The sequence below is a fragment of the Pseudophryne corroboree genome, unplaced genomic scaffold (assembly GCF_028390025.1).
Source record: "Pseudophryne corroboree isolate aPseCor3 unplaced genomic scaffold, aPseCor3.hap2 scaffold_191, whole genome shotgun sequence".
Classification (NCBI taxonomy): domain Eukaryota; kingdom Metazoa; phylum Chordata; class Amphibia; order Anura; family Myobatrachidae; genus Pseudophryne; species Pseudophryne corroboree.
In genome coordinates, this window is record NW_026968548.1 from 336,840 (window position 1) to 401,578 (window position 64,739).

The window sequence follows — 64,739 nt, forward strand, 5'->3', positions numbered from 1 at the left end:
CAACATTATGATTATTTGCAGCTATGGCAACAGGAGGGTGAAATACAGAGAGGATTGGCTCTGGCGGCGGGATCTGGCCCTATCAGGAAACTGATAGCCACGGCCCCGCCGCCACCATACATATCAGGAGAGAAATTGGTTGCGGAGAATGACGCATCAGGGGGTAACAAACACGCACTTAGCAACTGTATAAATGTTAAGGATAATGTTAATAAGTTAACCAATGCAAGCATTAACCCGTGCAAGTTGTACCCTGTTTTGAACTTTCCCCAGGAGTGTGATCAAGAGGACGAATCGGCAACAATATCGGCGCTCTCTCTAGCAGCCACTATATCAGAAACGACAGTAGGCACGGCCCAACCCATAAGATTAGTAACAAAGCCCCCTAGCGGAGGGACAGGTGAGGTCGTATCAACGGGTAAGTACGGCACCTTACACTATGCTGAAACCATTTCACCACAGGCTGTAGAATCTACACAGAATGATGTTAGTAGACTTAATCCTGTTAGGGTAATAGCTGTTCCAAATGGGAAAACTGACACATCAGGAGTCACTCCTATCAGGAACATTGCCATGTATATCCCATTTTCCAGAATGGAATTAAGGACCATAGTGTCTGAATTCCCTGACCCCAGAAAAGACTTAGTTGCTAGCCAAAAATACATCAGAGACCTAGGAAACACTTTAGAGCCCAATAACAAAGACTGGCAGATATTGCTGAGGGCATGTTTACCCTCCAATGTCGACTCAGCTCAATTTTTAGCTGACTGTGGATTGGATCTGGATGTACCTCTTACAGATGTGTACAACAAAGATAACGTAAAAAGAATAAATTTACAGTTAAAGGAGTATTTCCCAGCTGTAGCCAAATGGAATAGAATTTTTTCCATTAAACAAAAAGAGACAGAAACAGCTGCTGATTATTTTCACCGGGCATTATTAGAAATGGCAAAGTACACTGGCATAGAGGACATTAGGACCAATGCAAACCATCAAGAAGTAGCAGTATCTGTGCTAATGGATGGTTTAAAAGAAGCATTAAAGACAAGGGTACAGACCACGCAACCATGTTGGCGAGGTCTGTCAGTGGCTACTTTGAGAGAGGCTGCTATTGATCACGACCGGAATATCACCAGACACAGGGAGTCGCAAGGTGATAAGTTAATGTCAGTAAGTATACAGGCCCTGACCACAAAACAGCCTGTGTTTATATCACCAAACCCTGTGGGTAAGTCAAATGTGGTAACATGTTATTTTTGTCATAAACAGGGACACATAGCACGAGACTGTAGAGCGAAAAATTCGCAAAGATCTTACCAACCCCCTAGACAACGACACGACACACGACATTGGGAGCAAGGTCCGCAGAGACGGAGTTATGAGCCACATGCAGGAGAAACAAAAAGATACCCCCCGAACAGAGACTGGCAAACTCCTGGCAGTTCCCATTTAACCCCTTCACAAGTAGTTGCTGCCAGCGGGATTCAGGGAGGTCACCATACCCAATAGGGGTGTAGCCATACCTGTAATCTGCAGCCAGTAAAATTGATTGCAAGCCTTGGGAGTGAACCTGAAATTGCAATCAATGTAGCTGGTAAATCATTAAACTTTCTTGTAGACACAGGGGCGGCCAAATCAGTGATAAATTCGACAGTGGGCATGAGAACCACTGGTAAGACAATTCCAGCCATAGGGGTAACGGGAGTAGTCCAGCACTACCCTGTTAGCAAACCAGCCGAGATTACAGTAGGGCCTTTACATACCAAGCATTCCTTTTTGCTGGCTGCATCGGCACCGACTAATCTCCTGGGAAGAGACTTATTGTGTAAAATGGGGTGCGTCATTTATTGTACTCCTGAAGGTGTATTCTTGGACATACCTGAGAATCACGCTCAGGAAGTGCGAGACATGTTAGACTCCCCATCAAAATTAATGTCACATACCATTATGACAAATAGGACTCCATCCAAAGTAGAAGAAATGACATCCCAGATACCAGAGTCACTTTGGACTAAAGATGGACAGGACACTGGATTAATGGCAAACGTAGCTCCAGTAGTTGTACAAGTAAAAGATGGTAGGATAGCTCCAAAAATCCCACAGTACCCTCTGAAGCCAGAGGTGGAGTTAGGAGTGTATCCCGTAATAGAGCGCTTGCTACAACAGGGTATTCTGGTAAGAACGTCCAGCACTGCCAATAGTCCCATCTTCCCTGTGAAAAAGAGTGGGGGGAGGGGTTACCGGCTAGTGCAGGATCTAAGGGGGATCAACAAAATAGTTGAGAGTCAGTTCCCCGTAGTGCCAAATCCAGCTGTCATCCTTATGCAAATCCCTCCCACTGCGAAATTTTTCACTGTTATTGACCTCTGCTCCGCTTTCTTTTCGGTACCTCTGCACCCTGACAGCCAATATTTGTTTGCATTCACATACAGAGGAGTCCAATACACATGGACTCGATTACCACAAGGTTTCATAGACAGTCCAAGTATATTTTCCCAGGCTTTGCATGATTGTCTACAGTCTTTCCAACCAGAGAGTGGATCAGTATTAATACAGTACGTGGATGATCTACTACTGTGTTCTGATTCATTGGAAGCATCCCTGAAGGATACGAAACAGCTCCTGTTTCATCTTTCAGACACAGGACACAAGGTTTCCAAAGACAAGTTGCAATTATGCCAAACTAAGGTAAAATATTTGGGACACTGTCTAACACAAGGACTGAGACACCTGACCACTGATAGAATTCAAGCAATTAGAGACATGACTCTGCCAAAAACCCAGCAACAGATCAGAACATTTTTAGGAATGTGTGGGTATTGCCGTAACTGGATCCCAGGGTTTTCCATTCTAGCGTTACCTCTGCAGGAGATGGTCTCCTCAAACAAACCTGATCGGATTTCGCATACAGACGAGTCCGAGATGGCATTTGAGAGACTTAAACAGTGCCTAACGCAGGCACCAGCATTAGGTATGCCAGACTATGGGAAACCCTTTGAGCTGTACGGAACAGAAAGTGCTGGTTGCGCGGCAGGCGTCTTAACCCAAAAGCACGGTGATGCCAGCAGGCCAGTAGCATACTACAGCGCTCAGCTAGACACGGTAGCGCGATCCCTCCCCACATGCTTGCGAAGCGTCGCTGCGATAGCATTGCTAGTAACGAAAAGCGAAGATGTAGTGCTAGGTCACAACCTCACAATTCATACACCACATGCAGTGTCAGCCTTGCTAAATTCTGCCCAAACCAGGCACGTCTCATCAGCGCGGTTTACAAGATGGGAATTGGCACTAATGGCCCCCGTAAACATCACCATAAGGAGATGCAGTGCATTAAATCCTGCAACATATCTCCCAGGTGTGCCTGGACAGGCACAAAGGGTGGAGGATGAGAGTGGTGGGGAAGGAGAATTTAACACACAGGAGGACACACATGATTGTATGGAATATTTGACCCAAAATTTTACCGCAAGGCCTGACATCAGTGACAACCCGCTGGAAAATGTAGATCTAACTTTCTACACGGACGGTAGTTGTCACAGACAGACTCGGGAGACTTGTGTACTGGATACGCAGTCGTAGATGACCAAGGCACCATAGAAGCGGAACCGCTAGGCCCACCTCACTCAGCCCAGGTTGCTGAACTGGTCGCCCTAACCAGAGCATGTGAATTGGCTAAGGGCAAATCAGCCAATATCTACACCGACTCTAGATACGCATTCGGGGTAGTCCATGATTTCGGAGCCCTATGGCGCCTCAGAAATTTCATGACGGCAGCTGGTACACCGGTAGCGCATGCAGCTCACATCAAAAGGCTTCTAACAGCGATACAGGAACCCGACAGAGTGGCTGTTATCAAGTGTAAAGCACACACATATAGCCAGGACCCAGTATCACTTGGTAACAGCCGAGCAGACGAAGCAGCTAAGTTAGCAGCTGGTACCCCCAGACAGACAGACACCACACAACTGATGGTATTTAATACCATCAACACACAGAAGTTGTGTGAAATGCAAAATTTGTGTTCCACACAGGAAAAGGCAGTCTGGAAGGCGAAGGGATATGGCCAGGAGTCCTCAGGACTCTGGACGGATGGACAAGGTAAACCGGTGGCCCCCAGAGCATATCTTCCATGTTTAGCTGAGGCAGCTCACGGGCTGACTCATCTGGGCAAGGAAGGAATGTGCAAGTTGGTAAGAGCATATTGGTGCGCCCCAGGATTTTCATCTCATGCAAGTAAGAGAGCAATGTCATGCCTTACCTGTTTGAGAAAGAATATCGGAAAGGCAATACCAACAGAACCATCTCATATCCCACCTGCAGGCGGTCCTTTCCAGGCAATACAGATTGACTTCATTCAATTACCCCCTTGTCGAAATTTGAAATATGTACTTGTTTGTATAGATGTGTTCTCAAATTGGGTTGAAGCATTCCCGGCGGCCACAAATACCGCTATGTTTACTGCTAAGAAAATTGTGCAGGAATTTGTATGTAGATATGGTATCCCTAGAATTATCGAAAGTGATAGGGGTACCCATTTTACAGGTGATGTCTTTCAAGGAATGTGTAAGTTGATGGGAATTGATAGCAAGCTGCACACTCCATACCGTCCACAGGCGAGTGCGAAGGTGGAAAGAGTGAATAGCACTATTAAAAATAATTTGAGCAAAGTTATGGCAGAAACAGGATTGACATGGCCAGAAGCTTTACCCATTGTACTGTACAGCATCAGAACCACTCCCAGGTCCCCTCTTAATCTGTCCCCTTTTGAAATCTTGTTTGGTCGACAACCGCATGTTATGATTAACCCTCAGGATGATTTGAAGTGTAACAATGAAGTGACTGTAAAGTACCTGGTTAATATGAGTAAACAGCTAAGGAATCAAAATAATAATTTGAAGTTGGTGATTCCTGATTTACCAGATAGTAATTGTCATGACATTGAACCTGGGGAGTATGTAATGATACAAAATTTTCTACGCTCAGGTTGCCTTATTGACAGATGGGAAGGACCATATCAAGTCTTATTGACTAGCACTACAGCATTGAAAGTTGCCGAGAGAGAGACTTGGGTTCATTCGTCCCATTGTAAGAAGGTTGCTGATCCAGAGAGGTCCCGTGATAAGGAACAGACGGTAGAGGACGTTGTATCACTGGAGTGTCTGTTCCAGGAGGACTGAGGCGGCACCTGAGCATTGAAAATCACAAGATCAAAAGCAGTTGTCGATTCCCTGTTCCCTTTTATTGTTTTTCTCCAACTTCCCATCCCCTCTCCCTCAAATTATTTTCCCCCCCTTCTCATTCTTCTTCGTTTCCTCCTATAAGATGGACTTGCCCCAAGAGACTGTGATCCGGATTTTCCTGTTGACCATGATGTTGACCAGAGCAGTCTGTTCCGGCGAGAGTACCATGGAGGTCGAGAGAGGTTCTGGAATGGGTTCTGATGACAGAGATGGAGGCGTAGTTTTCCGAGAACAACATAATCAACAAGCAAAGGCGAGTATCAGAAAACGATCCGATAGCATTGACAATAGAAGGAATTGTGAAGGATTGTTAGCTGAAGAAAACTGTATCTGTAGGCTCTGTGACAACGTAGTCGAGGATGGGTGCATTAAGAAATGCCAATCCAGTTTTAATATCCACATGGACCGGCATCCCTTGAGTGACTATCACTCCTTAGTGGGTAGCGTGTTAAATCAAACAGATTGTTGGGTATGCTCTCAAGTACCTCAAGGTCATAGCAAATCAGGACTAGTACCATTTCCTTTAACGATAGGGGAGGTACTTGAGCTAAGTGGTGGGAGACCGGTGGACAGGAGGTTTAATATCTCCAGTCCTCCTAGTTTGAAGCTCCACCAATATCATGTGGATAGATCCCTCATATGTTTTAACATTTCCAATCCCCGAAAGCCGGGAAATTGGGAAGTGTCATGGAGTAACCAAACCATGACCTTTTCATATAGAGCAGATAGAATGCCGACAGATACAGAGCTTATACGCCACATAGCCAGTAGAGGAAAATCTTTCCGGTATAGGTATACCCTAGGAAGTAGGATTACGAGAGTTGGAGAGGTATCACCAGGATACTGTGCACATATCGTACAAGCTGATACGTGTACTAGACAGATGGGAGAATTAGGGTTAGGAGATTTCACATGGAAAATGTGTAATATGGTTATGTCCTACTCCGTCCCATATGTTCTCCCCGATGATGCATATTTCATATGCGGGAGGAAGGCGTATAAGTGGCTTGCCCCAAACTCTGAAGGATTGTGTTATATTGGAAAAGTATTGCCTGAGGTAATGACTGTATCACATGCCAAAATGAAAGACATACACCGTGTTGCCCAAACTCCTTATACTCACACCCATTACGAGCACGTAGTTAAACGGCACCTGATAGAAAGAACAGAGCACCCGGCCTCTGACATGATCCATGAATCCACCGGGATTCAGTTTCTACTTGCGTTAGACCTCACTCGCACCGCCAGAGGAGTGTTGAATTATAAATACATATCTGCGCTCGCAAATTTGTTAGACAATATCACAGAAATGTATGATGACACGTTTAGGTATACTGGAAGAGAACTTCAAGCTTATAAAACAGAACTAGTTCAGCATAGAATGATTCTCAATTATCTCACAGCAGTAACAGGTGGATATTGTGTCACACTGGCAACGCAGTACGGCGTGAAATGCTGCACATATATAACGAATAGTACCGAGGACCCGGTCGAGGTCATAGACCAAAAGATGGACGATATTCTCCAATTGAAGTGGGAATTTCGCAGGAGACACAATCTCACCCTTGCTGCTGTGAGTAATGAGCTGACTAGTTGGGTGTCATGGTTGAACCCGCGAAATTGGTTCTCCGGTTTAGGAGAATGGGCTCAAGGAGTTATAATGGATGTAGGGAAGTTTCTCCTATGTATCTTAGGTGTTATCATAACGATTGGCTTGATATTTAGATGCGGTCAGGCTTTAACGAAGTGCAAACGAAGTACCAGGGTGATGAGTTTAAGGAGTGAGGAAATTGTAATGCGATTTCTACGGTCCGTTTCTTTCACCTGTTTTTCCGTTTTCCTCTGAGGTAAAAAGACCCACTTGGACGAGGAATTTGATGAGCCGATATACAGACAACAGATGGATTAAAGAAGAAGTTTTGACAACCTTATACACAGATTTTTGATGAACTATGCCATAGATCCCCAGTTTCCCTAGAAATTTTAAAATTACTCTAGCCCAACACTTTTGTAAATCTATGGACATTGACAAAGCTTTTTGCTCGCACCTTATGGGCAAAAGCACAAAGAAGACTGCATTCAACAGACACCAAACAAGACCTCAATCGACGAATGTTCATTAACCTGACATAGAATACCACTGCATTTACCGTAACTATGTATTTTCTTCATCTCTACAACCTTCAGGTAATTACACACATAGTATAGGGAATACAGGCACAGATATCAGCAATCACATATTCCCCCATTCATGTATCATCAACTAAAATGTGCTCCCCATTTTTGTTACAACCAAAATCCGAAAAAAGCTCGGTAAAGTTTGACAGCCCATCCACAGACCCGTACCACGGGATAAGAAGGAATTCAAATGTATACTTCGCAATACCTCAAAGCTTGATTTAAAACACGTACGGCACGATGATACATGACCCCCCAAACATGGATTCATACACACATGCTTCTGCTATCTCACTAGGTCATACCCTTTTCCTACCTTCTCCTCTCCTCCCCTACCCAACCATGTAAATGTATTAACCCCTGACATATATTTTTCTCTTTTTGAAATGTTTTAGGAAGTGGCAGTTATTGTTGACTGCCAAAGGGTGGACTGTCAAAGTCAGAAAAATATCACGATGCACACTGCCATATTTGCACCTCATATGTGTCCCTGCTGCGCATGCGTGCGCTCTACCGTGCGTGCGCATACTCGCTGTTGCGGGCACCCGCAGGCGCACGGTATGCACATTTACGGTAGAGATTGTGTGCGTCTAGCGGGCAACTCTTTCGTTACATATTTTCACCATATAATGCATTTTGTAGATTATGGTCCCTTTGATAGATTCTGAAAGTTTAGTTAATGTAGTATGTTCCTGGACAGAGAGATCCCTCATTGTTTGATACGAAGGGTCAGACAGGAGTAATACAGTGGTGTTTAGTATCCATCGGAAGAGTATTTAATTAGCAATATTCCGGTGTTGGTTTGAAGCGGATCAATCGCTCGTGCGAATAGTTATGGACATAAGAAGTTTATGAACATTTACTGTATTTGCACTTACTTATCCATGCGGCGGGAAACCCAGTTTCCCTCCCACCTGAGCTGTTGGAAATAGTCACAGCCCACCTGTATGAATCAACCTATGACCTTTTGTTATAATGCGAAGACGAATTCCTGTGTCCAATGAACAATGAGATTGTAGGGACCATTGAATTGTATTGTGTGTGGGGCATAAATAGACAGGCCGATCACATCCAGCACTCACTCTTCATCGGTTATCATTGCTGAAAATCGGGAGCTGGATGTCCAGAGGCGCATGCGATCGTTTCCTTTGTGCGTAAGTTTTCTCCGTAATCATATTGTCTTTTCTTGTTATTATGGGCCATATCTTTCTCTCTCTCTCTTCTCTTTCTCTCATTTTCTCTTAAACGTACTTGTATTGTATTTACTGTGTAGTTACCTGGTTAGTTAGTCTATGTTATATTGTAGTGTATGACTTGTATTGTATTAATTCTTTTGCAAGTATAACATTCATAATATATATATTAGGCGTTGGACCCTAAGCACGGTATTTGTGTATTTCTTATAGTGTTAAGTATTCTCAGAGCGTCGGTGACGCTCGAACAGCTTTTGAGTTAATAAGGTTATACAGTGTTGCATTTACACCCTATCTCTACACTAAGGTTTTACAGCAAATTACATTGTTTGTGGTTTAGACATAAAGGTTTAACATTGTGAGCGTCGGCGCCGCTCGTGATCTCCTCGTGGTCTCGAGCGTCCGCTACGCTGATAGCGTAGCATTACGGTAGTCGCTCACCTATAAGTGTGCCCGATACCAACAGCGTATTCTCGTGAGCGTCTGTATCGCTCGAGCAGCCCGCTCCCGATACAGCGTCCGTTACGCTATAGCGAACCATTACGTTAGTCAGCAGCCAATAGCGTGCCTGCCTGTGATCTCTTGGCCGTGAGCGAACGTGACGCTTGAGCGTCTCGACCACGGCTAAGCGATTGTTACGCAACGAGCGTACCCTTACGGTACTCCATACGCAAATAGCGTACAGTGTTCTTAGACCTCACAAAGGGTTTTAAATAAGATAAATATTTAGCTTTATCAAAGCGCACTGTCAGCAGTGTTCATTCCGGGAGTGGACAACTGGGATGCAGACTTCCTCAGCAGACACGACCTACATCCAGGAGAGTGGGGACTCCATCAGGAAGTCTTCGCACAGATTGCAAGTCGGTGGGGACTGTTCCAGATAGACATGATGGCGTCCCGCCTCAACAAAAAGCTACAGAGGTATTGCAACAGGTCAAGAGACCCTCGGGCAGTAGCTGTAGACGCCCTAGTGACACCGTGGGTGTTCCGGTCGGTCTATGTATTTCCTCCTCTACCTCTCATACCCAAGGTGTTGATAATAGTAAGAAAAAGAGGAGTAAGAACAATTCTCATTGTTCCAGATTGGCCGCGAAGGACCTGGTATCCAGATCTGCAGGAAATGCTCACAGAAGATCCGTGGCCACTTCCTCTAAGACAGGACCTGTTGCAACAGGGGCCCTGTCTGTTCCAAGACTTACCGCGGCTGCGTTTGACGGCATGGCGGTTGAACGCCGGATCCTAGCGGAAAAGGGTATTCCAGATGAGGTCATTCCTACGCTAATAAAGGCTAGGAAGGACGTGACATCTAAACATTATCACTGTATATGGCGAAAATATGTTTCTTTGTGTGAGGCCAGGAATGCTCATACGTAAGAATTCCACCTGGGCCACTTCCTTCACTTCCTACAAACTGGAGTGAATTTGGGCCTAAAATTAGGCTCTATTAAGGTTCAGATTTTGGCCTTATCCATTTTCTTTCAAAAGGAATTGGCCTCTCTTCCTGAAGTAAGTACAAACTTTTGTGAAGGGAGTACTGCATATTCAGCCTCCTTTTGTACCTCCGGTGGTCCCTTGGGACCTTAACGTGGTGTTAAGGTTATGGTTTGAACCACTTAAAATGGTGGAGTTTAAATATCTCACTTGGAAGGTGGTCATGTTATTAGCCTTGGCTTCCGCTAGGCGAGTGTCGGAATTAGCAGCTTTATCACATAAAATCCCCTATCTGGTTTTCCATATGGATAGAGCGGAATTGCAGACCCGTCCTCAATTCCTGCTAAAAGTGGACTCATCCTTTCATATGAACCAACCTATTGTGGTGCCTGTGGCTACGCGTGACTTGGAGGATTCCGAGTCCCTTGATGTGGTCAGGGCTTTGAAAATTTACGTGGCCAGAACGGCTAGAGTCAGAAAAACAGAAGCACTGTTTGTCCTGTATGCAGCCAACAAGATTGGCACCCCTGCTTCAAATCAGACTATTGCTCTCTGGATCTGTAACACGATTCAGCAGGCGCATTCTATGGCGGGATTGCCGTTGCCTAATTCAGTCAAGGCCCATTCCACTAGTAAGGTGGGCTCTTCTTGGGCAGCTGCCCGGGGGTCTCGGCACTACTGTGCCGAGCTGCTACTTGGTCGGGTTCAAACACCTTTGCAAAGTTCTATAAGTTTGATACCCTGGCTGAGGAGGACCTCCTGTTTGCTCAATCGGTGCTGCAGAGTCATCCGCAGGAGCCCGTTTGGGAGCTTTGGTATAATCCCCATGGTCCTTACGGAGTCCCCAGCATCTTTTAGGACGTAAGAGAAAATAAGATTTTAAACCTACCGGTAAATCTTTTTCTCGTAGTCCGTAGAGGATGCTGGGTGCCCGTCCCAAGTGCGGACTACTTCTGCAAGACTTGTATATAGTTATTGCTTACATAAGGGTTATATGTTAGTTTTCATCGGTCTTGGACTGATGCTATGTTGTTTTCATACTGTTAACTGGGTAGTATATCACAAGTTATACGGTGTGATTGGTGTGGCTGGTATGAATCTTGACCTTGGATTAACAAAAATCCTTTCCTCGTACTGTCCGTCTCCTCTGGGCACAGTTTCTCTAACTGAGGTATGGAGGAGGGGCATAGAGGGAGGAGCCAGTGCACACCCAGATCTAAAGTCTTTCTTAAAGTGCCCATGTCTGCTGCGGAGCCCGTCTATCCCCCATGGTCCTTACGGAGTCCCCATCATCCTCTACGGACTACGAGAAAAAAATTTTACCGGTAGGTTTAAAATGTTATTTTTTTCTCTGCAACCCACTGCTAAATTGTGCTTCCTAGCTGTTTTTTATAAAATCACTTAATTAAATCTAACTCTGATTACGTCAGAGAAGGCCAGGTACCCTACACCATAAGAGGGGGTTTGACATTTTGACTTGTCTACTTAAAGATCACCAAAATCTGATCACAAGGTCAATTACATCCCTGGGTGGGATTGAACCACCAACCTTTTGGTTAATAGCCCATGTAAGTGAAAGAGATCCTGAAGCACTCACTCATCATGGGAAAGTACCAATGTGTTTCTTACAAAAATTCTCCAGATTATTGACTTTTTAAAGTTTTTCTAGGAAACGTTCTAGATAAATGCTTATTAGCCTTTGTCCGTATCTACTTTTGCAAGGTGTCTATGTGGCGCAATCGGTTAGCATGTTTGGCTATTAACCAAAAGGTTGGTGGTTCAATCCCACCCAGGGATGTAAATAACCTTGTAATCAGATTTTGGTGATCTTTAAATAGACAAGTCAAAATTTCAAACCCCCTCTTATGGTGTAGGGTACCTGGCCTTCTCTGATGTAATCAGAGTTAGATTTGATTAAGTGATTTTATAAAAAAACAGCTAGGAAGCACAATTTAGCAGTGGGTTGCAGAGAAAAAAAATTATGCTGGCAGAAAAGTCCAATTTAGTGACGAAACAGCTCTTCATTTTCTGATTTTATGTTTATGCTAACAAATTTGCTCTCTGAAAAGTGTCCACAAAGCCAAGTCTCTGATTAACACCTTTGTAGGGATGGTTTTTCACCTATTACTGAATTAAACTTGCTTCATTGGAAAGGCAGCAAGATGCATCCTCATTTCAATGTCTACTGAAATAATACAGGTTGACACCAGGAAACATAAACGTCACTGCATCCTTGCTGCTTCCTCATGGGGAAGTCTGTTTAATGTGAAAACAAGGTGATATCTAATCAGCACACAGGTAAGGAATTAAGAAAATCTTTCTTTATGGGTGAAGATGTTTCTCACAAAATTGTTGCACCAAAGCATCATTGAAATTCAAGCTGGAAAGATGATTTTAATATATCACTTGTACATTTTGTACTGCTCTTCTGGTGACAATGTAGTTTGTTTTTGTCAATTACCATTTTAATAATAGGGTAAAGAAAATTAAGTGGATTTTTGAAAGAAAACAATACTGTCAATATACTATTAAAACAAATTAAAATGGTAAAAGTTATTGTACTTTAAGTAAAAATAAAAGAGCCAAAATATCAATCCCAGTTTTGGATTACTTTAATTAACAAAAAACAATGCATATAGCAGAGGATAGTTTCAATCTGCCTACCTCTGGGTTATGGGCCCAGCATGCTTCCGTTGCAGTACTCTGCTGCTCATGTAAGTGCAAGAGATCCTGAAGCACTCACTCATCATGGGAAAGTACCAATGTGTTTCTTACAAAAACTCTCCAGATTATTGACTTTTTAAAGTTTTTCTAGGAAACGTTCTAGATGAATGCTTATTAGCCTTTGTCAGTATATACTTTTACGAGGTGTCTCTGTGGTGCAATCGGTTAGCATGTTTGGCTATTAACCAAAAGGTTGGTGGTTCAATCCCACCCATGGATGTAATTGACCTTGTGATTAGATTTTGGTAATCTTTAAGTAGACAAGTCAAAATGTTAAACTCCCTCTTATGGTGTAGGGTACCTGGCCTTCTCTGATGTAATCAGAGTTAGATTTGATTAAGTGATTTTATAAAAAACAGCTAGGAAGCACAATTTAGCAGTGGGTTGCAGAGAAAAAAAACTATGCTGGCAGAAAAGTCCAATTGAGTGATTAAACAGCTCTTCATTTTCTGATTTTATGTTTATGCTAACAAATTTGCTCTCTGAAAAGTGTCCACAAAGTAAAGTCTCTGATTAACACCTTTGTAGGAATGGTTTTTCACCTATTACTGAATTAAACTTGCTTCATTGGAAAGGCAGCAAGATGCATCCTCATTTCAATGTCTACTGAAATAATACAGGTTGACACCAGGAAACATAAACGTCACTGCATCCTTGCTGCTTCCTCATGGGGAAGTCTGTTTAATGTGAAAACAAGGTGATATCTAATCAGCACACAGGTAAGGAATTAAGAAAATCTTTCTTTATGGGTGAAGATGTTTCTCACAAAATTGTTGCACCAAAGCATCATTGAAATTCAAGCTGGAATGATGATTTTAATATATCACTTGTACATTTTATACTGCTCTTCTGGTGACAATGTAGTTTGTTTTTGTCAATTACCATTTTAATAATAGGGTAAAGAAAATTAAGTGGATTTTTGAAAGAAAACAATACTGTCAATTTACTATTAAAACAAATTAAAATGGTAAAAGTTATTGTACTTTAAGTAAAAATAAAAGAGCAAAAATATCAATCCCAGTTTTGGATTACTTTAATTAACAAAAAAAATGCATATAGCAGAGGATAGTTTCAATCTGCCTACCTCTGGGTTATGGACCCAGCATGCTTCCATTACAGTACTCTGCTGCACATGTAAGTGCAAGAGATCCTGAAGCACTCACTCATCATGGGAAAGTACCAATGTGTTTCTTCATTGGTTGATGGAAGAAACATCTTACAAAAACTCTCCACATTATTGACTTTTTAAAATGTTTCTAGGAATCGTTCTAGATGAATGCTTATTAGCCTTTGTCAGTATATAGTTTTGCAAAGTGTCGCTGTGGCGCAATCAGTTAGTGTGTAAGGCTATTAACCAAAAGGTTGGTGGTTCAATCCCACCCAGGGACTTAATTGACCTTGTTATCAGATTTTGGTGATATTTAAGTAGACAAGTCAAAATTTCAAACCCCCTGTTATGGTGTAGGGTACCTGGCCTTCTCTGATGTAATCAGAGTTAGATTTGATTCAGTGATTTTATAAAAACAGCTAGGAAGCACAATTTAGCAGTGGGTTGCAGAGAAAAAGAAATATGCTGGCAGAAAAATCCAATTGAGTGATTAAACAGCTCTTCATTTTCTGGCTTTATTTTTATGCTAACTAATTTGTTCTCTGAAAAGTGTCCACAAAGCCAAGTATCTGATTAACATATTTGTAGTGATGGTTTTTCACCTATTACTAAATTAAACTTGCTTCATTGGAAAGGCAGCAAGATGCATCCTCATTTCAATATCTACTGAAATAATACAGGTTGACACCAGGAAACATTAACGCCACTGCATCCTTGCTGCTTTCTCATGTGGAAGTCTGTTTAATGTGAAAACAAGGTGATATCTAATTAGCACACAGGTAAGGAATTAAGAAAATCTTTATTTAAGGGTGAAGATGTTTCTCACAAAATCGTTGCCCCAATGCATCATTGAAATTCAAGCTGGAAAGATGATTTTAATATATCACTTGTACATTTTGTATTGCTCTTCTGGTGACAATGTAGTTTGTTTTTGTCAATTACCATTTTAATAATCGGGTAAAGAAAATTAATTGGATTTTTGAAAGAAAACAATACTGTCAATATACTATTAAAACAAATTAAAATGGTAAAAGTTATTGTACTTTAAGTAAAAATAAAAGCTAAAATATCAATCCCAGTTTTGGATTACTTTAATGAACAAAAAAAAAATGCATATAGCAAAGGATAGTTTCAATCTGCCTACCTCTGGGTTATGGGCCCAGCATGCTTCCAGTGCAGTACTCTGCTGCACATGTAAGTGCAAGAGATCCTGAAGCACTCACTCATCATGGGAAAGTAGCAATGTGTTTCTTACAAAAACTCTCCAGATTATTGACTTTTTAAAGTTTTTCTAGGAAACGTTCTAGATGAATGCTTATTAGCCTTTGTCAGAATGGACTTTTACGAGGTGTCTCTGTGGTGCAATCGGTTAGCATGTTTGGCTATTAACCAAAAGGTTGGTGGTTCAATCCCACCCAGGGATGTAATTGACCTTGTGATCAGATTTTGGTGATCTTTAAGTAGACAAGTCAAAATTTCAAACCCCCTCTTATGGTGTAGGGTACCTGGCCTTCTCTGATGTAATCAGAGTTAGATTTGATTAAGTGATTTTATAAAAAACAGCTAGGAAGCACAATTTAGCAGTGGGTTGCAGAGAAAAAAAAATTATGCTGGCAGAAAAGTCCAATTGAGTGATTAAACAGCTCTTCATTTTCTGACTTTATTTTTATGCTAACAAATTTGCTCTCTGAAAAGTGTCCACAAAGCCAAGTCTCTGATTAACACCTTTGTAGGAATGTTTTTTCACCTATTACTGAATTAAACTTGCTACATTGGAAAGGCAGCAAGATGCATCCTCATTTCAATGTCTACTGAAATAATACAGGTTGACACCAGGAAACATAAACGTTACTGCATCCTTGCTGCTTTCTCATGTGGAAGTCTGTTTAATGTGAAAACAAGGTAATATCTAATCAGCACACAGATAAGGAATTAAGAAAATCTTTCTTTATGGGTGAAGATGTTTCTCACAAAATTGTTGTCCCAATGCATCATTGAAATTCAAGATGGAAGATGATTTTAATATATCACTTGTACATTTTGCATTGCTCTTCTGGTGACAATGTAGTTTGTTTTTGTCAATTACCATTTCAGTAATAGGGTAAAGAAAATTAAGTGGATTTTTTAAAGAAAACAATGCTGTCAATATACTATTAAAACAAATTAAAATGATAAAAGTTATTGTACTTTAAGTAAAAATAAAAGAGCCAAAATATCAATCCCAGTTTTTGATTACTTTAATTATAAAAAAAAATGCACATAGCAGAGGATAGTTTCGATTAATCGACCTCTGGGTTATGCGCCCAGCATCCTTCCATTGCACTACTCTGCTGCTCATGGAAGTCCGAGAGATCCTGAAGACTAAATTGATTAAAGGCCTAAAAGTACTGGACTATAAGGAAAGACTTACTAGGCTGAATATGTATACACTAGAAAAGAGGTGCCTAAGAGGAGATATTATTAATATCTTCAAATATGTAAAGATACATAACAAAGAGTTATCAGAGGAATTATTTATTAAAAGAACACGTGGTCACTCGCTGCGACTGGAGGAAAGTTCAGAACGCAATGGAGGAAAGGTTTCTTCACTGTTAGGGCAATCAGGATGTGGAATTCCCTGCCAGGGAAGGTGGTAATGGCGGACTCTGTAATTGGATTTAAAAAAGGAATGGATACATTTCTGAATGAAAAAGCTATCCAAGGTTATAATACTTAAAATATCAACATGGTTAATCCGGGGGTAACATGAGTTATAGTAGCTAACTAGTCATAAAACATTATTCAGCAAGTATGTAGAATCATCACAACTTAAAACAGGTTGAACACGATGGGCAATTTGCCTCTATTCAACCTCAAAAACTATGTTACTATATGTTACTATATTACTGTAGTATACAGAACACCACAATGCAATGAGCAGTGATAGTGAGCACTGATGAGGATACTAGAACTGACACTGAGCAGCAAGATGCAGCACTGGACTATTAGTAATGTACTGTAGTATGCTGAGCACCACAATGCAGCACAAGACAATGAGCAGTGATACTGAGCACTGATGAGGATACTACTGAGAACTGACACTGAGCAGGAGAGACACACTACTAGTATTACTGAGCAGCAATAAGTAACCACTGATACTGAGCACTGATATTGAGATTTCCACTGAGAGAACATAGCCACGTCCTCTCCGCTCTCTCTTCAATGCACGAGTAAAAATGGCGGCAACGCGCAGCTCTATATATAATATCCGAATCTCGCGAGAATCCGACAGCGGGATGATGACATTTTCCCTTGTTCAGGTTTTCCGAGTCAGGCGGGAACAACCGAGCCTGCCTCAGACCAGTGTAAACCACGTGGAGTTCGTGGGGAATTCGGTTCTCGGAGAACCGAACCCGCTCCTCTCTACCTTATACCCATCAATTTTTTTTATTTTCAATCTAAGCCCCTGCAGTTTTCTGTAAGCATCTGCTTCGCTATGATGATCAACAAGTCACAAGGGCAAACACTCAGGGCTTGAGGCGTAGATCTTAGGACCAGCTGCTACAAGCATGGCAGAGGTGTCACTATCACTGGTGACACCCAGAGAGGTGGCGAGGGAGATTGTAATGCAGTGCGCGCAGATAAGCAGCACAATGGTAAAAAGGAGGCATGGTTTCATAGGTAGGGGCGTGGCCTGGTGGCCTGAATCTACATTTTGTTGCTCCGGGTGTCCCGGGGGTTGGGTGCTGCACCCGGGGACTAGTGTGTAAGCGGTGCTGGCTCCTGCACAGTGACAGGGCATGGCCACCCAGTATGACACCTCCCTTCTTGACCATGCTGTAATTGCAGTCGCACTGCAGTTCAGCGTGATCATAAACAATGGTGTAGCCTCCTGCTGGTGCAGACTGTATGTGCGCGCAGGAAGCCGCCACCATTTTTGTGATCACAGCGGCTGAATGTGATGTCATACAGCCGCTGTGACCACGCCCCCTGTGTCTCCTCCATTGCAGACCCCATTTTGAAGCCTTGCCCCCGCACTGCTCCATCCCTGACTTGGAAATGGAGTGTTGCTGACCCCACTCTCCCCCCCTGCCCCGATTGACAGGCAGAGGCGATCGCATGCAGGCACATGCGTATGCTCTTAGCAATTTTTGCAGTTGGATCGCTTATTGTGATTGCAATCCAACCTGAATCAGGCCCTATTACCTATCACAATGCGCTGCGGGCAGTACAAAATTGGGTTAATATAGGAGAAAAACCCCCAGACCTGTGCTCCTTAACTGTACCTGGTGGCTAGTGGAGCGGCTGCCCAGTAATCAGTGTCCACCCCAGTGCGCACACGGCCCACCCCCTACGGCCACGCTCCCCTTAATCAGCGGCCTCGTGATCCGGAAGGGCGGTGTGTGTGTGTGACTGACCTTAGGAAGAAACCGGAGCCTCCGCTGCAGTGACCCAGCAACCAGGGCACGGGAGTATACAGCGCCGCTGGGAGTGATGAAGCTGCAGTAAAGATGTCTATTAGACCTAGCCTGCTGCAGCCCTTGTAGATTCTCATAAAACAAGTTCTTCTTTTCTTGTCAAAATTAATAGCTAAGAATAGGCTGCCTGAGGCAGGCCCCTGTTAAGTGGCCTGCTACTGAAGGCACCAACTACAAACTGAGCTCCCTGTTCATGGAAGCGGGGTTATAGAGGAGGATGCGCTGAGCATCTTGGGAACAGTCAAAAGCTTTGAGCCGGTTGGTGCCTCAGATCAAGATCCTACTCTACACCCCAATGTGAATCCTTGTGGAGTCCAGTGTACCCCACAGAAGAAATTAATGTGTCACACCCATTGGCAGCAACCTTAGAATAGCTGCTGACGGGCACAATTGAGAAAGGAAGGGGGGGGGGGGGCATTTGAATCCAGCACATAGATGCAATTCAAATATGTAATTTGTACCTTCCTATTTTAAAATATAATGGATGAACCTCACCCTGTGAGAACAATCTTCATGATCAAGAGATCTAATATGTAAAATAAGTATGAGTTGGGATAGGGCTGGGGAGGGTGGCAGCTCGGGCAGCCCCTCCCCCGTCAAGTTAAGGAGATTCAACTGAGGAAGCACAAGGGAACTCTCGTCTGGGGACAACAACTGCAGGGAGACCACATCTTTTCAGATGAACATGGGAGGGCGGAAGGCTGCCTAATACTGAAGCACCATCAAATATCAAACCATATCCAACAACTAGTACAAGCATTCCTGGGGGAAGGTCTGCAGCAGACGGATTTGCATACGGTGATGTCATCCAAGCAGTGGGCCAAAGTTGGCTGGAACCCTCATCTGCATATAAAAAGAGAAAAGGGGCATGCAGGGCATGGCGGCCTTTTGCAGTGCTTGGATGACCCCTAGTTTGCATTAAACACCCCCACCCTCCTTTGGTGTGGGGCTCATGTTGGCCATGCCCCATCCCCTGAAGCATTCATGCTGATTTCTTGCAGCAGCTGGGCACTGTAACAGCTCCAGAGCTGCTCTGTAAGGCAAGTAAAAGGGTGTGGGCCCTGCAGCACCACCTGTAGTTCGCATTGTGCGTTGGAAGGCACAAAGTAAGCAGACGGGAGGAGAAGTCAGGATAGTACACAAGGGCATCCTTTTCTCTTAGTCCGTAAAGGATGCTGGGGTCACATTAAGAACCATGGGGTATAGACGGGTTCCGCAAGAGACATGGGCACTTTAAGACTTTCAAAGGGTGTGAACTGGCTCCTCCCTCTATGCCCCTCCTCCAGACTCCAGTTATAGGAACTGTGCCCAGGGAGACGGACATTTCGAGGAAAGGATTTATTGTTAAACTAAGGTGAGCATCTTACCAGCTCACACCTTAAGCATGCCGCAGAACGTGGCATTCAACAGAACACAAGCCAACGGCATGAACAATTGCAGCAAAAAGCTGACCAGAACCGTAACACAACATGTGTATAACCACAAGTAATAACTGCAGACACAGTATGGACTGGGACGGGTGCCCAGCATCCTCTACGTACTAAGAGAAAAGGATTTACCGGTAGGTATTAAAATTCTATTTTCTCATACGACCTAGAGGATGCTGGGGTCACATTAAGAACCATGGGGTTATACCAAAGCTCTTGAACGGGTGGGAGAGTGCGTACGACTCTGCAGCACCGAATGACCCAACTTGAGGTTATCATCAGCCAAGGTATCAAACTTGTAAAACTTAGCAAAAGTGTTTACTAAATAGCTGCTCGGCAAAGTTGCAATGCTGAGACTCCCCGACCAGCTGCCCAGGATGAACCCACCTTTCTAGTAGAATGGGTCTTCACCTAATTCAGTAACGGCAATCCTGCCGTGGAATGAGCATGCTGAATCTTACCACAGATTCAGCGCATAATGGTCTGCATGGAAGCAGGACACCCAATCCTGTTGGGAGCATACAGGACAAACAGAGCCTCTGTTTTCCTAATCTGAACCGTTCTGGTGACATAAATTTTCAAAGTTCTGACCACAGCCAGAGACTTTGACTCAACGAAGGTGTCAGTGGCCAAAGGCACCATGTGGAAAGATGAACCACCTTTGGCAGAAATTGTTGACGTGTCCTCAATTCTGCTCTATCTTCATGAAAGATCAAATAAAGGCTCTTGTGATACTGCATGGTTTGTACTGTTTTCCATGTGCTCCCAGATCTTTCAAGCAAGTAGCATGGTCAAGAAAGTTCTGTTTGAAAAGAAACAAACATTTACTGTCATTGTTATGCAAATAAACTTACATTAAAGCTAACAAGAAAGCACACTCGTTCTGTCTTTAAACTGATAAAAGAAACCCCAATAATATGGGGCATGCAAAAATTGAGATAAAACTCAGTTTTGCTCCTCTCCACGGAAATCTTTAATAAAAGGCGAAATATTTGTTAGTTCTGAAGAGAAACCAGAGCATGACCAAGATTCCACCTGTCGCCTGAGTGCCATGCCAGCAGTTCTCATTCAGCTCAAAGTGAGCACCCAATTTGAATGAAAGAAAGCAGATTTCTCACCAGGCTTCCCCTTGCTATAAACATGGTTTGTACTCTTTTCCATGTGCTCCCAGATCTTTCAAACAATTAGTGTGGTCAAGAAAGTTCTGTTTGAAAAGAAACAAACATTGACTGTCATTTCTATGCAAATGAGCTTACATTAAAGCACACTCGTTCTATCTTTAAACCGATAAAATAAAACCCCAATAAGATAGGGCATGCAAAAATTGAGATAAAACTCAGTTTTGCTCCTCTTCACGGAAATCTTTAGTAAAAGGCGAAAGATTTGTTCGTTCTGAAGAGAAACCACAGCATGACCAAGATTCTACCTGTCGCCTGAGTGCCATGCCAGCAGTCCTCATTCAGCTCAAAGTGAGCACCCAATTTGAAAGAAAGAAAGAAAGCAGATTTCTCACCAGGCTTCCCCTTGCTATAAACATGGTTTGTACTCTTTTCCATGTGCTCCCACATCTTTCAAGCAATTAGTATAGTCAAGAAAGTTCTGTTTGAAAAGAAACAAACATTTACTGTCATTTCTATGCAAATGTGCTTACATTAAAGCACACTCGTTCTATCTTTAAACTGATAAAAGAAACCCCAATAAGACGGGGCATGCAAAAATTGAGATAAAACTCAGTTTTGCTCCTCTCCACGGAAATCTTTAGTAAAAGGCGAAAGATTTGTTCGTTCTGAAGAGAAACCAGAGCATAACCAAGATTCCACCTGTCGCCTGAGTGCCATGCCAGCAGTCCTCATTCAGCTCAAAGTGAGCACCCAATTTGAAAGAAAGAAAGCAGATTTCTCACCAGGCTTCCCCTTGCTATAAGCATGGTTTGTACTCTTTTCCATGTGCTCCCAGATCTTTCAAGCAATTAGTATGGTCAAGAAAGTTCTGCTTGAAAAGAAACAGACATTTATTGTCATTGTTATGCAAATAAACTTACATTAAAGCTAACAAGAAAGCACACTCGTTCTGTCTTTAATCCGATAAAAGAAACCCCAATAATATGGGGCATGCAAAAATTGAGATAAAACTCAGTTTTGCTCCTCTCCACGGAAATCTTTAGTAAAAGGCGAAAGATTTGTTCGTTCTGAAGAGAAACCAGAGCATGAACAAGATTCCACCTGTCGCCTGAGTGCCGTGCCAGCAGTCCTCATTCAGATCAAAGTGAGCGCCCAATTTGAAAGAAAGCAGATTTCTCACCTGTCTTCTCCTTGCTATAAGCATGGTTTGTACTGTATTCCATGTGCTCCCAGATCTTTCAAGCAAGTAGCATGGTCAAGAAAGTTCTGTTTGAAAAGAAACAAACATTTACTGTCATTTCTATGCAAATGAGCTTACATTAAAGCACACTCATTCTATCTTTAAACCGATAAAAGAAACCCCAAAAAGATGGGGCATGCAAAAATTGAGATAAAACTCGGTTTTGCTCCTCTCCACGGAAATCTTTAGTAAAAGGCGAAAGATTTGTTCGTTCTGAAGAGAAACCAGAGCATGACCAAGATTTTTATCTGAAAATATGTGTTCTCCCTGCAGTTGTTGTCCCCAGATGAGAGTTCCCTTGTGCTGCCTCAGTTGAATCTCCTTTACTTGACAGGGGGATGCTCGAGCAGCGACCCTCCCCAGCTCTAGCCCAACTCCTACTTACCTGCCAGGTGAGATACTATGATCATGAAGGTGCTTCTCCCAGGGCAAGGCTCACCCATTGCACTCTGGGTGTGCTGCTTCTGCGTTTTCCCCAAATGTGGGAAACTTGACTGCATAATTTGTGTTTCCCCTGGTCGGCTCTCGTATAATTCAGATCTCTTTGTCTCAGGTCTCTCTCCAGCCTAGTTTGCTGTCTGTTTCCACTTCTCTTTTCTTGAGCCGCTCCCTTCTATGCCCTTGCGCACTATCCTGACTTCTACCGTCTGCTTACTTCGTGCCTTCCAACGCACAATGCAAACTACAGGTAGTGCTGCAGGGCCCACACCCTTTTACTTGCCTTACAGAGCGTCTCTGGAGCAGTTACAGTGCCCAGCTGCTGCAAGAAATCAGCTTGAATGCTTCAGGGGCTGGGGCATAGCCAACATGAGCCCCACACCGAAGGAGGGTGGAGGTGTGTAATGCGAACTAGGGGTCATCCAAGCGCCGCAAAAGGCCGCCATGCCCTGCACGCCCCTTGTCTCTTTTCATATGCAGACGAGGGTTGAAGCCAACTTTGACCCACTGTTTGGATGACATCACCATATGCAAATCCATCTGCTGCAGGCCTTCCCCCAGGAATGCTTGCACTAGTTGTTGCATTTGGTTTGTTGTTTGGGGGTGCTTCAGTATTAGGCAGCCTTCTGCCCTCCCATGTTCATCTGAAAATATGTGTTCTCCCTGCAGTTGTTGTCCCCAGATGAGAGTTCCCTTGTGCTGCCTCAGTTGAATCTCCTTTACTTGACAGAGATGTGCCTGAGCAGCGGCCCTCCCCAGCCCTATCCCAAATCATACTTATTTTGCATAGGCGATACCATGGTCATGAAGATTGTTCTCCCAGGGTGAGGTTCATTCATTGCATTCTGGGTATGCTGACCCCTGTGATTTCCCCAAATGTGGGAAACTCGACTGCATTATTTGTGGTAGTGGGGGACTGTGTTTGTGCTTTCCTCTGGTCAGCTCTGGTAAAAATCAGATTTCTTTATATCAGATCTTCCTCTAGCCTTGTTCTTCTTTCGAGAGTTCCCTTGTGCTGCCTCAGTTGGATCTCTTTCACTTGAGAGGGGGGTGCCCGAGCAGCGACCCTCCCCAGCTCTAGCCCAACTCCTACTTACCTGCCAGGTGAGATACTATGATCATGAAGGTGCTTCTCCCAGGGCAAGGCTCACCCATTGCACTCTGGTTGTGCTGCCCCTGCGATTTCCCCAAATGTGGGAAACTTGACTGCATAATTTGTGTTTCCCTTGGTCATCTCTCGTATAATTCAGATCTCTTTGTCTCAGGTCTCTCTCCAGCCTAGTTTGCTGTCTGTTTCCACTTCTCTTTTCTTGAGCCGCTCCCTTCTATGCCCTTGCGCACTATCCTGACTTCTCCCGTCTGCTTACTTCGTGCCTTCCAACGCACAATGCAAACTACAGGTAGTGCTGCAGGGCCCACACCCTTTTACTTGCCTTACAGAGCAGCTCTGGAGCAGTTACAGTGCCCAGCTGCTGCAAGAAATCAGCTTGAATGCTTCAGGGGCTGGGGCATAGCCAACATGAGCCCCACACCGAAGGAGGGTGGAGGTGTGTAATGCGAACTAGGGGTCATCCAAGCGCCGCAAAAGGCCGCCATGCCCTGCACGCCCCTTTTCTCTTTTCATATGCAGACGAGGGTTGAAGCCAACTTTGACCCACTGCTTGGATGGCATCACCATATGCAAATCCATCTGCTGCAGGCCTTCCCCCAGGAATGCTTGCACTGGTTGTTGCATTTGGTTTGTTGTTTGGGGGTGCTTCAGTATTAGGCAGCCTTCTGCCCTCCCATGTTCATCTGAAAATATGTGTTCTCCCTGCAGTTGTTGTCCCCAGATGAGAGTTCCCTTGTGCTGCCTCAGTTGAATCTCCTTTACTTGAAAGAGATGTGCCTGAGCAGCGGCCCTCCCCAGCCCTATCCCAAATCATACTTATTTTGCATAGGAGAGACCATGGTCTTGAAGATTGTTCTCCCAGGGTGAGGTTCATTCATTGCATTCTGGGTATGCTGACCCCTGTGATTTCCCCAAATGTGGGAAACTCAACTGCATTATTTGTGGTAGTGGGGGACTGTGTTTGTGCTTTCCTCTGGTCAGCTCTGGTAAAAGTCAGATTTCTTTGTTTCAGATCTTCCTCTAGCCTTGTTCTTCTTTCGAGAGTTCCCTTGTGCTGCCTCAGTTGGATCTCCTTCACTTGACAGGGGGGTGCCCGTGCAGCGACTCTCCCCAGCTCTAGCCCAACTTCTACTTACCTGCCAGGTGAGATACTATAATCATGAAGGTGCTTCTCCCAGGGCAAGGCTCACCCATTGCACTCTGGTTGTGCTGCCCCTGCGATTTCCCCAAATGTGGGAAACTTGACTGCATAATTTGTGTTTCCCTTGGTCATCTCTCGTATAATTCAGATCTCTTTGTCTCAGGTCTCTCTCCAGCCTAGTTTGCTGTCTGTTTCCACTTCTCTTTTCTTGAGCCGCTCCCTTCTATGCCCTTGCGCACTATCCTGACTTCTCCCGTCTGCTTACTTCGTGCCTTCCAACGCACAATGCAAACTACAGGTAGTGCTGCAGGGCCCACACCCTTTTACTTGCCTTACAGAGCAGCTCTGGAGCAGTTACAGTGCCCAGCTGCTGCAAGAAATCAGCTTGAATGCTTCAGGGGCTGGGGCATAGCCAACATGAGCCCCACACCGAAGGAGGGTGGAGGTGTGTAATGCGAACTAGGGGTCATCCAAGTGCCGCAAAAGGCCGCCATGCCCTGCACGCCCCTTTTCTCTTTTCATATGCAGACGAGGGTTGAAGCCAACTTTGACCCACTGCTTGGATGGCATCACCATATGCAAATCCATCTGCTGCAGGCCTTCCCCCAGGAATGCTTGCACTGGTTGTTGCATTTGGTTTGTTGTTTGGGGGTGCTTCAGTATTAGGCAGCCTTCTGCCCTCCCATGTTCATCTGAAAATATGTGTTCTCCCTGCAGTTGTTGTCCCCAGATGAGAGTTCCCTTGTGCTGCCTCAGTTGAATCTCCTTTACTTGAAAGAGATGTGCCTGAGCAGCGGCCCTCCCCAGCCCTATCCCAAATCATACTTATTTTGCATAGGAGAGACCATGGTCTTGAAGATTGTTCTCCCAGGGTGAGGTTCATTCATTGCATTCTGGGTATGCTGACCCCTGTGATTTCCCCAAATGTGGGAAACTCAACTGCATTATTTGTGGTAGTGGGGGACTGTGTTTGTGCTTTCCTCTGGTCAGCTCTGGTAAAAGTCAGATTTCTTTGTTTCAGATCTTCCTCTAGCCTTGTTCTTCTTTCGAGAGTTCCCTTGTGCTGCCTCAGTTGGATCTCCTTCACTTGACAGGGGGGTGCCCGTGCAGCGACTCTCCCCAGCTCTAGCCCAACTTCTACTTACCTGCCAGGTGAGATACTATAATCATGAAGGTGCTTCTCCCAGGGCAAGGCTCACCCATTGCACTCTGGATGTGCTGCCCCTGCGATTTCCCCAAATGTGGGAAACTTGACTGCATAATTTGTGTTTCCCCTGGTCGGCTCTCGTATAATTCAGATCTCTTTGTCTCAGGTCTCTCTCCAGCCTAGTTTGCTGTCTGTTTCCACTTCTCTTTTCTTAAGCCGCTCCATTCTATGGCCTTGCGCACTATCCTTACTTCTCCCGTCTGCTTACTTTGTGCCTTCCAATGCACAATGCAAACTACAGGTAGTGCTGCAGGGCCCACACCCTTTTACTTGCCGTACAGAGCAGCTCTGGAGCAGTTACAGTGCCCATCTACTGCAAGAAATCAGCTTGAATGCTTCAGGGGCTGGGGCATAGCCAACATGAGCCCCACACCGAAGGAGGGTGGAGGTGTTTAATGCGAACTAGGGGTCATCCAAGCGCCGCAAAAGGCCGCCATGCCCTGCACGCCCCTTTTCTCTTTTCATATGCAGACGAGGGTTGAAGCCAACTTTGACCCACTGCTTTGGATGACATCACCATATGCAAATCCATCTGCTGCAGGCATTCCCCCAGGAATGCTTGCACTAGTTGTTGCATTTGGTTTGTTGTTTGGGGGTGCTTCAGTATTAGGCAGCCTTCTGCCCTCCCATGTTCATCTGAAAATATGTGTTCTCCCTGCAGTTGTTGTCCCCAGATGAGAGTTCCCTTATGCTGCCTCAGTTGAATCTCCTTTACTTGAAAGAGATGTGCCTGAGCAGCGGCCCTCCCCAGCCCTATCCCAAATCATACTTATTTTGCATAGGAGATACCATGGTCATGAAGATTATTCTCCCAGTGTGAGGTTCATTCATTGCATTCTGGGTATGCTGACCCCTGTGATTTCCCCAAATGTGGGAAACTCGACAGCATTATTTGTGGTAGTGGGGGACTGTGTTTGTGTTTTCCTCTGGTCAGCTCTGGTAAAAGTCAGATTTCTTTGTCTCAGATCTTCCTCTAGCCTTGTTCTTCTTTCGAGAATTCCCTTGTGCTGCCTCAGTTGGATCTCCTTCACTTGACAGGGGGGTACCTGAGCAGCGACCCTCCCCAGCTCTAGCCCAACTCCTACTTACCTGCCAGGTGAGATACTATGATCACGTAGGTGCTTCTCCCAGGGCAAGGCTCACCCATTGCACTCTGGGTGTGCTGCTCCTGCGATTTCCCCAAATGTGGGAAACTTGACTGCATAATTTGTGTTTCCCCTGGTCGGCTCTCGTATAATTCAGATCTCTTTGTCTCAGGTCTCTCTCCAGCCTAGTTTGCTGTCTGTTTCCACTTCTCTTTTCTTAAGTGCCTTCCAATGCACAATGCAAACTACAGGTAGTGCTGCAGGGCCCACACCCTTTTACTTGCCGTACAGAGCAGCTCTGGAGCTGTTACAGTGCCCAGCTGCTGCAAGAAATCAGCTTGAATGCTTCAGGGGCTGGGGCATAGCAAACATGAGCCCCACACCGAAGGAGGGTGGGGGTGTTTAATGTGAACTAAGGGTCATCCAAGCGCCGCAAAAGGCCGCCATGCCCTGCATACCCCTTTTCTCTTTTCATATGCAGATGAGGGTTCCAGCCAACTTTGGCCCACTGCTTGGATGACATCACCGTATGCAAATCCGTCTTCTGCAGAACTTCCCCCAGGAATGCTTGTACTAGTTGTTGCATTTGGTTTGTTGTTTGGGGGTGCTTCAGTATTAGGCAGCCTTCTGCCCTCCCATGTTCATCTGAAAATATGTGTTCTCCCTGCAGTTGTTGTCCCCAGATGGGAGTTCCCTTGTGCTGCCTCAGTTGAATCTCCTTTACTTGACAGAGATGTGCCTGAGCAGCGGCCCTCCCCAGCCCTATCCCAAATCATACTTATTTTGCATAGGAGATACCATTTTCATGAAGATTGTTCTCCGAGGGTGAGGTTCATTCATTGCATTTTGGGTATGCTGACCCCTGTGATTTCCCCAAATGTGGGAAACTCGACTGCATTATTTGTGGTAGTGGGGGACTGTGTTTGTGCTTTCCTCTGGTCAGCTCTGGTAAAAATCAGATTTCTTTATATCAGATCTTCCTCTAGCCTTGTTCTTCTTTCGAGAGTTCCCTTGTGCTGCCTCAGTTGGATCTCTTTCACTTGAGAGGGGGGTGCCCGAGCAGTGACCCTCCCCAGCTCTAGCCCAACTCCTACTTACCTGCCAGGTGAGATACTATGATCATGAAGGTGCTTCTCCCAGGGCAAGGCTCACCCATTGCACTCTGGTTGTGCTGCCCCTGCGATTTCCCCAAATGTGGGAAACTTGACTGCATAATTTGTGTTTCCCTTGGTCATCTCTCGTATAATTCAGATCTCTTTGTCTCAGGTCTCTCTCCAGCCTAGTTTGCTGTCTGTTTCCACTTCTCTTTTCTTGAGCCGCTCCCTTCTATGCTCTTGCGCACTATCCTGACTTCTCCCGTCTGCTTACTTCGTGCCTTCCAACGCACAATGCAAACTACAGGTAGTGCTGCAGGGCCCACACCCTTTTACTTGCCTTACAGAGCAGCTCTGGAGCAGTTACAGTGCCCAGCTGCTGCAAGAAATCAGCTTGAATGCTTCAGGGGCTGGGGCATAGCCAACATGAGCCCCACACCGAAGGAGGGTGGAGGTGTGTAATGCGAACTAGGGGTCATCCAAGCGCCGCAAAAGGCCGCCATGCCCTGCACGCCCCTTTTCTCTTTTCATATGCAGACGAGGGTTGAAGCCAACTTTGACCCACTGCTTGGATGGCATCACCATATGCAAATCCATCTGCTGCAGGCCTTCCCCCAGGAATGCTTGCACTAGTTGTTGCATTTGGTTTGTTGTTTGGGGGTGCTTCAGTATTAGGCAGCCTTCTGCCCTCCCATGTTCATCTGAAAATATGTGTTCTCCCTGCAGTTGTTGTCCCCAGATGAGAGTTCCCTTGTGCTGCCTCAGTTGAATCTCCTTTACTTGACAGAGATGTGCCTGAGCAGCGGCCCTCCCCAGCCCTATCCCAAATCATACTTATTTTGCATAGGAGAGACCATGGTCTTGAAGATTGTTCTCCCAGGGTGAGGTTCATTCATTGCATTCTGGGTATGCTGACCCCTGTGATTTCCCCAAATGTGGGAAACTCAACTGCATTATTTGTGGTAGTGGGGGACTGTGTTTGTGCTTTCCTCTGGTCAGCTCTGGTAAAAGTCAGATTTCTTTGTTTCAGATCTTCCTCTAGCCTTGTTCTTCTTTCGAGAATTCCCTTGTGCTGCCTCAGTTGGATCTCCTTCACTTGACAGGGGGGGTACCCGAGCAGCGACCCTCCCCAGCTCTAGCCCAACTCCTACTTACCTGCCAGGTGAGATACTATGATCACGTAGGTGCTTCTCCCAGGGCAAGGCTCACCCATTGCACTCTGGGTGTGCTGCTCCTGCGATTTCCCCAAATGTGGGAAACTTGACTGCATAATTTGTGTTTCCCCTGGTCGGCTCTCGTATAATTCAGATCTCTTTGTCTCAGGTCTCTCTCCAGCCTAGTTTGCTGTCTGTTTCCACTTCTCTTTTCTTAAGTGCCTTCCAATGCACAATGCAAACTACAGGTAGTGCTGCAGGGCCCACACCCTTTTACTTGCCTTACAGAGCAGCTCTGGAGCTGTTACAGTGCCAAGCTGCTGAAAGAAATCAGCTTGAATGCTTCAGGGGCTGGGGCATGGCCAACATGAGCCCCACACCGAAGGAGGGTGGGGGTGTTTAATGCGAACTAAGGGTCATCCAAGCGCCGCAAAAGGCCGCCATGCCCTGCATACCCCTTTTCTCTTTTCATATGCAGATGAGGGTTCCAGCCAACTTTGGCCCACTGCTTGGATGACATCACCGTATGCAAATCCGTCTTCTGCAGACCTTCCCCCAGGAATGCTTGTACTAGTTGTTGCATTTGGTTTGTTGTTTGGGCGTGCTTCAGTATTAGGCAGCCTTCTGCCCTCCCATGTTCATCTGAAAATATGTGTTCTCCCTGCAGTTGTTGTCCCCAGATGAGAGTTCCCTTGTGCTGCCTCAGTTGAATCTCCTTTACTTGACAGAGATGTGCCTGAGCAGCGGCCCTCCCCAGCCCTATCCCAAATCATACTTATTTTGCATAGGAGATACCATGGTCATAAAGACTGTTCTCCCAGGATGAGGTTCATTCATTGCATTCTGGGTATGCTGACCCCTGTGATTTCCCCAAATGTGGGAAACTCAACTGCATTATTTGTGGTAGTGGGGGACTGTTTTTGTGTTTTCCTCTGGTCAGCTCTGGTAAAAGTCAGATTTCTTTGTCTCAGATCTTCCTCTAGCCTTGTTCTTCTTTCGAGAGTTCCATTGTGCTGCCTCAGTTTGATCTCCTTCACTTGACAGGGGGGTACCCGAGTAGCGACCCTCCCCAGCTCTAGCCCAACTCCTACATACCTGCCAGGTGAGATACTATGATCATGAAGGTGCTTCTCCCAGGGCAAGGCTCACCCATTGCACTCTGGGTGTGCTGCTCCTGCGATTTCCCCAAATGTGGGAAACTTGACTGCATAATTTGTGTTTCCCCTGGTCGGCGCTTGTATAATTCAGATCTCTTTGTCTCAGGTCTCTCTCCAGCCTAGTTTGCTGTCTGTTTCCACTTCTCTTTTCTTGAGCCCCTGCCGTCTATGCCCTTGTGCACTCTCCTGACTTCTCCTGTCTGCTTACTTTGTGCCTTCCAACGCACAATGCGAACTACAGGTAGTGCTGCAGGGCCCACACCCTTTTACTTGCCTTACAGAGCAGCTCTGGAGCTGTTACAGTGCCCAGCTGCTGCAAGAAATCAGCTTGAATACTTCAGGGGCTGGGGCATAGCCAACATGAGCCCCACACCGAAGGAGAATGGAGGTGTTTAATGCGAACTAGGGGTCATCCAAGCACCGGAAAAGGCCGCCATGCCCTGCATAACCCTTTTTTCTTTGCATATGCAGATGAGGGTTCCAGCCAACTTTGGCCCACTGCTTGGATGACATCACCGTATGCAAATCCGTCTTCTGCAGACCTTCTCCCAGGAATGCTTTTACTAGTTGTTGCATTTGGTTTGTTGTTTGGGGGTGCTTCAGTATTAGGCAGCCTTCTGCCCTCCCATGTTCATCTGAAAATATGTGTTCTCCCTGCAGTTGTTGTCCCCAGATGAGAGTTCCCTTGTGCTGCCTCAGTTGAATCTCCTTTACTTGACAGAGATGTGCCTGAGCAGCGGCCCTCCCCAGCCCTATCCCAAATCATACTTATTTTGCATAGGAGATACCATGGTCATGAAGATTGTTCTCCCAGGGTTAGGTTCATTCATTGCATTCTGGGTATGCTGACCCCTGTGATTTCCCCAAATGTGGGAAACTCAACTGCATTATTTGTGGTAGTGGGGGACTGTGTTTGTGCTTTCCTCTGGTCAGCTCTGGTAAAAGTCAGATTTCTTTGTCTCAGATCTTCCTCTAGCCTTGTTCTTCTTTCGAGAGTTCCCTTGTGTTGCCTCAGTTGGATCTCCTTCACTTGACAGGGGGGTGCCCGAGCAGCGACCCTCCCCAGCTCTAGCCCAACTCCTACTTACCTGCCAGGTGAGATACTATGATCATGTAGGTGCTTCTCCCAGGGCAAGGCTCACCCATTGCACTCTGGGTGTGCTGCCCCTGCGATTTCCCCAAATGTGGGAAACTTGACTGCATAATTTGTGTTTCCCCTGGTCGGCTCTCATATAATTCAGATCTCTTTGTCTCAGGTCTCTCTCCAGCCTAGTTTGCTGTCTGTTTCCACTTCTTTTTTCTTGAGCCCCTCCCTTCTATACCCTTGTGGACTCTCTTGACTTCTCCTCCTGTCTGCTTACTTTGTGCCTTCCAACGCACAATGCAAACTACAGGTAGTGCTGCAGGGCCCACACCCTTTTACTTGCCTTTCAGAGCAGCTCTGGAGCTGTTACAGTGCCCAGCTGCTGCAAGAAATCAGCTTGAATGCTTCAGGGGCTGGGGCATAGCCAACATGAGCCCCACACCGACGGAGGGTGGAGGTGTTTAATGCGAACTAAGGGTCATCCAAGCGCCGCAAAAGGCCGCCATGCCCTGCATACCCCTTTTCTCTTTTCATATGCAGATGAGGGTTCCAGCCAACTTTGGCCCACTGCTTGGATGACATCACCGTATGCAAATCCGTCTTCTGCAGACCTTCCCCCAGGAATGCTTGTACTATTTGTTGCATTTGGTTTGTTGTTTGGGGTGCTTCAGTATTAGGCAGCCTTCTGCTCTCCCATGTTCATCTGAAAATATGTGTTCTCCCTGCAGTTGTTGTCCCCAGATGAGAGTTCCCTTGTGCTGCCTCAGTTGAATCTCCTTTACTTGACAGAGATGTGCCTGAGCAGCGGCCCTCCCCAGCCCTATCCCAAATCATACTTATTTTGCATAGGAGATACCATGGTCATGAAGATTGTTCTCCCAGGGTGAGGTTCATTCATTGCATTCTGGGTATGCTGACCCCTGTGATTTCCCCAAATGTGGGAAACTCGACTGCATTATTTGTGGTAGTGGGGGACTGTGTTTGTGCTTTCCTCTGGTCAGCTCTGGTAAAAGTCAGATTTCTTTGTCTCAGATCTTCCTCTAGCCTTGTTCTCTTTTTGAGAGTTTCCTTGTGCTGCCTCAGTTGGATCTCCTTCACTTGACAGGGGGGTGCCCGAGCAGCGACCCTCCCCAGCTCAAGCCCAACTCCTACTTACCTGCCAGGTGAGATACTATGATCAGGAAGGTGCTTCTCCCAGGGCAAGGCTCACCCATTGCACTCTGGGTGTGCTGCTCCTACGATTTCCCCAAATGTGGGACACTTGATTGCATAATTTGTGTTTCCTCTGGTCGGCTACTCGTATAATTCAGATCTCTTTGTCTCAGGTCTCTCTTTAGCCTAGTTTGCTGTCTGTTTCCACTTCTCTTTTCTTGAGCCCCTGCCTTCTATGCCCTTGTGCACTCTCCTGACTTCTCCTGTCTGCTTACTTTGTGCCTTCCAACGCACAATGCGAACTACAGGTAGTGCTGCAGGGCCCACACCCTTTTACTTGCCTTACAGAGCAGCTCTGGAGCTGTTACAGTGCCCAGCTGCTGCAAGAAATCAGCTTGAATACTTCAGGGGCTGGGGCATAGCCAACATGAGCCCCACACCGAAGGAGAATGGAGGTGTTTAATGCGAACTAGGGGTCATCCAAGCACCGCAAAAGGCCGCCATGCCCTGCATAACCCTTTTTTCTTTGCATATGCAGATGAGGGTTCCAGCCAACTTTGGCCCACTGCTTGGATGACATCACCGTATGCAAATCCGTCTTCTGCAGACCTTCTCCCAGGAATGCTTTTACTAGTTGTTGCATTTGGTTTGTTGTTTGGGGGTGCTTCAGTATTAGGCAGCCTTCTGCCCTCCCATGTTCATCTGAAAATATGTGTTCTCCCTGCAGTTGTTGTCCCCAGATGAGAGTTCCCTTGTGCTGCCTCAGTTGAATCTCCTTTACTTGACAGAGATGTGCCTGAGCAGCGGCCCTCCCCAGCCCTATCCCAAATCATACTTATTTTGCATAGGAGATACCATGGTCATGAAGATTGTTCTCCCAGGGTTAGGTTCATTCATTGCATTCTGGGTATGCTGACCCCTGTGATTTCCCCAAATGTGGGAAACTCAACTGCATTATTTGTGGTAGTGGGGGACTGTGTTTGTGCTTTCCTCTGGTCAGCTCTGGTAAAAGTCAGATTTCTTTGTCTCAGATCTTCCTCTAGCCTTGTTCTTCTTTCGAGAGTTCCCTTGTGTTGCCTCAGTTGGATCTCCTTCACTTGACAGGGGGGTGCCCGAGCAGCGACCCTCCCCAGCTCTAGCCCAACTCCTACTTACCTGCCAGGTGAGATACTATGATCATGTAGGTGCTTCTCCCAGGGCAAGGCTCACCCATTGCACTCTGGGTGTGCTGCCCCTGCGATTTCCCCAAATGTGGGAAACTTGACTGCATAATTTGTGTTTCCCCTGGTCGGCTCTCATATAATTCAGATCTCTTTGTCTCAGGTCTCTCTCCAGCCTAGTTTGCTGTCTGTTTCCACTTCTTTTTTCTTGAGCCCCTCCCTTCTATACCCTTGTGGACTCTCTTGACTTCTCCTCCTGTCTGCTTACTTTGTGCCTTCCAACGCACAATGCAAACTACAGGTAGTGCTGCAGGGCCCACACCCTTTTACTTGCCTTTCAGAGCAGCTCTGGAGCTGTTACAGTGCCCAGCTGCTGCAAGAAATCAGCTTGAATGCTTCAGGGGCTGGGGCATAGCCAACATGAGCCCCACACCGATGGAGGGTGGAGGTGTTTAATGCGAACTAAGGGTCATCCAAGCGCCGCAAAAGGCCGCCATGCCCTGCATACCCCTTTTCTCTTTTCATATGCAGATGAGGGTTCCAGCCAACTTTGGCCCACTGCTTGGATGACATCACCGTATGCAAATCCGTCTTCTGCAGACCTTCCCCCAGGAATGCTTGCACTATTTGTTGCATTTGGTTTGTTGTTTGGGGTGCTTCAGTATTAGGCAGCCTTCTGCTCTCCCATGTTCATCTGAAAATATGTGTTCTCCCTGCAGTTGTTGTCCCCAGATGAGAGTTCCCTTGTGCTGCCTCAGTTGAATCTCCTTTACTTGACAGAGATGTGCCTGAGCAGCGGCCCTCCCCAGCCCTATCCCAAATCATACTTATTTTGCATAGGAGATACCATGGTCATGAAGATTGTTCTCCCAGGGTGAGGTTCATTCATTGCATTCTGGGTATGCTGACCCCTGTGATTTCCCCAAATGTGGGAAACTCGACTGCATTATTTGTGGTAGTGGGGGACTGTGTTTGTGCTTTCCTCTGGTCAGCTCTGGTAAAAGTCAGATTTCTTTGTCTCAGATCTTCCTCTAGCCTTGTTCTCTTTTTGAGAGTTTCCTTGTGCTGCCTCAGTTGGATCTCCTTCACTTGACAGGGGGGTGCCCGAGCAGCGACCCTCCCCAGCTCAAGCCCAACTCCTACTTACCTGCCAGGTGAGATACTATGATCAGGAAGGTGCTTCTCCCAGGGCAAGGCTCACCCATTGCACTCTGGGTGTGCTGCTCCTACGATTTCCCCAAATGTGGGACACTTGATTGCATAATTTGTGTTTCCTCTGGTCGGCTACTCGTATAATTCAGATCTCTTTGTCTCAGGTCTCTCTTTAGCCTAGTTTGCTGTCTGTTTCCACTTCTCTTTTCTTGAGCCCCTGCCTTCTATGCCCTTGTGCACTCTCCTGACTTCTCCTGTCTGCTTACTTTGTGCCTTCCAACGCACAATGCAAACTACAGGTAGTGCTGCAGGGCCAACACCCTTTTACTTGCCTTACAGAGCAGCTCTGGAGCTGTTACAGTGCCCAGCTGCTGCAAGAAATCAGCTTGAATGCTTCAGGGGCTGGGGCATAGCCAACATGAGCCCCACACCGACGGAGGGTGGAGGTGTTTAATGCGAACTAAGGGTCATCCAAGCACCGCAAAAGGCCGCCATGCCCTGCATAACCCTTTTCTCTTTTCATATGCAGATGAGGGTTCCAGCCAACCTTGGCCCACTGCTTGGATGACATCACCGTATGCAAATCCGTCTTCTGCAGACCTTTTCCCAGGAATGCTTGTACTAGTTGTTGCATTTGGTTTGTTGTTTGGGGGTGCTTCAGTATTAGGCAGCCTTCTGCTCTCCCATTTTCATCTGAAAATATGTGTTCTCCCTGCTGTTGTTGTCCCCAGATGAGAGTTCCCTTGTGCTGCCTCAGTTGAATCTCCTTTACTTGACAGAGATGTGCCTGAGCAGCGGCCCTCCCCAGCCATATCCCAAATCATACTTATTTTGCATAGGAGATACCATTATCATGAAGATTGTTCTCCCAGGGTGAGGTTCATTCATTGCATTCTGGGTATGCTGACCCCTGTGATTTCCCCAAATGTGGGAAACTCGACTGCATTATTTGTGGTAGTGGGGGACTGTGTTTGTGCTTTCCTCTGGTCAGCTCTGGTAAAAGTCAGATTTCTTTGTCTCAGATTTTCCTTTAGCCTTGTTCTTCTTTCGAGAGTTCCCTTGTGCTGCCTCAGTTTGATCTCCTTCACTTTACAGGGGGGTACACGAGCAGCGACCCTCCCCAGCTCTAGCCCAACTCCTACTTACCTGCCAGGTGAGATACTATGATCATGAAGGTGCTTCTCCCAGGGCAAGGCTCACCCATTGTACTCTGGGTGTGCTGCTCCTGCGATTTCCCCAAATGTGGGAAACTTGACTGCATAATTTGTGTTTCCCCTGGTCGGCTCTCGTATAATTCAGATCTCTTTGTCTCAGGTCTCTCTCCAGCCTAGTTTGCTGTCTGTTTCCACTTCTCTTTTCTTCAGCCGCTCCCTTCTATACCCTTGTGCACTATCCTGACTTCTCCTCCCGTCTGCTTACTTTGTGCCTTCCAATGCACAATGCAAACTACAGGTAGTGCTGCAGGGCCCACACCCTTTTACTTGCCTTACAGAGCAGCTCTGGAGCTGTTACAGTGCCCAGCTCCTGCAAGAAATCAGCTTGAATGCTTCAGGGGCTGGGGCATAGCCAACATGAGCCCCACACCGAAGGAGGGTGGAGGTGTTTAATGCAAACAAGGGGTCAGACAAGCGCCGCAAAAGGCCACCATGCCCTGCACGCCCCTTTTCTGTTTTCATATGCAGACGAGGGTTGAAGCCAACTTTGACCCACTGCTTGGATGACATCACCATATGCAAATCCATCTGCGGCAGGCCTTCCCCCAGGAATGCTTGCACTAGTTGTTGCATTTGGTTTGTTGTTTGGGGGTGCTTCAGTATTAGGCAGTCTTCTGCCCTCCCATGTTCATCTGAAAATATGTGTTCTCCCTGCAGTTGTTGTCCCCAGATGAGAGTTCCCTTGTGCTGCCTCAGTTGAATCTCCTTAACTTGACAGAGATGTGCCTGAGCAGCGGCCCTCCCCAGCTCTATCCCAAATCATACTTATTTTGCATAGGAGATACCATGGTCATGAAGATTATTCTCCCAGGGTGAGGTTCATTCATTGCATTCTGGGTATGCTGACCCCTGTGATTTCCCCAAATGTGGGAAACTTGACTGCTTTATTTGTGGTAGTGGGGGACTGTGTTTGTGTTTTCCTCTGGTCAGCTCTGGTAAAAGTCAGATTTCTTTGTTTCAGATCTTCCTCTAGCCTTGTTCTTCTTTCGAGAGTTCCCTTGTGCTGCCTCAGTTGGATCTCCTTCACTTGACAGGGGGGTGCCCGAGCAGAGACCCTCCCCAGCTCTAGCCCAACTCCTACTTACCTGCCAGGTGAGATACTATGATCATGAAGGTGCTTCTCCCAGGGCAAGGCTCACCCATTGCACTCTGGGTGTGCTGCCCCTGCGATTTCCCCAAATGTGGGAAACTTGACTGCATAATTTGTGTTTCCCCTGGTCGGCTCTCGTATAATTCAGATCTCTTTGTCTCAGGTCTCTCTCCAGCCTAGTTTGCTGTCTGTTTCCACTTCTCTTTTCTTGAGCCGCTCCCTTCTATGCCCTTGCGCACTATCCTGACTTCTCCTCCTGTCTGCTTACTTTGTGCCTTCCAACGCACAATGCGAACTACAGGTAGTGCTGCAGGGCCCACACCCTTTTACTTGCCTTACAGAGCAGCTCTGGAGCTGTTACAGTGCCCAGCTGCTGCAAGAAATCAGCTTGAATGCTTCAGGGGCTGGGGCATAGCCAACATGAGCCCCACACCAAAGGAGGTTGGAGGTGTTTAATGCAAACTAGGGGTCAGCCAAGCGCCGCAAAAGGCCACCATGCCCTGCACGCCCCTTTTCTCTTTTCATATGCAGACGAGGGTTGAAGCCAACTTTGACCCACTGCTTGGATGACATCACCATATGCAAATCCATCTGCGGCAGGCCTTCCCCCAGGAATGCTTGCACTAGTTGTTGCATTTGGTTTGTTGTTTGGGGGTGCTTCAGTATTAGGCAGCCTTCTGCCCTCCCATGTTCTTCTGAAAATATATGTTCTCCCTGCAGTTGTTGTCCCCAGATGAGAGTTCCCTTGTGCTGCCTCAGTTGAATCTCCTTTACTTGATAGAGATGTGCATGAGCAGCGGCCCTCCCCAGCCCTATTCCAAATCATACTTATTTTGCATAGGAGATACCATGGTCATGAAGATTTTTCTCCCAGGGTGAGGTTCATTCATTGCATTTTGGGTATGCTGACCCCTGTGATTTCCCCAAATGTGGGAAACTTGACTGCATTATTTGTGGTAGTGGGAGGCTGTGTTTGTGATTTCTTCTGGTCAGCTCTGGTAAAAGTCAGATTTCTTTGTCTCAGATTTTCCTTTAGCCTTGTTCTTCTTTCGAGAGTTCCCTTGTGCTGCCTCAGTTGGATCTCCTTCACTTTACAGGGGGGTACCCGAGCAGCAACCCTCCCCAGCTCTAGACCAACTCCTACTTACCTGCCAGGTGAGATACTATGATCATGAAGGTGCTTCTCCCAGGGCAAGGCTCACCCATTGTACTCTGGGTGTGCTGCTCCTGCGATTTCCCCAAATGTGGGAAACTTGACTGCATAATTTGTGTTTCCCCTGGTCGGCTCTCGTATAATTCAGATCTCTTTGTCTCAGGTCTCTCTCCAGCCTAGTTTGCTGTCTGTTTCAACTTCTCTTTTCTTCAGCCGCTTCCTTCTATACCCTTGTGCACTATCCTGACTTCTCCTCCCGTCTGCTTACTTTGTGCCTTCCAATGCACAATGCAAACTACAGGTAGTGCTGCAGGGCCCACACCCTTTTACGTGCCTTACAGAGCAGCTCTGGAGCTGTTACAGTGCCCAGCTGCTGCAAGAAATCAGCTTGAATGCTTCAGGGGCTGGGGCATAGCCAACATGAGCCCCACACCGAAGGAGGGTGGAGGTGTTTAATGCAAACTAGGGGTCAGTCAAGCGCCGCAAAAGGCCACCATGCCCTGCACGCCCCTTTTCTGTTTTCATATGCAGACGAGGGTTGAAGCCAACTTTGACCCACTGCTTGGATGACATCACCATATGCAAATCCATCTGCGGCAGGCCTTCCCCAAGGAATGCTTGCACTAGTTGTTGCATTTGGTTTGTTGTTTGGGGGTGCTTCAGTATTAGGCAGCCTTCTGCCCTCCCATGTTCATCTGAAAATATGTGTTCTCCCTGCAGTTGTTGTCCCCAGATGAGAGTTCCCTTGTGCTGCCTCAGTTGAATCTCCTTAACTTGACAGAGATGTGCCTGAGCAGCGGCCCTCCCCAGCTCTATCCCAAATCATACTTATTTTGCATAGGAGATACCATGGTCATGAAGATTATTCTCCCAGGGTGAGGTTCATTCATTGCATTCTGGGTATGCTGACCCCTGTGATTTCCCCAAATGTGGGAAACTCGACTGCTTTATTTGTGGTAGTGGGGGACTGTGTTTGTGTTTTCTTCTGGTCAGCTCTGGTAAAAGTCAGATTTCTTTGTTTCAGATCTTCCTCTAGCCTTGTTCTTCTTTTGAGAGTTCCCTTGTGCTGCCTCAGTTGGATCTCCTTCTCTTAACAGGGGGGTGCCCGAGCAGCGACCCTCCCCAGCTCTAGCCCAACTCCTACTTACCTGCCAGGTGAGATACTATGATCATGAAGGTGCTTCTCCCAGGGCAAGGCTCACCCATTGCACTCTGGGTGTGCTGCCCCTGCGATTTCCCCAAATGTGGGAAACTTGACTGCATAATTTGTGTTTCCCCTGGTCGGCTCTCGTATAATTCAGATCTCTTTGTCTCAGATCTCTCTACAGCCTAGTTTGCTGTCTGTTTCCACTTCTCTTTTCTTCAGCCGCTCCCTTCTATACCCTTGTGCACTATCCTGACTTCTCCTCCCGTCTGCTTACTTTGTGCCTTCCAATGTACAATGCAAACTACAGGTAGTGCTGCAGGGCCCACACCCTTTTACTTGCCTTACAGAGCAGCTCTGGAGCTGTTACAGTGCCCAGCTGCTGCAAGAAATCTGCTTGAATGCTTCAGGGGATGGGGCATGGCCAACATGAGCCCCACACCAAAGGAGGGTGGAGGTGTTTAATGCGAACTAGGGGTCACCCAAGCACCGCAAAAGGCCGCCATGCCCTGCACGCCCCTTTTCTCTTTTCATATGCAGATGAGGGTTGAAGCCAACTTTGACCAACTGCTTGGATGACATCACCGTATGCAAATCCGTCTTCTGCAGAACTTCCCCCAGGAATGCTTGCACTAGTTGTTGCATTTGGTTTGTTGTTTGGGGGTGCTTCAGTATTAGGCAGCCTTCTGCCCTCCCATGTTCATCTAAAAATATGTGTTCTCCCTGCAGTTGTTGTCCCCAGATGAGAGTTCCCTTGTGCTGCCTCAGTTGAATCTCCTTTACTTGACAGAGATGTGCATGAGCAGCGGCCCTCCCCAGCCCTATTCCAAATCATACTTATTTTGCATAGGAGATACCATGGTCATGAAGATTGTTCTCTCAGGGTGAGGTTCATTCATTGCATTTTGGGTATGCTGACCCCTGTGATTTCCCCAAATGTGGGAAACTTGACTGCATTATTTGTGGTAGTGGGGGACTGTGTTTGTGCTTTCCTCTGGTCAGCTCTGGTAAAAGTCAGATTTCTTTGTCTCATATTTTACTCTAGCCTTGTTCTTCTTTCGAGAGTTCCCTTGTGCTGCCTCAGTTGGATCTCCTTCACTTGACAGGGGGGTACCCGAGCAGCGACCCTCCCCAGCTCTAGCCCAAATCCTACTTACCTGCCAGGTGAGATACTATGATCATGAAGGTGCTTCTCCCAGGGCAAGGCTCACCCATTGCACTCTGGGTGTGCTGCTCCTGCGATTTCCCCAAATGTGGGAAACTTGACTGCATAATTTGTGTTTCCCCTGGTCGGCTCTCGTATAATTCAGATCTCTTTGTCTCAGGTCTCTCTCCAGCCTAGTTTGCTGTCTGTTTCCACTTCTCTTTTCTTGAGCCGCTCCCTTCTATGCCCTTGCGCACTATCCTGACTTCTCCTCCTCTCTGCTTACTTTGTGCCTTCCAACGCACAATGCGAACTACAGGTAGTGCTGCAGGGCCCACACCCTTTTACTTGCCTTACAGAGCAGCTCTGGAGCTGTTACAGTGCCCAGCTGCTGCAAGAAATCAGCTTGAATGCTTCAGGGGCTGGGGCATAGCCAACATGAGCCCCACACCGAAGGAGGGTGGAGGTGTTTAATGCGAACTAGGGGTCATCCAAGCGCCGCAAAAGGCCGCCATGCCCTGCACGCCCCTTTTCTCTTTTCATATGCAGACGAGGGTTGAAGCCAACTTTGACCCACTGCTTGGATGACATCACCATATGCAAATCCGTCTTCTGCAGAACTTCCCCCAGGAATGCTTGTACTAGTTGTTGCATTTGGTTTGTTGTTTGGGGGTGCTTCAGTATTAGGCAGCCTTCTGCCCTCCCATGTTCATCTGAAAATATGTGTTCTCCCTGCAGTTGTTGTCCCCAGATGAGAGTTCCCTTGTGCTGCCTCAGTTGAATCTCCTTTACTTGACAGAGATGTGCATGAGCAGCGGCCCTCCCCAGCCCTATTCCAAATCATACTTATTTTGCATAGGAGATACCATGGTCATGAAGATTGTTCTCCCAGGGTGAGGTTCATTCATTGCATTCTGGGTATGCTGACCTCTGTGATTTCCCTAAATGTGGGAAACGCGACTGCTTTATTTGTGGTAGTGGGGGACTGTGTTTGTGTTTTCCTCTGGTCAGCTCTGGTAAAAGTCAGATTTCTTTGTTTCAGATCTTCCTCTAGCCTTGTTCTTCTTTCGAGAGTTCCCTTGTGCTGCCTCAGTTGGATCTCCTTCACTTGACAGGGGGGTGCCCGAGCAGCGACCCTCCCCAGCTCTAGCCCAACTCCTACTTACCTGCCAGGTGAGATACTATGATCATGAAGGTGCTTCTCCCAGGGCAAGGCCCACCATTGCACTCTGGGTGTGCTGCCCCTGCGATTTCCCGAAATGTGGGAAACTTGACTGCATAATTTGTGTTTCCCCTGGTCGGCTCTCGTATAATTTAGATCTCTTTGTCTCAGGTCTCTCTCCAGCCTAGTTTGCTGTCTGTTTCCACTTCTTTTTTCTTGAGCCCCTCCCATCTATACCCTTGTGCACTATCCTGACTTCTCCTCCCGTCTGCTTACTTTGTGCCTTCCAATGCACAATGCAAACTACAGGTAGTGCTGCAGGGCCCACACCCTTTTACTTGCCTTACAGAGCAGCTCTGGAGCTGTTACAGTGCCCAGCTGCTGCAAGAAATCAGCTTGAATGCTTCAGGGGCTGGGGCATAGCCAACATGAGCCCCACACCGAAGGAGGGTGGAGGTGTTTAATGCAAACTAGGGGTCAGCCAAGCGCCGCAAAAGGCCACCATGCCCTGCACGCCCCTTTTCTCTTTTCATATGCAGACGAGGGTTGAAGCCAACTTTGACCCACTGCTTGGATGACATCACCATATGCAAATCCATCTGCGGCAGGCCTTCCCCCAGGAATGCTTGCACTAGTTGTTGCATTTGGTTTGTTGTTTGGGGGTGCTTCAGTATTAGGCAGCCTTCTGCCCTCCATGTTCATCTGAAAATATGTGTTCTCCCTGCAGTTGTTATCCCCAGATGAGAGTTCCCTTGTGCTGCCTCAGTTGAATCTCCTTTACTTGACAGAGATGTGCCTGAGCAGCGGCCCTCCCCAGCTCTATCCCAAATCATACTTATTTTGCATAGGAGATACCATGGTCATGAAGATTATTCTCCCAGGGTGAGGTTCATTCATTGCATTCTGGGTATGCTGACCCCTGTGATTTCCCCAAATGTGGGAAACTCGACTGCTTTATTTGTGGTAGTGGGGGACTGTGTTTGTGTTTTCCTCTGGTCAGCTCTGGTAAAAGTCAGATTTCTTTGTTTCAGATCTTCCTCTAGCCTTGTTCTTCTTTCGAGAGTTCCCTTGTGCTGCCTCAGTTGGATCTCCTTCACTTGACAGGGGGGTGCCCGAGCAGCGACCCTCCCCAGCTCTAGCCCAACTCCTACTTACCTGCCAGGTGAGATACTATGATCATGAAGGTGCTTCTCCCAGGGCAAGGCTCACCCATTGCACTCTGGGTGTGCTGCCCCTGCGATTTCCCCAAATGTGGGAAACTTGACTGCATAATTTGTGTTTCCCCTGGTCGGCTCTCGTATAATTCAGATCTCTTTGTCTCAGGTCTCTCTCCAGCCTAGTTTGCTGTCTGTTTCCACTTCTCTTTTCTTTAGCCGCTCCCTTCTATACCCTTGTGCACTATCCTGACTTCTCCTCCCGTCTGCTTACTTTGTGCCTTCCAATGCACAATGCAAACTACAGGTAGTGCTGCAGGGCCCACACCCTTTTACTTGCCTTACAGAGCAGCTCTGGAGCTGTTACAGTGCCCAGCTGCTGCAAGAAATCAGCTTGAATGCTTCATGGGATGGGGCATGGCCAACATGAGCCCCACACCAAAGGAGGGTGGAGGAGTTTAATGCGAACTAGGGGTCATCCAAGCACCGCAAAAGGCCGCCAAGCCCTGCACGCCCCTTTTCTCTTTTCATATGCAGATGAGGGTTGAAGCCAACTTTGACCCACTGCTTGGATGACATCACCGTATGCAAATCCGTCTTCTGCAGAACTTCCCCCAGGAATGCTTGCACTAGTTGTTGCATTTGGTTTGTTGTTTGGGGGTGCTTCAGTATTAGGCAGCCTTCTGCCCTCCCATGTTCATCTGAAAATATGTGTTCTCCCTGCAGTTGTTGTCCCCAGATGAGAGTTCCCTTGTGCTGCCTCAGTTGAATCTCCTTTACTTGACAGAGATGTGCCTGAGCAGCGGCCCTCCCCAGCCCTATTCCAAATCATACTTATTTTGCATAGGAGATAACATGGTCATGAAGATTGTTCTCCCAGGGTGAGGTTCATTCATTGCATTTTGGGTATGCTGACCCCTGTGATTTCCCCAAATGTGGGAAACTTGACTGCATTATTTTTGGTAGTGGGGGACTGTGTTTGTGCTTTCCTCTGGTCAGCTCTGGTAAAAGTCAGATTTCTTTGTCTCAGATTTTCCTCTAGCCTTGTTCTTCTTTCGAGAGTTCCCTTGTGCTGCCTCAGTTGGATCTCCTTCACTTTACAGGGGGGTACCCGAGCAGCGACCCTCCCCAGCTCTAGCCCAACTCCTACTTACCTGCCAGGTGAGATACTATGATCATGAAGGTGCTTCTCCCAGGGCAAGGCTCACCCATTGCACTCTGGGTGTGCTGCCCCTGCGATTTCCCCAAATGTGGGAAACTTGACTGCATAATTTGTGTTTCCCCTGGTCGGCTCTCGTATAATTCAGATCTCTTTGTCTCAGGTCTCTCTCCAGCCTAGTTTGCTTTCTGTTTCCACTTCTCTTTTCTTGAGCCGCTCCCTTCTATGCCCTTGCGCACTATCCTGACTTATCCTCCTGTCTGCTTACTTTGTGCCTTCAAACGCACAATGCGAACTACAGGTAGTGCTGCAGGGCCCACACCCTTTTACTTGCCTTACAGAGCAGCTCTGGAGCTGTTACAGTGCCCAGCTGCTGCAAGAAATCAGCTTGAATGCTTCAGGGGATGGGGCATGGCCAACATGAGCCCCACACAAAAGGAGGGTGGAGGTGTTTAATGCGAACTACGGGTCATCCAAGCACCGCAAAGGCCGCCATGCCCTGCACGCCCCTTTTCTCTTTTCATATGCAGATGAGGGTTGAAGCCAACTTTGACCCACTGCTTGGATGACATCACCGTATGCAAATCCGTCTTCTGCAGAACTTCCCCCAGTAATGCTTGCACTAGTTGTTGCATTTGGTTTGTTGTTTGGGGGTGCTTCAGTATTAGGCAGCCTTCTGCCCTCCCATGTTCATCTGAAAATATGTGTTCTCCCTGCAGTTGTTGACCCAAGATGAGAGTTCCCTTGTGCTGCCTCAGTTGAATCTCCTTTACTTGACAGAGATGTGCATGAGCAGCGGCCCTCCCCAGCCCTATTCCAAATCATGCTTATTTTGCATAGGAGATACCATGGTCATGAAGATTTTTCTCCCAGGGTGAGGTTCATTCATTGCATTTTGGGTATGCTGACCCCTGTGATTTCCCCAAATGTGGGAAACTTGACTGCATTATTTGTGGTAGTGGGAGACTGTGTTTGTGCTTTCCTCTGGTCAGCTCTGGTAAAAGTCAGATTTCTTTGTCTCACATTTTCCTTTAGCCTTGTTCTTCTTTCGAGAGTTCCCTTGTGCTGCCTCAGTTGGATCTCCTTCACTTTACAGGGGGGTACCCGAGCAGCGACCCTCCCCAGCTCTAGCCCAACTCCTACTTACCTGCCAGGTGAGATACTATGATCATGAAGGTGCTTCTCCCTGGGCAAGGCTCACCCATTGTACTCTGGGTGTGCTGCTCCTGCAATTTCCCCAAATGTGGGAAACTTGACTGCATAATTTGTGTTTCCCCTGGTCGGCTCTCGTATAATTCAGATCTCTCTGTCTCAGGTCTCTCTCCAGCCTAGTTTGCTGTCTGTTTCCACTTCTCTTTTCTTCAGCCGCTCCCTTCTATACCCTTGTGCACTATCCTGACTTCTCCTCCCGTCTGCTTACTTTGTGCCTTCCAATGCACAATGCAAACTACAGGTAGTGCTGCAGGGCCCACACCCTTTTACTTGCCTTACAGAGCAGCTCTGGAGCTGTTACAGTGCCCAGCTGCTGCAAGAAATCAGCTTGAATGCTTCAGGGGCTGGGGCATAGCCAACATGAGCCCCACACCGAAGGAGGGTGGAGGTGTTTAATGCAAACTAGGGGTCAGACAAGCGCCGCAAAAGGCCACCATGCCCTGCACGCCCCTTTTCTGTTTTCATATGCAGACGAGGGTTGAAGCCAACTTTGACCCACTGCTTGGATGACATCACCATATGCAAATCCATCTGCGGCAGGCCTTCCCCCAGGAATGCTTGCACTAGTTGTTGCATTTGGTTTGTTGTTTGGGGGTGCTTCAGTATTAGGCAGCCTTCTGCCCTCCCATGTTCATCTGAAAATATGTGTTCTCCCTGCAGTTGTTGTCCCCAGATGAGAGTTCCCTTGTGCTGCCTCAGTTGAATCTCCTTAACTTGACAGAGATGTGCCTGAGCAGCGGCCCACCCCAGCTCTATCCCAAATCATACTTATTTTGCATAGGAGATACCATGGTCATGAAGATTATTCTCCCAGGGTGAGGTTCATTCATTGCATTCTGGGTATGCTGACCCCTGTGATTTCCCCAAATGTGGGAAACTCGACTGCTTTATTTGTGGTAGTGGGGGACTGTGTTTGTGTTTTCCTCTGGTCAGCTCTGGTAAAAGTCAGATTTCTTTGTTTCAGATCTTCCTCTAGCCTTGTTCTTCTTTTGAGAGTTCCCTTGTGCTGCCTCAGTTGGATCTCCTTCACTTGACAGGGGGGTGCCCGAGCAGAGACCCTCCCCAGCTCTAGCCCAACTCCTACTTACCTGCCAGGTGAGATACTATGATCATGATGGTGCTTCTCCCAGGGCAAGGCTCACCCATTGCACTCTGGGTGTGCTGCCCCTGCGATTTCCCCAAATGTGGGAAACTTGACTGCATAATTTGTGTTTCCCCTGGTCGGCTCTCGTATAATTCAGATCTCTTTGTCTCAGGTCTCTCTCCAGCCTAGTTTGCTGTCTGTTTCCACTTCTCTTTTCTTCAGCCGCTCCCTTCTATACCCTTGTGCACTATCCTGACTTCTCCTCCCGTCTGCTTACTTTGTGCCTTCCAATGCACAATGCAAACTACAGGTAGTGCTGCAGGGCCCACACCCTTTTACTTGCCTTACAGAGCAGCTCTGGAGCTGTTACAGTGCCCAGCTGCTGCAAGAAATCTGCTTGAATGCTTCAGGGGATGGGGCATGGCCAACATGAGCCCCACACCAAAGGAGGGTGGAGGTGTTTAATGCGAACTAGGGGTCATCCAAGCACCGCAAAAGGCCGCCATGCACTGCACGCCCCTTTTCTCTTTTCATATGCAGATGAGGGTTGAAGCCAACTTTGACCCACTGCTTGGATGACATCACCGTATGCAAATCCGTCTTCTGCAGAACTTCCCCCAGGAATGCTTGCACTAGTTGTTGCATTTGGTTTGTTGTTTGGGGGTGCTTCAGTATTAGGCAGCCTTCTGCCCTCCCATGTTCATCTGAAAATATGTGTTCTCCCTGCAGTTGTTGTCCCCAGATGAGAGTTCCCTTGTGCTGCCTCAGTTGAATCTCCTTTACTTGACAGAGATGTGCATGAGCAGCGGCCCTCCCCAGCCCTATTCCAAATCATACTTATTTTGCATAGGAGATACCATGGTCATGAAGATTGTTCTCCCAGGGTGAGGTTCATTCATTGCATTTTGGGTATGCTGACCCCTGTGATTTCCCCAAATGTGGGAAACTTGACTGCATTATTTGTGGTAGTGGGGGACTGTGTTTGTGCTTTCCTCTGGTCAGCTCTGGTAAAAGTCAGATTTCTTTGTCTAAGATTTTCCTCTAGCCTTGTTCTTCTTTCGAGAGTTCCCTTGTGCTGCCTCAGTTGGATCTCCTTCACTTTACAGGGGGGTACCCGAGCAGCGACCCTCCCCAGCTCTAGCCCAACTCCTACTTACCTGCCAGGTGAGATACTATGATCATGAAGGTGCTTCTCCCAGGGCAAGGCTCACCCATTGCTCTGGGTGTGCTGCTCATGCGATTTCCCCAAATGTGGGAAACTTGACTGCATAATTTGTGTTTCCCCTGGTCGGCTCTCGTATAATTCAGATCTCTTTGTCTCAGGTCTCTCTCCAGCCTAGTTTGCTGTCTGTTTCCACTTCTCTTTTCTTGAGCCGCTCCCTTCTATGCCCTTGCGCACTATCCTGACTTCTCCTCCTGTCTGCTTACTTTGTGCCTTCCAACGCACAATGCGAACTACAGGTAGTGCTGCAGGGCCCACACCCTTTTACTTGCCTTACAGAGCAGCTCTGGAGCTGTTACAGTGCCCAGCTGCTGCAAGAAATCAGCTTGAATGCTTCAGGGGCTGGGGCATAGCCAACATGAGCCCCACACCAAAGGAGGGTGGAGGTGTTTAATGCAAACTAGGGGTCAGCCAAGCGCCGCAAAAGGCCACCATGCCCTGCACGCCCCTTTTCTCTTTTCATATGCAGACGAGGGTTGAAGCCAACTTTGACCCACTGCTTGGATGACATCACCATATGCAAATCCATCTGCGGCAGGCCTTCCCCCAGGAATGCTTGCACTAGTTGTTGCATTTGGTTTGTTGTTTGGGGGTGCTTCAGTATTAGGCAGCCTTCTGCCCTCCCATGTTCATCTGAAAATATATGTTCTCCCTGCAGTTGTTGTCCCCAGATGAGAGTTCCCTTGTGTTGCCTCAGTTAAATCTCCTTTACTTGACAGAGATGTGCATGAGTAGCGGCCCTCCCCAGCCCTATTCCAAATCATACTTATTTTGCATAGGAGATACCATGGTCATGAAGATTTTTCTCCCAGGGTGAGGTTTATTCATTGCATTTTGGGTATGCTGACCCCTGTGATTTCCCCAAATGTGGGAAACTTGACTGCATTATTTGTGGTAGTGGGAGGCTGTGTTTGTGATTTCTTCTGGTCAGCTCTGGTAAAAGTCAGATTTCTTTGTCTCAGATTTTCCTTTAGCCTTGTTCTTCTTTCGAGAGTTCCCTTGTGCTGCCTCAGTTGGATCTCCTTCACTTTACAGGGGGGTACCCGAGCAGCGACCCTCCCCAGCTCTAGCCCAACTCCTACTTACCTGCCAGGTGAGATACTATGATCATGAAGGTGCTTCTCCCAGGGCAAGGCTCACCCATTGTACTCTGGGTGTGCTGCTCCTGCGATTTCCCCAAATGTGGGAAACTTGACTGCATAATTTGTGTTTCCCCTGGTCGGCTCTCGTATAATTCAGATCTCTTTGTCTCAGGTCTCTCTCCAGCCTAGTTTGCTGTCTGTTTCCACTTCTCTTTTCTTCAGCCGCTCCCTTCTATACCCTTGTGCACTATCCTGACTTCTCCTCCCGTCTGCTTACTTTGTGCCTTCCAATGCACAATGCAAACTACAGGTAGTGCTGCAGGGCCCACACCCTTTTACTTGCCTTACAGAGCAGCTCTGGAGCTGTTACAGTGGCCAGCTGCTGCAAGAAATCAGCTTGAATGCTTCAGGGGCTGGGGCATAGCCAACATGAGCCCCACACCGAAGGAGGGTGGAGGTGTTTAATGCAAACTAGGGGTCAGTCAAGCGCCGCAAAAGGCCACCATGCCCTGCACGCCCCTTTTCTGTTTTCATATGCAGACGAGGGTTGAAGCCACCTTTGACCAACTGCTTGGATGACATCACCACAAATCCATCTGCGGCAGGCCTTCCCCCAGGAATGCTTGCACTAGTTGTTGCATTTGGTTTGTTGTTTGGGGGTGCTTCAGTATTAGGCAGCCTTCTGCTCCACCCTCCTTTGGTGTGGGGCTCATGTTGGCCATGTCCCATCCCCTGAAGCATTCAAGCAGATTTCTTGCAGCAGCTGGGCACTGTAACAGCTCCAAAGACGCTCTGTAAGGCAAGTAAAAGGGTGTGGGCCCTGCAGCACTACCTGTAGTTTGCATTGTGCATTGGAAGGCACAAAGTAAGCAGACGGGAGGAGAAGTCAGGATAGTGCACAAGGGTATAGAAGGGAGCGGCTGAAGAAAAGAGAAGTGGAAACAGACAGCAAACTAGGCTGGAGAGAGATCTGAGACAAAGAGATCTGAATTATACGAGAGCCGACCAGGGGAAACACAAATTATGCAGTCAAGTTTCCCACATTTGGGGAAATCGCAGGGGCAGCACACCCAGAGTGCAATGGGTGAGCCTTGCCCTGGGAGAAGCACCTTCATGATCATAGTATCTCACCTGGCAGGTAAGTAGGAGTTGGGCTAGAGCTGGGGAGGGTCGCTGCTCGGGCACCCCCCTGTTAAGTGAAGGAGATCCAACTGAGGCAGCACAAGGGAACTCTCGAAAGAAGAACAAGGCTAAAGGAAAATCTGAAACAAAGAAATCTGACTTTTACCAGAGCTGACCAGAAGAAATCACAAACACAGCCTCCCACTACCACAAATAATGCAGTCGAGTTTCCCACATTTGGGGAAATCACAGGGGTCAGCATACCCAAAATGCAATGAATGAACCTCACCCTGGGAGAAAAATCTTCATGACCATGGTATCTCCTATGCAAAATAAGTATGATTTGGAATAGGGCTGGGGAGGGCCGCTGCTCATGCACATCTCTGTCAAGTAAAGGAGATTCAACTGAGGCAGCACAAGGGAACTCTCATCTTGGGACAACAACTGCAGGGAGAACATATATTTTCAGATGAACATGGGAGGGCAGAAGGCTGCCTAATACTGAAGCACCCCCAAACAACAAACCAAATGCAACAACTAGTGCAAGCATTCCTGGGGGAAGGCCTGCCGCAGATGGATTTGCATATGGTGATGTCATCCAAGCAGTTGGTCAAAGTTGGCTTCAACCCTCGTCTGCATATGAAAAGAGAAAAGGGGCGTGCAGGGCATGGTGGCCTTTTGCGGCGCTTGGCTGACCCCTAGTTTGCATTAAACACCTCCACCCTCCTTTGGTGTGGGGCTCATGTTGGCTATGCCCCTGCCCCTGAAGCATTCAAGCTGAATTCTTGCAGCAGCTGGGCACTGTAACAGCTCCAGAGCTGCTCTGTAAGGCAAGTAAAAGGGTGTGGGCCCTGCAGCACTACCTGTAGTTCGCAGATGGATTTGCCGCCATAGAATGCGCCTGCTGAATCGTGTTACAGATCCAGAGAGCAATAGTCTGCTTTGAAGCAGGGGTGCCAATCTTGTTGGCTGCATACAGGACAAACAGTGCTTCTGTTTTTCTGACTCTAGCCGTTCTGGCCACGTAAATTTTCAAAGCCCTGCCCACATCAAGGGACTCGGAATCCTCCAAGTCACGCGTAGCCACAGGCATCACAATAGGTTGGTTCATATGAAAGGATGATTCCACTTTTAGCAGGAATTGAGGACGGGTCTGCAATTCCGCTGCCACCGCGCTACAACCCCGGCCGACGCAATTGCCGGTCTGAGTAAGGTACCAGAATGTGTGTAAATGGACTTTAGGGTAACCTCCTGCTTGCGGTCAGCAGGGTCCCTGATGGTAGCCGTATCCTGGGATGGCAGCGCTACCTTTTTGGATAAGCGTGTCAATGCTTTATCCACCCTAGGGGCGGATTCCCACCGTATCCTGTCCATTGGCGGGAAAGGATACGCCATAAGAATCCTTTTGGGAATCTGCAGCTTTTTGTCTGGAGATTCCCAAGCTTTTTCACATAATTCGTTCAACTCATGTGAGGGGGGAAAGGTTATCTCAGGTTTCTTTCCCTTATACATGTGTACCCTCGTGTCAGGGACAGGGGACTCTGTGATGTGCAAAACATCTTTTAGTGCAATAATCATATATCATATATCGAATACATTTAGCCAATTTTGGCTGTAACTTTGCATCATCGTAGTCGACACTGGAGTCAGAATCCGTGTCGGTATCTGTGTCAACTATTTGGGATAGTGGGCGCTTTTGAGACCCCGAAGGTCCCTGCGACATAGGGACAGGCATGGGTTGACTCCCTGACTGTTCCCTAGCTTCAGCTTTGTCTAATCTCTTGTGTAATAAGTTTACATTAGCACTTAAAACATTCCACATATCCATCCAGTCAGGTGTCGGCGTTGTCGATGGAGACACCACATTAATTTGCTCCTGCTCCTCTCTAGGAGAGCCTTCTACCTCAGACATGTCGACACACGTGTACCGACACACCATACACTCAGGGAATCCTCTTATCTGAGGACAGTTCCCCAACAAGGCCCTTTGGAGAGACAGAGAGAGAAAGCAATCGGTTGAAATCTGGACAGTATATGGTCTTGAAAAGTTTGTCTAGGAAACCTCAACCCCCCTGCCATGGATGAGTATTGAACTCTTTCTAAACTGTCTTTGGGACATGCTGTACAAAACTGCAGCTGACTATGGTGGTTTTCTGTTTTGCAAGCCCTAGTCTTCTTGCCTCCTTGTCGGTGACAAACCACCTTAGTCTGCTGTAAATACATTTTATGAGCCTCTTCCATTCCATCTTGGGATTCAGTATCACAGCTGGTTTGGGACAATGGATTCTGGAGAGAAAGAGGCAGCAAGGTTCTTCTTACAGAACAGGTTGGACAGTTTCGGCACCATCTCTTGATGTCTTCCCTCATTTCAACCCAAAAGAACTTTTTCCAGATGCTTGTTTCCATCCTTTTGCACCCAGGGTGACCTGACTTGTCGTGATATTCTTCAAGCACATAACAAGCACTTTGTCTTGGAATTACAAGTTGACTGATCCTATAATGAGTATTAGGATCCACACTACATCGAACCAACTGTCCTTTCTCTTCAAACAGCCTTTCTCGCTGTCTCAACAACTTCAGGAGTTCTGGCGAGGATTCTTGCCTTTGTCGCTTGGTCAGGTATTTCCCAATCTTCAGTAAGGCTTTGAGGTGTCTTATCATCTGACTTTTATCTTGCAGGTGGTCAAAACTGGTTCCTTGAATAGGTTGCTCACAGTTTCTAGAACTGGATGCTATATTATTCATGCCTAACATTGAAGCATTCTTTCGGATAATCTGGACACTGGAGATGGGCATTTCTATCATTATTTGGCTAGCCTTATTTTTTTCATGTTCCTCTCTTACAGATAATTCTGTTATCATTCTTCCCTTTTGTTTGGCTATCCCAGGTTGAAGGCCTTGTTTCTCCTGGAGCTTGTCAGTTTGAAACTCTCCTTGGAGTGCTGCTACGAGCTCCTCACAGCAGTTCCGCAACACATTCATGCCCACTATCACTGGAGGCAATCCATCATCTTGGGCAGTGGTGATGATGAAGCCTTGCTGTGGTAGCACTGTTCGTCCGATTTGAATTTCAGCTTCCGAGTATCCTTTGCAAGGGATGCAGTGCCCATTGCTTGCAATCGGGTTTATCAATGTGGAAGTTGACGGAAACATCTGTTCCTCAGTCCAATGCTGCTCAAACTGTGTTGCTTGTATTGTGGTCACTTGTGATCCAGTGTCTAAGAGAGCGGGCATTGAGACTCCATTGATGCAAACTTGAACCACCGGGCTTTGGCTAACATAACGGGTTAACCACATGAATTTGGAGTTTAAATGATCTGGCTGCTCAAATTCTCTCTTAATTTGTCCGCTTCCTTCACAGCTTTGAAAAATGGGTCGCCTTTGGGAGGCAAAGTGGTTGGAAAAAAGTGTCTCCCTGTTTCTATGTAGGTCCCATTGGGAACTGTTCAGTGGTCTCCTCTCCTGGCACCATTCCATTTCTTCATGGAGCAGTGCCTGCTGTCTCTTCAGAATCTGCAGGTCTCTGCGCATCTCTGTCACACCACGTGTCAGTTCAGCCAGCAGACTTCGTAACTCACTAGAAGAGTCAAATATGCATGTCTTTGAACATGGCACTGTCACTCCTTTTACTGTAGGTGGGTAAGTAGCTCCTTTAAAACTTGACTCCTGGGCATCAGAATTCTCTTGATACCGTGGCATCTCTGGAATAGACTCTTGTGGAACAGCCCCTGAAGTAAGACTGGAGCCTAGAACTTTAATCGCAGCCTCTTTAAAATCCAGGAATGTGCTTCCAGGCTTCTGCAATCTCAATAGTCGCAGCTGAGTTTTACAAATTCGCCCCTTGCACCTTCAGTGAACTGGTCCAATAACATTTTCTCTTTGTCATGCACTTGCTCAGGGTCTGCTTGCTGAACATCTCTGAGTGCTTCCTGCAAGCTGAGGGCATAGCCCCGTAGTGACTCTCCTGGTTGTTGCTTTCGAGCAAAGAAGTGCATTTTAAGTTCTGACACTGTCCTTGTGTCAAATGTGGTAGCAAGCCTGTTGAGGATCTGGTCCACAGTCTTCTTCTCTTCAGTAGGCCAGGAAGTAACCTCTCTAAGTGCAAGCCCTTTCAACTGTCCCATCAAGATCTCCACCTTTTGCTGCTCTTTCAGCGGGTACAGACGAAACAAAGACTGCAGTAGTATCCTCATCAGTTTATTTTTGTCAATTACCATTTTAATAATCGGGTAAAGAAAATTAAGTGGATTTTTGAAAGAAAACAATACTGTCAATATACTATTAAAACAAATTAAAATGGTAAAAGTTATTGTACTTTAAGTAAAAATAAAAGAGCAAAAATATCAATCCCAGTTTTGGATTACTTTAATTAACAAAAAAAAATGCATATAGCAGAGGATAGTTTCAATCTGCCTACCTCTGGGCTATGGACCCAGCATGCTTCCATTACAGTACTCTGCTGCACATGTAATTGCAAGAGATCCTGAAGCACTCACTCATCATGGGAAAGTACCAATGTGTTTCTTCATTGGTTGATGGAAGAAACATCTTACAAAAACTCTCCAGATTATTGACTATTTAAAGTTTTTCTTGGAAACGTTCTAGATGAATGCTTATCAGCCTTTGTCAGTATGTACTTTTGCAAAGTGTCGCTGTGGCGCAATCAGTTAGTGTGTATGGCTATTAACCAAAAGGTTGGTGGTTCAATCCCACCCAGGGACGTAATTGACCTTGTTATCAGATTTTGGTGATCTTTAAGTAGACAAGTCAAAATTTCAAAAACCCCTGTTATGGTGTAGGGTACCTGGCCTTCTCTGATGTAATCAGAGTTAGATTTGATTCAGTGATTTTATAAAAACAGCTAGGAAGCACAATTTAGCAGTGGGTTGCAGAGAAAAAGAAAAATGCTGGCAGAAAAATCCAATTGAGTGATTAAACAGCTCTTCATTTTCTGGCTTTATTTTTATGATAACAAATTTGTTCTCTGAAAAGTGTCCACAAAGCCAAGTATCTGATTAACATCTTTGTAGGGATGGTTTTTCACCTATTACTAAATTAAACTTGCTTCATTGGAAAGGCAGCAAGATGTATCCTCATTTCAATATCTACGGAAATAATACAGGTTGACACCATGAAACATTAACGCCACTGCATCTTTGCTGTTTTCTCATGTGGAAGTCTGTTTAATGTGAAAACAAGGTGATCTCTAATTAGCACACAGGTAAGGAATTAAGAAAATCTTTATTTAAGGGTGAAGATGTTTCTCACAAAATCGTTGCCCCAATGCATCATTGAAATCCAAGCTGGAAAGATGATTTTAATATATTACTTGAACATTTTATATTGCTCTTCTGGTGATAATGTAGTTTGTTTTTGTCAATTACCATTTTAATAATCGGGTAAAGAAAATTAAGTGGATTTTTGAAAGAAAACAATACTGTCAATATACTATTAAAACAAATTAAAATGGTAAAAGTTATTGTACTTTAAGTAAAAATAAAAGAGCAAAAATATCAATCCCAGTTTTGGATTACTTTAATTAACAAAAAAAAATGCATATAGCAGAGGATAGTTTCAATCTGCCTACCTCTGGGTTATGGACCCAGCATGCTTCCATTACAGTACTCTGCTGCACATGTAAGTGCAAGAGATCCTGAAGCACTCACTCATCATGGGAAAGTACCAATGTGTTTCTTCATTGGTTGATGGAAGAAACATCTTACAAAAACTCTCCACATTATTGACTTTTTAAAATGTTTCTAGGAATCGTTCTAGATGAATGCTTATTAGCCTTTGTCAGTATGGACTTTTGCAAAGTGTTGCTGTGGTGCAATCAGTTACTGCGTAAGGCTATTAACCAAAAGGTTGGTGGTTCAATCCCACCCAGGGACGTAATTGACCTTGTTATCAGATTTTGGTGATCTTTATGTAGACAAGTCAAAATTTCGAAAACCCCTGTTATGGTGTAGGGTACCTGGCCTTCTCTGATGTAATCAGAGTTAGATTTGATTCAGTGATTTTATAAAAACAGCAAGGAAGCACAATTTAGCAGTGGTTTGCAGAGAAAAAGAAATATGCTGGCAAAAAAATCCAATTGAGTGATTAAATAGCTCTTCATTTTCTGGCTTTATTTTTATGCTAACAAATTTGTTCTCTGAAAAGTGTCCACAAAGCCAAGTATCTGATTAACATCTTTGTAGGGATGGTTTTTCACCTATTACTAAATTAAACTTGCTTCATTGGAAAGGCAGCAAGGTGCATCCTCATTTCAATATCTACTGAAATAATACAGGTTGACACCAGGAAACATTAACGCCACTGCATCCTTGCTGCTTTCTCATGTGGAAGTCTGTTTAATGTGAAAACAAGGTGATATCTAATTAGCACACAGGTAAGGAATTAAGAAAATCTTTATTTAAGGGTGAAGATGTTTCTCACAAAATCGTTGCCCCAATGCATCATTGAAATTCAAGCTGGAAAGATGATTTTAATATATCATTTGTACATTTTGTATTGCTCTTCTGGTGACAATGTAGTTTGTTTTTGTCAATTACCATTTTAATAATCGGGTAAAGAAAATTAATTGGATTTTTGAAAGAAAACAATACTGTCAATATACTATTAAAACAAATTAAAATGGTAAAAGTTATTGTACTTTAAGTAAAAATAAAAGAGCAAAAATATCAATCCCAGTTTTGGATTACTTTAATTAACAAAAAAAAATGCATATAGCAGAGGATAGTTTCAATCTGCCTACCTCTGGGTTATGGACCCAGCATGCTTCCATTACAGTACTCTGCTGCACATGTAAGTGCAAGAGATCCTGAAGCACTCACTCATCATGGGAAAGTACCAATGTGTTTCTTCATTGGTTGATGGAAGAAACATCTTACAAAAACTCTCCACATTATTGACTTTTTAAAATGTTTCTAGGAATCGTTCTAGATGAATGCTTATTAGCCTTTGTCAGTATGGACTTTTGCAAAGTGTTGCTGTGGCGCAATCAGTTACTGTGTAAGGCTAATAACCAAAAGGTTGGTGGTTCAATCCCACCCAGGGACGTAATTGACCTTGTTATCAGATTTTGGTGATCTTTAAGTAGACAAGTCAAAATTTCAAAAACCCCTGTTATGGTGTAGGGTACCTGGCCTTCTCTGATGTAATCAGAGTTAGATTTGATTCAGTGATTTTATAAAAACAGCTAGGAAGCACAATTTAGCAGTGGGTTGCAGAGAAAAAGAAAAATGCTGGCAGAAAAATCCAATTGAGTGATTAAACAGCTCTTCATTTTCTGGCTTTATTTTTATGATAACAAATTTGTTCTCTGAAAAGTGTCCACAAAGCCAAGTATCTGATTAACATCTTTGTAGGGATGGTTTTTCACCTATTACTAAATTAAACTTGCTTCATTGGAAAGGCAGCAAGATGTATCCTCATTTCAATATCTACGGAAATAATACAGGTTGACACCATGAAACATTAACGCCACTGCATCTTTGCTGTTTTCTCATGTGGAAGTCTGTTTAATGTGAAAACAAGGTGATCTCTAATTAGCACACAGGTAAGGAATTAAGAAAATCTTTATTTAAGGGTGAAGATGTTTCTCACAAAATCGTTGCCCCAATGCATCATTGAAATCCAAGCTGGAAAGATGATTTTAATATATTACTTGAACATTTTATATTGCTCTTCTGGTGATAATGTAGTTTGTTTTTGTCAATTACCATTTTAATAATCGGGTAAAGAAAATTAAGTGGATTTTTGAAAGAAAACAATACTGTCAATATACTATTAAAACAAATTAAAATGGTAAAAGTTATTGTACTTTAAGTAAAAATAAAAGAGCAAAAATATCAATCCCAGTTTTGGATTACTTTAATTAACAAAAAAAAATGCATATAGCAGAGGATAGTTTCAATCTGCCTACCTCTGGGTTATGGACCCAGCATGCTTCCATTACAGTACTCTGCTGCACATGTAAGTGCAAGAGATCCTGAAGCACTCACTCATCATGGGAAAGTACCAATGTGTTTCTTCATTGGTTGATGGAAGAAACATCTTACAAAAACTCTCCACATTATTGACTTTTTAAAATGTTTCTAGGAATCGTTCTAGATGAATGCTTATTAGCCTTTGTCAGTATGGACTTTTGCAAAGTGTTGCTGTGGTGCAATCAGTTACTGCGTAAGGCTATTAACCAAAAGGTTGGTGGTTCAATCCCACCCAGGGACGTAATTGACCTTGTTATCAGATTTTGGTGATCTTTATGTAGACAAGTCAAAATTTCGAAAACCCCTGTTATGGTGTAGGGTACCTGGCCTTCTCTGATGTAATCAGAGTTAGATTTGATTCAGTGATTTTATAAAAACAGCAAGGAAGCACAATTTAGCAGTGGTTTGCAGAGAAAAAGAAATATGCTGGCAAAAAAATCCAATTGAGTGATTAAATAGCTCTTCATTTTCTGGCTTTATTTTTATGCTAACAAATTTGTTCTCTGAAAAGTGTCCACAAAGCCAAGTATCTGATTAACATCTTTGTAGGGATGGTTTTTCACCTATTACTAAATTAAACTTGCTTCATTGGAAAGGCAGCAAGGTGCATCCTCATTTCAATATCTACTGAAATAATACAGGTTGACACCAGGAAACATTAACGCCACTGCATCCTTGCTGCTTTCTCATGTGGAAGTCTGTTTAATGTGAAAACAAGGTGATATCTAATTAGCACACAGGTAAGGAATTAAGAAAATCTTTATTTAAGGGTGAAGATGTTTCTCACAAAATCGTTGCCCCAATGCATCATTGAAATTCAAGCTGGAAAGATGATTTTAATATATCATTTGTACATTTTGTATTGCTCTTCTGGTGACAATGTAGTTTGTTTTTGTCAATTACCATTTTAATAATCGGGTAAAGAAAATTAATTGGATTTTTGAAAGAAAACAATACTGTCAATATACTATTAAAACAAATTAAAATGGTAAAAGTTATTGTACTTTAAGTAAAAATAAAAGAGCAAAAATATCAATCCCAGTTTTGGATTACTTTAATTAACAAAAAAAAATGCATATAGCAGAGGATAGTTTCAATCTGCCTACCTCTGGGTTATGGACCCAGCATGCTTCCATTACAGTACTCTGCTGCACATGTAAGTGCAAGAGATCCTGAAGCACTCACTCATCATGGGAAAGTACCAATGTGTTTCTTCATTGGTTGATGGAAGAAACATCTTACAAAAACTCTCCACATTATTGACTTTTTAAAATGTTTCTAGGAATCGTTCTAGATGAATGCTTATTAGCCTTTGTCAGTATGGACTTTTGCAAAGTGTTGCTGTGGCGCAATCAGTTACTGTGTAAGGCTAATAACCAAAAGGTTGGTGGTTCAATCCCACCCAGGGACGTAATTGACCTTGTTATCAGATTTTGGTGATCTTTATGTAGACAAGTCAAAATTTCAAACCCCCTCTTATGGTGTAGGGTACCTGGCCTTCTCTGATGTAATCAGAGTTAGATTTGATTCAGTGATTTTATAAAAACAGCTAGGAAGCACAATTTAGCATTGGGTTGCAGAGAAAAAGAAATATGCTGGCAAAAAAATCCAATTGAGTGATTAAACAGCTCTTCATTTTCTGGCTTTATTTTTATGCTAACAAATTTGTTCTCTGAAAAGTGTCCACAAAGCCAAGTTTCTGATTAACACCTTTGCAGGGATGGTTTTTCACCTATTACTAAATTAAACTTGCTTCATTGGAAAGGCTGCAAGATGCATCCTCATTTGAATATCTACTGAAATAATACAGGTTGACACCAGGAAACATTAACGCCACTGCATCCTTGCTGCTTTCTCATGTGGAAGTCTGTTTAATGTGAAAACAAGGTGATATCTAATTAGCACACAGGTAAGGAATTAAGAAAATCTTTATTTAAGGGTGAAGATGTTTCTCACAAAATCGTTGCCCCAATGCATCATTGAAATTCAAGCTGGAAAGATGATTTTAATATATCACTTGTACATTTTGTATTGCTCTTCTGGTGACAATGTAGTTTGTTTTTGTCAATTACCATTTTAATAATCGGGTAAAGAAAATTAAGTGGATTTTTGAAAGAAAACAATACTGTCAATATACTATTAAAACAAATGAAAATGGTAAAAGTTATTGTACTTTAAGTAAAAATAAAAGAGCAAAAATATCAATCCCAGTTTTGGATTACTTTAATTAACAAAAAAAAACGCATATAGCAGAGGATAGTTTCAATCTGCCTACCTCTGGGCTATGGACCCAGCATGCTTCCATTACAGTACTCTGCTGCACATGTAATTGCAAGAGATCCTGAAGTACTCACTCATCATGGGAAAGTACCAATGTGTTTCTTCATTGGTTGATGGAAGAAACATCTTACAAAAACTCTCCAGATTATTGACTACTTAAAGTTTTTCTAGGAAACGTTCTAGATGAATGCTTATTAGCCTTTGTCAGTATGTACTTTTGCAAAGTGTCGCTGTGGCGCAATCAGTTAGTGTGTACGGCTATTAACCAAAAGGTTGGTGGTTCAATCCCACCCAGGGATGTAATTGACCTTGTTATCAGATTTTGGTGATCTTTAAGTAGACAAGTCAAAATTTCAAAAACCCCTGTTATGGTGTTGGGTACCTGGCCTTCTCTGATGTAATCAGAGTTAGATTTGATTCAGTGATTTTATAAAAACAGCTAGGAAGCACAATTTAGCAGTGGTTTGCAGAGAAAAAGAAATATGCTGGCAAAAAAATCCAATTGAGTGATTAAACAGCTCTTCATTTTCTGGCTTTATTTTTATGCTAACAAATTTGTTCTCTGAAAAGTGTCCACAAAGCCAAGTATCTGATTAACATCTTTGTAGGGATGGTTTTTCACCTATTACTAAATTAAACTTGCTTCATTGGAAAGGCAGCAAGATGCATCCTCATTTCAATATCTACTGAAATAATACAGGTTGACACCAGGAAACATTAACGCCACTGCATCCTTGCTGCTTTCTCATGTGGAAGTCTGTTTAATGTGAAAACAAGGTGATATCTAATTAGCACACAGGTAAGGAATTAAGAAAATCTTTATTTAAGGGTGAAGATGTTTCTCACAAAATCGTTGCCCCAATGCATCATTGAAATTCAAGCTGGAAAGATGATTTTAATATATCACTTGTACATTTTGTATTGCTCTTCTGGTGACAATGTAGTTTGTTTTTGTCAATTACCATTTTAATAATAGGGTAAAGAAAATTAAGTGGATTTTTGAAAGAAAACAATACTGTCAATATACTATTAAAACAAATTAAAATGGTAAAAGTTATTGTACTTTAAGTAAAAATAAAAGAGCAAAAATATCAATCCTAGTTTTGGATTACTTTAATTAACAAAAAAAAATGCATATAGCAGAGGATGGTTTCAATCTGCCTACCTCTGGGTTAAGGGGCCCAGCATGCTTCCATTGCAGTACTCTGCTGCACATGTAAGTGCAAGAGAACCTGAAGCACTCACTCATCATGGGAAAGTACCAATGCGTTTCTTCATTGGTTGATGGAAGAAACATCTTACAAAAACTCTCCAGATTATTGACTTTTTAAAGTTTTCTAGGAAACGTTCTAGATGAATGCTTATTAGCCTTTGTCAGTATGTACTTTTGCAAAGTGTCTCTGTAGTGCAATCGGTTAGTGTGTTTGGTTATTAACCAAAGGGTTGGTGGTTCAATCCCACCCAGGGATGTTATTGACCTTGTCATCAGATTTTGGTGATCTTTAAGTAGACAAGTCAAAATTTCAAACCCCCTCTTATGGTGTAGGGTACCTGGCCTACTCTGATGTAATCAGAGTTAGATTTGATTAAGTGATTTTATCAAAAAACAGCTAGGAAGCACAATTTAGCAGTGGTTTGCAGAGAAAATGAAATATGCTGGCAGAAAAATCCAATTGAGTGATTAAACAGCTCTTCATTTTCTGGCTTTATTTTTATGCTAACTAATTTGTTCTCTGAAAAGTGTCCACAAAGCCAAGTATCGGATTAACATCTTTGTAGGGATGGTTTTTCACCTATTACTAAATTAAACTTGCTTCATTGGAAAGGCAGCAAGATGCATCCTCATTTCAATATCTACTGAAATAATACAGGTTGACACCAGGAAACATTAACGCCACTGCATCCTTGCTGCTTTCTCATGTGGAAGTCTGTTTAATGTGAAAACAAGGTGATATCTAATTAGCACACAGGTAAGGAATTAAGAAAATCTTTATTTAAGGGTAAGATGTTTCTCACAAAATCGTTGCCCCAATGCATCATTGAAATTCAAGCTGGAAAGATGATTTTAATATATCATTTGTACATTTTGTATTGCTCTTCTGGTGACAATGTAGTTTGTTTTTGTCAATTACCATTTTAATAATCGGGTAAAGAAAATTAATTGGATTTTTGAAAGAAAACAATACTGTCAATATACTATTAAAACAAATTAAAATGGTAAAAGTTATTGTACTTTAAGTAAAAATAAAAGAGCAAAAATATCAATCCCAGTTTTGGATTACTTTAATTAACAAAAAAAAATGCATATAGCAGAGGATAGTTTCAATCTGCCTACCTCTGGGTTATGGACCCAGCATGCTTCCATTACAGTACTCTGCTGCACATGTAAGTGCAAGAGATCCTGAAGCACTCACTCATCATGGGAAAGTACCAATGTGTTTCTTCATTGGTTGATGGAAGAAACATCTTACAAAAACTCTCCACATTATTGACTTTTTAAAATGTTTCTAGGAATCGTTCTAGATGAATGCTTATTAGCCTTTGTCAGTATGGACTTTTGCAAAGTGTTGCTGTGGCGCAATCAGTTACTGTGTAAGGCTATTAACCAAAAGGTTGGTGGTTCAATCCCAGCCAGGGACGTAATTGACCTTGTTATCAGATTTTGGTGATCTTTATGTAGACAAGTCAAAATTTCAAACCCCCTCTTATGGTGTAGGGTACCTGGCCTTCTCTGATGTAATCAGAGTTAGATTTGATTCAGTGATTTTATAAAAACAGCTAGGAAGCACAATTTAGCAGTGGGTTGCAGAGAAAAAGAAATATGCTGGCAAAAAAATCCAATTGAGTGATTAAACAGCTCTTCATTTTCTGGCTTTATTTTTATGCTAACAAATTTGTTCTCTGAAAAGTGTCCACAAAGCCAAGTTTCTGATTAACACCTTTGTAGGGATGGTTTTTCACCTATTACTAAATTAAACTTGCTTCATTGGAAAGGCAGCAAGATGCATCCTCATTTGAATATCTACTGAAATAATACAGGTTGACACCAGGAAACATTAACGCCACTGCATCCTTGCTGCTTTCTCATGTGGAAGTCTGTTTAATGTGAAAACAAGGTGATATCTAATTAGCACACAGGTAAGGAATTAAGAAAATCTTTATTTAAGGGTGAAGATGTTTCTCACAAAATCGTTGCCCCAATGCATCATTGAAATTCAAGCTGGAAAGATGATTTTAATATATCACTTGTACATTTTGTATTGCTCTTCTGGTGACAATGTAGTTTGTTTTTGTCAATTACCATTTTAATAATCGGGTAAAGAAAATTAAGTGGATTTTTGAAAGAAAACAATACTGTCAATATACTATTAAAACAAATGAAAATGGTAAAAGTTATTGTACTTTAAGTAAAAATAAAAGAGCAAAAATATCAATCCCAGTTTTGGATTACTTTAATTAACAAAAAAAAACGCATATAGCAGAGGATAGTTTCAATCTGCCTACCTCTGGGCTATGGACCCAGCATGCTTCCATTACAGTACTCTGCTGCACATGTAATTGCAAGAGATCCTGAAGTACTCACTCATCATGGGAAAGTACCAATGTGTTTCTTCATTGGTTGATGGAAGAAACATTTTACAAAAACTCTCCAGATTATTGACTACTTAAAGTTTTTCTAGGAAACGTTCTAGATGAATGCTTATTAGCCTTTGTCAGTATGTACTTTTGCAAAGTGTCGCTGTGGCGCAATCAGTTAGTGTGTACGGCTATTAACCAAAAGGTTGGTGGTTCAATCCCACCCAGGGATGTAATTGACCTTGTTATCAGATTTTGGTGATCTTTAAGTAGACAAGTCAAAATTTCAAAAACCCCTGTTATGGTGTAGGGTACCTGGCCTTCTCTGATGTAATCAGAGTTAGATTTGATTCAGTGATTTTATAAAAACAGCTAGGAAGCACAATTTAGCAGTGGTTTGCAGAGAAAAAGAAATATGCTGGCAAAAAAATCCAATTGAGTGATTAAACAGCTCTTCATTTTCTGGCTTTATTTTTATGCTAACAAATTTGTTCTCTGAAAAGTGTCCACAAAGCCAAGTATCTGATTAACATCTTTGTAGGGATGGTTTTTCACCTATTACTAAATTAAACTTGCTTCATTGGAAAGGCAGCAAGATGCATCCTCATTTCAATATCTACTGAAATAATACAGGTTGACACCAGGAAACATTAACGCCACTGCATCCTTGCTGCTTTCTCATGTGGAAGTCTGTTTAATGTGAAAACAAGGTGATATCTAATTAGCACACAGGTAAGGAATTAAGAAAATCTTTATTTAAGGGTGAAGATGTTTCTCACAAAATCGTTGCCCCAATGCATCATTGAAATTCAAGCTGGAAAGATGATTTTAATATATCACTTGTACATTTTGTATTGCTCTTCTGGTGACAATGTAGTTTGTTTTTGTCAATTACC

General features: G+C 44.9%; 52 non-coding genes and 3 pseudogenes across 52 annotated transcripts; 48 read left to right on the forward strand and 7 right to left on the reverse strand.

Annotated features, from left to right (window-relative positions):
• The first annotated feature begins 15,224 nt into the window (after positions 1-15,224).
• On the forward strand, positions 15,225-15,298 carry TRNAN-AUU (transfer RNA asparagine (anticodon AUU)). The gene has a single exon. It is a non-coding gene; the product is annotated as a tRNA-Asn (tRNA).
• A 5,365-nt stretch (positions 15,299-20,663) lies between these two features.
• On the reverse strand, positions 20,664-20,779 carry LOC135004207 (U5 spliceosomal RNA). The gene has a single exon (XR_010205045.1). It is a non-coding gene; the product is annotated as a U5 spliceosomal RNA (small nuclear RNA).
• Positions 20,780-21,054: 275 nt separating this feature from the next.
• Positions 21,055-21,170, reverse strand: LOC135004203 (U5 spliceosomal RNA). Its single transcript, XR_010205041.1, has one exon. It is a non-coding gene; the product is annotated as a U5 spliceosomal RNA (small nuclear RNA).
• Positions 21,171-21,448: 278 nt separating this feature from the next.
• Positions 21,449-21,564, reverse strand: LOC135004184 (U5 spliceosomal RNA). Its single transcript, XR_010205022.1, has one exon. It is a non-coding gene; the product is annotated as a U5 spliceosomal RNA (small nuclear RNA).
• A 286-nt stretch (positions 21,565-21,850) lies between these two features.
• On the reverse strand, positions 21,851-21,966 carry LOC135004169 (U5 spliceosomal RNA). Its single transcript, XR_010205007.1, has one exon. It is a non-coding gene; the product is annotated as a U5 spliceosomal RNA (small nuclear RNA).
• A 270-nt stretch (positions 21,967-22,236) lies between these two features.
• On the reverse strand, positions 22,237-22,352 carry LOC135004174 (U5 spliceosomal RNA). The gene has a single exon (XR_010205012.1). It is a non-coding gene; the product is annotated as a U5 spliceosomal RNA (small nuclear RNA).
• A 144-nt stretch (positions 22,353-22,496) lies between these two features.
• Positions 22,497-22,659, forward strand: LOC135004125 (U1 spliceosomal RNA). Its single transcript, XR_010204979.1, has one exon. It is a non-coding gene; the product is annotated as a U1 spliceosomal RNA (small nuclear RNA).
• A 671-nt stretch (positions 22,660-23,330) lies between these two features.
• On the forward strand, positions 23,331-23,494 carry LOC135003858 (U1 spliceosomal RNA). Its single transcript, XR_010204739.1, has one exon. It is a non-coding gene; the product is annotated as a U1 spliceosomal RNA (small nuclear RNA).
• A 152-nt stretch (positions 23,495-23,646) lies between these two features.
• On the forward strand, positions 23,647-23,809 carry LOC135004082 (U1 spliceosomal RNA). Its single transcript, XR_010204951.1, has one exon. It is a non-coding gene; the product is annotated as a U1 spliceosomal RNA (small nuclear RNA).
• A 671-nt stretch (positions 23,810-24,480) lies between these two features.
• On the forward strand, positions 24,481-24,644 carry LOC135004233 (U1 spliceosomal RNA). The gene has a single exon (XR_010205069.1). It is a non-coding gene; the product is annotated as a U1 spliceosomal RNA (small nuclear RNA).
• A 152-nt stretch (positions 24,645-24,796) lies between these two features.
• On the forward strand, positions 24,797-24,959 carry LOC135004131 (U1 spliceosomal RNA). The gene has a single exon (XR_010204985.1). It is a non-coding gene; the product is annotated as a U1 spliceosomal RNA (small nuclear RNA).
• Positions 24,960-25,630: 671 nt separating this feature from the next.
• LOC135004234 (U1 spliceosomal RNA) lies at positions 25,631-25,794 on the forward strand. The gene has a single exon (XR_010205070.1). It is a non-coding gene; the product is annotated as a U1 spliceosomal RNA (small nuclear RNA).
• Positions 25,795-25,946: 152 nt separating this feature from the next.
• On the forward strand, positions 25,947-26,109 carry LOC135004112 (U1 spliceosomal RNA). The gene has a single exon (XR_010204967.1). It is a non-coding gene; the product is annotated as a U1 spliceosomal RNA (small nuclear RNA).
• A 672-nt stretch (positions 26,110-26,781) lies between these two features.
• On the forward strand, positions 26,782-26,945 carry LOC135003941 (U1 spliceosomal RNA). Its single transcript, XR_010204820.1, has one exon. It is a non-coding gene; the product is annotated as a U1 spliceosomal RNA (small nuclear RNA).
• Positions 26,946-27,097: 152 nt separating this feature from the next.
• On the forward strand, positions 27,098-27,260 carry LOC135004062 (U1 spliceosomal RNA). Its single transcript, XR_010204931.1, has one exon. It is a non-coding gene; the product is annotated as a U1 spliceosomal RNA (small nuclear RNA).
• Positions 27,261-27,875: 615 nt separating this feature from the next.
• On the forward strand, positions 27,876-28,039 carry LOC135003885 (U1 spliceosomal RNA). Its single transcript, XR_010204765.1, has one exon. It is a non-coding gene; the product is annotated as a U1 spliceosomal RNA (small nuclear RNA).
• Positions 28,040-28,191: 152 nt separating this feature from the next.
• Positions 28,192-28,354, forward strand: LOC135004084 (U1 spliceosomal RNA). The gene has a single exon (XR_010204953.1). It is a non-coding gene; the product is annotated as a U1 spliceosomal RNA (small nuclear RNA).
• A 671-nt stretch (positions 28,355-29,025) lies between these two features.
• LOC135004235 (U1 spliceosomal RNA) lies at positions 29,026-29,189 on the forward strand. The gene has a single exon (XR_010205071.1). It is a non-coding gene; the product is annotated as a U1 spliceosomal RNA (small nuclear RNA).
• A 153-nt stretch (positions 29,190-29,342) lies between these two features.
• LOC135004063 (U1 spliceosomal RNA) lies at positions 29,343-29,505 on the forward strand. Its single transcript, XR_010204932.1, has one exon. It is a non-coding gene; the product is annotated as a U1 spliceosomal RNA (small nuclear RNA).
• A 615-nt stretch (positions 29,506-30,120) lies between these two features.
• Positions 30,121-30,284, forward strand: LOC135003928 (U1 spliceosomal RNA). Its single transcript, XR_010204806.1, has one exon. It is a non-coding gene; the product is annotated as a U1 spliceosomal RNA (small nuclear RNA).
• A 152-nt stretch (positions 30,285-30,436) lies between these two features.
• LOC135004018 (U1 spliceosomal RNA) lies at positions 30,437-30,599 on the forward strand. The gene has a single exon (XR_010204889.1). It is a non-coding gene; the product is annotated as a U1 spliceosomal RNA (small nuclear RNA).
• Positions 30,600-31,270: 671 nt separating this feature from the next.
• LOC135004094 (U1 spliceosomal RNA) lies at positions 31,271-31,434 on the forward strand. Its single transcript, XR_010204958.1, has one exon. It is a non-coding gene; the product is annotated as a U1 spliceosomal RNA (small nuclear RNA).
• Positions 31,435-31,586: 152 nt separating this feature from the next.
• LOC135004092 (U1 spliceosomal RNA) lies at positions 31,587-31,728 on the forward strand (annotated as a pseudogene).
• Positions 31,729-32,422: 694 nt separating this feature from the next.
• LOC135003899 (U1 spliceosomal RNA) lies at positions 32,423-32,586 on the forward strand. Its single transcript, XR_010204777.1, has one exon. It is a non-coding gene; the product is annotated as a U1 spliceosomal RNA (small nuclear RNA).
• A 152-nt stretch (positions 32,587-32,738) lies between these two features.
• On the forward strand, positions 32,739-32,902 carry LOC135004034 (U1 spliceosomal RNA). The gene has a single exon (XR_010204905.1). It is a non-coding gene; the product is annotated as a U1 spliceosomal RNA (small nuclear RNA).
• Positions 32,903-33,573: 671 nt separating this feature from the next.
• Positions 33,574-33,737, forward strand: LOC135004106 (U1 spliceosomal RNA). The gene has a single exon (XR_010204961.1). It is a non-coding gene; the product is annotated as a U1 spliceosomal RNA (small nuclear RNA).
• Positions 33,738-33,889: 152 nt separating this feature from the next.
• On the forward strand, positions 33,890-34,031 carry LOC135004093 (U1 spliceosomal RNA; annotated as a pseudogene).
• Positions 34,032-34,725: 694 nt separating this feature from the next.
• On the forward strand, positions 34,726-34,889 carry LOC135003910 (U1 spliceosomal RNA). The gene has a single exon (XR_010204788.1). It is a non-coding gene; the product is annotated as a U1 spliceosomal RNA (small nuclear RNA).
• A 152-nt stretch (positions 34,890-35,041) lies between these two features.
• On the forward strand, positions 35,042-35,205 carry LOC135004035 (U1 spliceosomal RNA). The gene has a single exon (XR_010204906.1). It is a non-coding gene; the product is annotated as a U1 spliceosomal RNA (small nuclear RNA).
• A 671-nt stretch (positions 35,206-35,876) lies between these two features.
• Positions 35,877-36,040, forward strand: LOC135004198 (U1 spliceosomal RNA). Its single transcript, XR_010205036.1, has one exon. It is a non-coding gene; the product is annotated as a U1 spliceosomal RNA (small nuclear RNA).
• Positions 36,041-36,192: 152 nt separating this feature from the next.
• LOC135004024 (U1 spliceosomal RNA) lies at positions 36,193-36,355 on the forward strand. Its single transcript, XR_010204895.1, has one exon. It is a non-coding gene; the product is annotated as a U1 spliceosomal RNA (small nuclear RNA).
• A 674-nt stretch (positions 36,356-37,029) lies between these two features.
• Positions 37,030-37,193, forward strand: LOC135003925 (U1 spliceosomal RNA). The gene has a single exon (XR_010204803.1). It is a non-coding gene; the product is annotated as a U1 spliceosomal RNA (small nuclear RNA).
• A 152-nt stretch (positions 37,194-37,345) lies between these two features.
• Positions 37,346-37,508, forward strand: LOC135003973 (U1 spliceosomal RNA). Its single transcript, XR_010204851.1, has one exon. It is a non-coding gene; the product is annotated as a U1 spliceosomal RNA (small nuclear RNA).
• A 674-nt stretch (positions 37,509-38,182) lies between these two features.
• LOC135003938 (U1 spliceosomal RNA) lies at positions 38,183-38,346 on the forward strand. The gene has a single exon (XR_010204816.1). It is a non-coding gene; the product is annotated as a U1 spliceosomal RNA (small nuclear RNA).
• A 152-nt stretch (positions 38,347-38,498) lies between these two features.
• Positions 38,499-38,661, forward strand: LOC135004026 (U1 spliceosomal RNA). The gene has a single exon (XR_010204897.1). It is a non-coding gene; the product is annotated as a U1 spliceosomal RNA (small nuclear RNA).
• A 674-nt stretch (positions 38,662-39,335) lies between these two features.
• Positions 39,336-39,499, forward strand: LOC135003919 (U1 spliceosomal RNA). The gene has a single exon (XR_010204797.1). It is a non-coding gene; the product is annotated as a U1 spliceosomal RNA (small nuclear RNA).
• Positions 39,500-39,651: 152 nt separating this feature from the next.
• Positions 39,652-39,814, forward strand: LOC135003974 (U1 spliceosomal RNA). Its single transcript, XR_010204852.1, has one exon. It is a non-coding gene; the product is annotated as a U1 spliceosomal RNA (small nuclear RNA).
• Positions 39,815-40,488: 674 nt separating this feature from the next.
• On the forward strand, positions 40,489-40,652 carry LOC135003879 (U1 spliceosomal RNA). Its single transcript, XR_010204759.1, has one exon. It is a non-coding gene; the product is annotated as a U1 spliceosomal RNA (small nuclear RNA).
• A 152-nt stretch (positions 40,653-40,804) lies between these two features.
• Positions 40,805-40,967, forward strand: LOC135003993 (U1 spliceosomal RNA). Its single transcript, XR_010204870.1, has one exon. It is a non-coding gene; the product is annotated as a U1 spliceosomal RNA (small nuclear RNA).
• A 674-nt stretch (positions 40,968-41,641) lies between these two features.
• LOC135003936 (U1 spliceosomal RNA) lies at positions 41,642-41,805 on the forward strand. Its single transcript, XR_010204814.1, has one exon. It is a non-coding gene; the product is annotated as a U1 spliceosomal RNA (small nuclear RNA).
• Positions 41,806-41,957: 152 nt separating this feature from the next.
• On the forward strand, positions 41,958-42,098 carry LOC135004139 (U1 spliceosomal RNA; annotated as a pseudogene).
• Positions 42,099-42,792: 694 nt separating this feature from the next.
• On the forward strand, positions 42,793-42,956 carry LOC135003903 (U1 spliceosomal RNA). The gene has a single exon (XR_010204781.1). It is a non-coding gene; the product is annotated as a U1 spliceosomal RNA (small nuclear RNA).
• A 152-nt stretch (positions 42,957-43,108) lies between these two features.
• On the forward strand, positions 43,109-43,271 carry LOC135003975 (U1 spliceosomal RNA). The gene has a single exon (XR_010204853.1). It is a non-coding gene; the product is annotated as a U1 spliceosomal RNA (small nuclear RNA).
• A 674-nt stretch (positions 43,272-43,945) lies between these two features.
• On the forward strand, positions 43,946-44,109 carry LOC135003890 (U1 spliceosomal RNA). Its single transcript, XR_010204769.1, has one exon. It is a non-coding gene; the product is annotated as a U1 spliceosomal RNA (small nuclear RNA).
• Positions 44,110-44,261: 152 nt separating this feature from the next.
• Positions 44,262-44,424, forward strand: LOC135003976 (U1 spliceosomal RNA). Its single transcript, XR_010204854.1, has one exon. It is a non-coding gene; the product is annotated as a U1 spliceosomal RNA (small nuclear RNA).
• Positions 44,425-45,097: 673 nt separating this feature from the next.
• Positions 45,098-45,261, forward strand: LOC135003931 (U1 spliceosomal RNA). Its single transcript, XR_010204809.1, has one exon. It is a non-coding gene; the product is annotated as a U1 spliceosomal RNA (small nuclear RNA).
• A 152-nt stretch (positions 45,262-45,413) lies between these two features.
• On the forward strand, positions 45,414-45,576 carry LOC135003999 (U1 spliceosomal RNA). The gene has a single exon (XR_010204875.1). It is a non-coding gene; the product is annotated as a U1 spliceosomal RNA (small nuclear RNA).
• A 674-nt stretch (positions 45,577-46,250) lies between these two features.
• LOC135003904 (U1 spliceosomal RNA) lies at positions 46,251-46,414 on the forward strand. The gene has a single exon (XR_010204782.1). It is a non-coding gene; the product is annotated as a U1 spliceosomal RNA (small nuclear RNA).
• Positions 46,415-46,566: 152 nt separating this feature from the next.
• Positions 46,567-46,729, forward strand: LOC135004010 (U1 spliceosomal RNA). Its single transcript, XR_010204886.1, has one exon. It is a non-coding gene; the product is annotated as a U1 spliceosomal RNA (small nuclear RNA).
• Positions 46,730-47,403: 674 nt separating this feature from the next.
• LOC135003846 (U1 spliceosomal RNA) lies at positions 47,404-47,567 on the forward strand. The gene has a single exon (XR_010204727.1). It is a non-coding gene; the product is annotated as a U1 spliceosomal RNA (small nuclear RNA).
• A 152-nt stretch (positions 47,568-47,719) lies between these two features.
• On the forward strand, positions 47,720-47,880 carry LOC135004154 (U1 spliceosomal RNA). Its single transcript, XR_010204996.1, has one exon. It is a non-coding gene; the product is annotated as a U1 spliceosomal RNA (small nuclear RNA).
• Positions 47,881-48,554: 674 nt separating this feature from the next.
• Positions 48,555-48,718, forward strand: LOC135003923 (U1 spliceosomal RNA). The gene has a single exon (XR_010204801.1). It is a non-coding gene; the product is annotated as a U1 spliceosomal RNA (small nuclear RNA).
• Positions 48,719-48,870: 152 nt separating this feature from the next.
• On the forward strand, positions 48,871-49,033 carry LOC135004027 (U1 spliceosomal RNA). Its single transcript, XR_010204898.1, has one exon. It is a non-coding gene; the product is annotated as a U1 spliceosomal RNA (small nuclear RNA).
• An 824-nt stretch (positions 49,034-49,857) lies between these two features.
• LOC135003978 (U1 spliceosomal RNA) lies at positions 49,858-50,020 on the reverse strand. The gene has a single exon (XR_010204856.1). It is a non-coding gene; the product is annotated as a U1 spliceosomal RNA (small nuclear RNA).
• A 152-nt stretch (positions 50,021-50,172) lies between these two features.
• LOC135003926 (U1 spliceosomal RNA) lies at positions 50,173-50,336 on the reverse strand. Its single transcript, XR_010204804.1, has one exon. It is a non-coding gene; the product is annotated as a U1 spliceosomal RNA (small nuclear RNA).
• Between the last annotated feature and the right edge of the window lie 14,403 nt (positions 50,337-64,739).